The 65,793-nt window shown below is 35.8% G+C and overlaps 10 protein-coding genes and 1 pseudogene across 15 annotated transcripts; 7 read left to right on the top strand and 4 right to left on the bottom strand.

Annotated features, from left to right (window-relative positions):
• The first annotated feature begins 2,526 nt into the window (after positions 1-2,526).
• On the top strand, positions 2,527-4,619 carry LOC118049366 (1-aminocyclopropane-1-carboxylate oxidase homolog 1). 2 transcript variants are annotated; one of them, XM_035059353.2, is made up of 3 exons: positions 2,527-3,373; positions 3,477-3,798; positions 4,231-4,355. In XM_035059353.2, the coding sequence occupies exons 1-3, from the start codon at positions 2,784-2,786 to the stop codon at positions 4,321-4,323; spliced, it is 1,005 nt and encodes a 334-aa protein (XP_034915244.1). In that variant the 5' UTR covers positions 2,527-2,783; the 3' UTR covers positions 4,324-4,355. The 2 variants fall into 2 exon arrangements, with proteins under 2 accessions (XP_034915244.1, XP_034915243.1); XM_035059352.2 differs by having other exon boundaries at positions 2,537-3,373; positions 4,214-4,619.
• A 3,543-nt stretch (positions 4,620-8,162) lies between these two features.
• On the bottom strand, positions 8,163-14,713 carry LOC118049192 (transcription factor bHLH155). The gene is made up of 11 exons (XM_035059123.2): positions 13,516-14,713; positions 13,156-13,326; positions 12,821-12,905; positions 12,646-12,687; positions 12,139-12,198; positions 11,163-11,282; positions 9,775-10,836; positions 9,561-9,662; positions 9,021-9,152; positions 8,728-8,853; positions 8,163-8,556 (listed from the first exon to the last, which is right to left on the bottom strand). The coding sequence occupies exons 1-11, from the start codon at positions 13,608-13,610 to the stop codon at positions 8,476-8,478; spliced, it is 2,076 nt and encodes a 691-aa protein (XP_034915014.1). The 5' UTR covers positions 13,611-14,713; the 3' UTR covers positions 8,163-8,475.
• A 9,732-nt stretch (positions 14,714-24,445) lies between these two features.
• LOC118049375 (WAT1-related protein At1g44800) lies at positions 24,446-26,519 on the top strand. Its single transcript, XM_035059366.2, has 7 exons — positions 24,446-24,672; positions 24,814-24,876; positions 24,972-25,088; positions 25,164-25,392; positions 25,582-25,740; positions 25,818-25,969; positions 26,078-26,519. Exons 1-7 carry the CDS (start codon positions 24,461-24,463, stop codon positions 26,256-26,258), a joined length of 1,113 nt encoding a protein of 370 aa, XP_034915257.1. The 5' UTR covers positions 24,446-24,460; the 3' UTR covers positions 26,259-26,519.
• Positions 26,520-26,897: 378 nt separating this feature from the next.
• Positions 26,898-30,556, bottom strand: LOC118049374 (CDT1-like protein a, chloroplastic). Of its 2 annotated transcripts, XM_035059364.2 has the most exons (7): positions 30,078-30,555; positions 29,871-29,990; positions 29,551-29,788; positions 28,344-28,967; positions 27,448-27,649; positions 27,272-27,362; positions 26,898-27,101 (listed from the first exon to the last, which is right to left on the bottom strand). In XM_035059364.2, the coding sequence occupies exons 1-7, from the start codon at positions 30,443-30,445 to the stop codon at positions 27,044-27,046; spliced, it is 1,701 nt and encodes a 566-aa protein (XP_034915255.1). In that variant the 5' UTR covers positions 30,446-30,555; the 3' UTR covers positions 26,898-27,043. The 2 variants fall into 2 exon arrangements, with proteins under 2 accessions (XP_034915255.1, XP_034915256.1); XM_035059365.2 differs by lacking the exons at positions 26,898-27,101; positions 27,272-27,362; positions 27,448-27,649 and adding an exon at positions 27,668-27,832 and having other exon boundaries at positions 30,078-30,556.
• Positions 30,557-33,926: 3,370 nt separating this feature from the next.
• On the top strand, positions 33,927-40,991 carry LOC118049434 (autophagy-related protein 9). Of its 4 annotated transcripts, XM_073407349.1 has the most exons (12): positions 33,927-34,470; positions 34,787-34,858; positions 35,647-36,292; positions 36,420-36,740; positions 36,820-37,042; positions 37,653-37,832; positions 37,943-38,149; positions 39,036-39,113; positions 39,207-39,277; positions 39,405-39,515; positions 39,803-40,407; positions 40,441-40,991. In XM_073407349.1, exons 3-12 carry the CDS (start codon positions 35,718-35,720, stop codon positions 40,719-40,721), a joined length of 2,652 nt encoding a protein of 883 aa, XP_073263450.1. In that variant the 5' UTR covers positions 33,927-34,470; positions 34,787-34,858; positions 35,647-35,717; the 3' UTR covers positions 40,722-40,991. The 4 variants fall into 4 exon arrangements, with proteins under 4 accessions (XP_073263450.1, XP_034915327.1, XP_034915328.1 ...); XM_035059436.2 differs by having other exon boundaries at positions 39,803-40,991; XM_035059437.2 differs by lacking the exon at positions 34,787-34,858 and having other exon boundaries at positions 39,803-40,991.
• A 146-nt stretch (positions 40,992-41,137) lies between these two features.
• Positions 41,138-44,535, top strand: LOC118049436 (protein KINESIN LIGHT CHAIN-RELATED 1-like; annotated as a pseudogene).
• A 991-nt stretch (positions 44,536-45,526) lies between these two features.
• On the bottom strand, positions 45,527-47,720 carry LOC118049437 (RING-H2 finger protein ATL16). Its single transcript, XM_035059439.2, has one exon. It carries the CDS (start codon positions 47,228-47,230, stop codon positions 46,196-46,198), a length of 1,035 nt encoding a protein of 344 aa, XP_034915330.1. The 5' UTR covers positions 47,231-47,720; the 3' UTR covers positions 45,527-46,195.
• Positions 47,721-51,484: 3,764 nt separating this feature from the next.
• LOC118049371 (protein DMR6-LIKE OXYGENASE 1) lies at positions 51,485-53,469 on the top strand. Its single transcript, XM_035059362.2, has 4 exons — positions 51,485-51,992; positions 52,095-52,348; positions 52,480-52,798; positions 52,893-53,469. Exons 1-4 carry the CDS (start codon positions 51,789-51,791, stop codon positions 53,139-53,141), a joined length of 1,026 nt encoding a protein of 341 aa, XP_034915253.1. The 5' UTR covers positions 51,485-51,788; the 3' UTR covers positions 53,142-53,469.
• Positions 53,470-54,785: 1,316 nt separating this feature from the next.
• On the top strand, positions 54,786-55,529 carry LOC118049261 (2'-deoxymugineic-acid 2'-dioxygenase). Its single transcript, XM_035059210.2, has 2 exons — positions 54,786-55,082; positions 55,177-55,529. The coding sequence occupies exons 1-2, from the start codon at positions 54,795-54,797 to the stop codon at positions 55,423-55,425; spliced, it is 537 nt and encodes a 178-aa protein (XP_034915101.1). The 5' UTR covers positions 54,786-54,794; the 3' UTR covers positions 55,426-55,529.
• A 3,119-nt stretch (positions 55,530-58,648) lies between these two features.
• Positions 58,649-59,490, top strand: LOC118049417 (ethylene-responsive transcription factor ERF098-like). The gene has a single exon (XM_035059415.2). It carries the CDS (start codon positions 58,887-58,889, stop codon positions 59,340-59,342), a length of 456 nt encoding a protein of 151 aa, XP_034915306.1. The 5' UTR covers positions 58,649-58,886; the 3' UTR covers positions 59,343-59,490.
• A 2,341-nt stretch (positions 59,491-61,831) lies between these two features.
• LOC118049416 (ethylene-responsive transcription factor ERF098) lies at positions 61,832-62,771 on the bottom strand. Its single transcript, XM_035059414.2, has one exon. It carries the CDS (start codon positions 62,543-62,545, stop codon positions 62,117-62,119), a length of 429 nt encoding a protein of 142 aa, XP_034915305.1. The 5' UTR covers positions 62,546-62,771; the 3' UTR covers positions 61,832-62,116.
• Between the last annotated feature and the right edge of the window lie 3,022 nt (positions 62,772-65,793).

Raw genomic sequence — 65,793 nt, 5'->3', positions numbered from 1 at the left:
TAGATTAAAAAAAAACATAAAAATAAATGGATGAAATGTTTCCTGGACTCGGTATAATTTGATTTGGACGGTGGATGATGGGTTCTTGAAGATAGGGATGGTAAGTCAATGGCTAAGATGGGTTGGTGACATGATAATTACCAAAAAAATCATCAGATCTAGAAAATAAGGTTCTTGTGGTTAACTGATGAATAAAAAGTTCTTGGTGGGGGTATATTGTTACATAGACGGAGCGAGCGACGTTGGGACGTTGGGGATGGAGACTTAAAGCTACCTTCATTTTTTATTTTTTCTAAAATAACTTATCTTAGAAAATTAATGGTTTTTTTATATAAAAATCGTTTTCTAAAATAACTTATTTTAGATAAAATAATAAATGAAGGTAGCTTTAAGTCTCCATCCCCTATATATATATATATTCACACACACATACACTGCATACAAAATCTTTAAATTTGATTCCAAATGTTTTCTACGTTTCTGGATTGCATCCTTCTGTCATTTTCTTAAATAGTTTATTATGAAGAAAAGGTTGATGAATATTAATTTAAAATAACATCAATTTGGAAAAAAAGGAAGTTGATGAACATTAAATTATTATTATTATCATGGCAATTAATTTATTGTAATGGTGGATCATATTCTAATAAAACACAATATGAAATTATTTTTAATTGCGATTGTTACAGTTCCTGGAAGTCTACACCCAACTTTATATGTTACCACACCAATTTTTTTATCCCCATAAATTTTGGTCGGTTGAATGGGAATTCTTTTGGCCACTCGATGATTCCTTACGCTGTCTAGAAAAATAAAATAAAATAAAATAAAAATGATTCCTTGTATATTACACAACTAGCAGATTATTTATTTACGCATTGCATCGAATTATCAATATTGTCAACTCTTCCATTCTTAATGTGAGCAAAATGATCCTTAATTAGATCCCAACTCTCCATACGTCCTCTCACACTGAAACCTATTCCATGATCCTTGCTAAGATTCTATTATATTTTATGAAAAAGGCTTGATTTTCGATTGAAAGAAAGAACGAAAAGACGGAGGACTAAGCATCTCCATGATTTTTTTGCTGATCTAGAGGAAAGAATCATGTACGTTCTCCTATTATATTTGAATTTACATGGTTAAATGAGACTCAATGTATGACTTATATTTTTTCATAACATATTTAAAAATCTTAATTCTTCGATATCAACTTGGAAGATTATATATGGAATGTATAGTTTGCTATCTAAACTCAAAAATGTAATTTTCCCACATAAGTTTCTAAAAAAACCCTATTTAATTTCCAGTTAGGGACGGAGCCAGGAGAAAACTAGCTGGGGACGGGTCCTTGCAAAAAGAAAAAAAATTCCAGCTCCTCATGAACAATTTAAAATATTAGGGTAATTAAAAACTAGTATAATATATAGTATGCTTGGGTGAGAGGTGTGGTGATTTTTTTTCAATGAAAAATATGTATTTTTTTTTATTATTAACATGAATGTCTGGACCAGCTTGCGCGCACCTCGACCAATCCCACGAGCTCTGGAGTTAACAACCATATAAGCCTCAGATAATCATCATATTAGCAACCACAGGGCTTGAACTTGAGACCACAAGAAAAGCAAACCTTTTAGTTTCAAAATTCTTATCATTAAGACCACATACTAAATGATTAAAAACATGTATTTTTTGTTTTTAAAAGATGTGGTATGCGCTTTAAAAAAGTTGTATTAAAAAAAAAAAAAAAAACCACGACACCTCCCACTCGAACACACAAAACACTAAAAAAGATTTCTAACTTGCCCCACTAAAAAAAATCAGGGCTCCGCCTCAATGTTCAACCAAGAAAAAAAAAAAAAAACCTTTTGAAATTTCATATTTAAAAAAATAGATGAGGATACTAAACACACATCAACATCCAAAATCAAGCACAAAATCTGTTTTGGATCTAAAATTAATACCAGGGGTATAGAAATATGTGGTAGATTTCGTGTATCAAACTCCACCGTGCATAAAGTCTTCCCCGTAATTATGCAGTATCTTTCCCTGCTCTGTCTTGTTCAAATTGAGGAGGCACAGGCCATCAGGGCCACCACCCTCCGAGCGTAAACAGAGGGTTTTATTTGTTTGTTCTGCACATGGGTTCATTAAATGCCAGCAAAATTGGCCAGGCCAGCCCAGTCCGAGCCAAGTTTTGGAAACTTGGTGATGCTTAAGCTGTGGGCAATCCATCGTTTACGTCTCAAGTTTTTTTCTAAAATAATTTCAAAGATGTATAAGCGAATTGACCACCCAAGTTAGGAAGAATAGATTACTAAAATCTAATCTATGAATTGTTTCAATCATGATAGATATGATAGGGGCAGGGCAGTGAATATACATATAAAAGACGTTTTATGTAGACGTCAAACAGTTGGAGGAAAGAAATCAAGGACATCGATCTCTATCGATGATGCATTTTACATGTGCTGTAATTAACCTCTCAAGATTTTATTGAAGGGTCAACAAAGTGGGCAGCCTAGGCTAGCTATACGTAGTATCTTAGCCTCTTGTCCTGTTAGAGTTCCATGTGCAATTTGGAACCCAAGGGCATCCAGTACTCTTGTTGTTACTCCATTTTCTTTCCTTAAAATATATACGAGAATGAGAATTCTTTTCTTTATTCTTGAATAGGTTCTCGGTCCTGATTGTGCTCTTTTTTATTGAAACCAACTTACATCCTCCTCGATCTATCTCGGCTCTCTCACTAATATTCATAACCCTATATTGTTTCAGGCATGGAAGTTGTTAAGAATAAGAAGATCTTATGCTTAACAGAAGTCATGCCTCCCAATGCTGTGAGTTCATGTCTTGGAGATGGGTCGTCCAGCTATGATAAAGCTAAGGAAGTGGGGGCATTCAATGAAACGAAAGCCGGTGTTAAGGGACTAGTTGACTCTGGTGTGACCAAGATCCCCAGGTTTTTTGTCCACCCACCGGAGAACGTGCAAAACCCGTCATCCGAGACGAGCAGTGATATCGGCCTTCGGATTCCTGTGGTAGACTTTGAAGGGTTCGGAGGTTGTCGACGACAGGAGGTTGTCGACGAGGCTCGGAAAGCATTAGAAACATGGGGGTTTTTTCAAATGGTTAACCATGGAATTCCAGTTGGTGTCTTGGATGAGATGTTAGCCGGTGTGAAACGATTCCACGAGCAACCACAGGATAAGAAGATGGGGTTTTACACGCATGACTATAGGAAGCCAGTAAGGTTCTTCTCCAATGGAGACCTCCTTGTGAATAGAGGGCCAGCTTGCTGGAGAGACACGGTAGCATTTGATTTCAAAGATAGTAAACTGGATCCTGAACTGTTTCCTGAAATAGTCAGGTAACCTGTGTAGATCTGCTATATAATCAGCTATAAAAACCGCGTATCTATGAACTATATTCCTCACTAGCTTTTTGTTGGATTGATTTAAATTGTCCTGCAGAAATGAAGTGCGTAATTACATCACACAGATGATCAAAATGAAGAAGACAATATGTGAGCTTATATCGGAGGCACTTGGACTCCATAGTGACTACCTTTCCAGCATAGAATGCATGGAAACAGAGATTTTGTTGGGCCACTATTACCCGACCTGTCCTGAACCAGACTTGACGGTGGGCGCAACCATGCATACTGACCCATGTTTTCTGACTCTACTCCTACAAGACAACATGGGTGGTCTCCAAGTTCGCAATCAAAATCAATGGGTAGATGTCCCCACTCTGCAAGGAGCTCTTGTAGTTAACTTGGGGGACTTCATGCAGGTAACATTTTATTTTTCTTACCTGATTTCGTTTTCATTTTCATCCAAGTCGGTCGGTAAACGAGAGGCAACCCAGCCCCCACCAGCTGGAATGAGAACCAGGAAACCAGCAGTATAAATTTAATAAAGATCCACTTGCACCTCTTCCATATTTAGCGAAGCACTTCCCTAGCTAGCTCAACACTTGACAAGTCCACTTGCACTTGATTATTAATCAATCAATCAATAATCATATAACTCGAGGAACCATTTTAAACACCTCAGAATATCATATGATATGATATGATCCACGTTTCAAAAATCAATCATCAGAACTTTATTAATTTGTGGCTCAACAGTACTCAAAGCTGATAGAAGATAAACCATTTTGTTGCACATACGATTATGACTTCAGAGTTGTTTCTTCCATTTTGTAGCTGATCACCAATGACAGGTTCAAAAGTGTGGAGCACAGAGTTCTTGTTGGACAAGTTGGATCCCGGACATCAGTTGCATGTCTTTTCTATCCAGGCACTGCAAATTATAATTCGAAACCATACGGGGCAATCAAGGAGCTTCTATCAGACAACAACCCACCAAGATATAGGGAAACTAATATGGCTGAATATATGGCTTACGTAAGGTCCAGGGCTTTAGATTGCAGCTCAAATCTTTCTCATTTTGAACTGGCATGAGACCCCCCATCTCCATGCTCGGTACTGCAAATTCTCAACTTCTATCCACTGCAGTGACTGGTTGAGAATTTGATGCATCTTGTCTGTAGTGAACATATCATCCCTTTCTTTGAAGCTATAGTATCATCCTTATCATGTGTTTCTTCAATGCATAGCTTCTTATACTCTTTAGTGAGTTTGTGTTATGGGAAAGCGTATATTAAAGTAAATTTTCAATTGCTTCAAGGACCTTTAATAAAAGCTTTCATAATCCCACAAGAAGTCTTGCCGATCAAAGATTGGAATCAAAGAACAAGACAAAATCTCATAAAATGATTCCAACAACATCACTAAATAATTTCCATCTGTAATTGTTTGCCTCGTAAAGAAGGTTTACAGCTCTTTAAAAAGTCTTAGACTGGCCTTAGAAAGGAAAGAAAAATCTAATTCTAAACATACCTGAGAAATAATATAAAATTCAAAATTAAGCTAAAAATCTGAAATTAAATAGAAAAATAATAAAACTAAATAAAATGAAATTTTCTAGATCTAATTTGAAGGTTGGTATGACTCGATAGGTTGATTATTTTATAAAAATTATTATAAGATTCTCTTGATGAAATTTGAGCATAATCTAATTATTAAATCAAAAGTTATCACCATTTTCTTTAAGCTAGTCATAACAAGAATTTTTTTGGGCTTTAATTGTCATGACTTGAATTTTAATATTCATAATCAGCAACGCAGGAGCAGTGTCGTAAGGACACCGCACTCATGCTAAGCCTTAAAACATACATATCATAAAACAAATATATAAAGAGTTTACATAGAATTGTGTAATCTTTCAAATATTCCTCAAAACTAATAAAAACAATTCATAATTCAAAATACTTATTACATTAAATAAAATCCAATATTTGAAATGAAAATATAAACTTGAATCAAAACAACATAATAGTAAAATGTCTAAAACATCGAATCACAAAGAATAAGAGAAGGTTCGTGGAAGCAAGCAAGGCATACCAATAAATAAAGTAGCAGGAATTCTCAATCAAAGGTCAACCTGCTAACAAAAGTTAAGAACCTAAAATAATATTAAAATGAAGAGGTGAGTTCAACCAACTCAGTGAGGGAATAATATTTAATATATATCTTAGATATTAATAATTTACAAGTCATACATATCTCGATATAAATATACATACTAAGCATATTAACATAAGATAGTGAAATATATATTAGAGGTTAGAAGATACTCGAATGTTACCAGATATGACACCCAAAGGTGACCACTGCGAGAGGATTAGTTGCCATTGGTCGGTGCCTCTTTCACCAACTAATTAAGTATACAGATATGATGTGTACAAATACTAACTATTTTCTGTTAGTAAGAGTTTCATACAAGCATACTGATATCTAAACATAACAGATACTCACATGAATATTAAAGAAAATAAATATCATATCGAATATAATTGATTCAACAAAATATGAGTGCAAAATTAAAAATGAATGAGTACTCAGAAAATAACAGAACACACACACACACATGTATTTATATTAAAATATATTAAAGATTATCTCACTCACCTGAAAAACAAGAGCAAAAAACAAACGGATTCATAATCAGAGACTACTAAAGATTGTTAGGAGGAACGTCAACAGAACCTATAATGCATACGAAAAACACTAAAAATCGACTCAAAGAAAAATAACATAAAAGATTACAACTCTAAGATTAAAGACCAAAATATAATTATAAAATCGAGCTGATTCACCTTATTGATCTCGAATATAAACCAAATTGATCAAACCTAAAATACTCGATTAAACCTTATTATTGATTCAACCGGTAGACTAAAATGACCAATTGATCGACCGCCGCCACAAGCCAACTAGTTGGTCAATTTGGATTAATCGGTTGACTAGCAGCATCAAACCAACTAGTTGGCTGGTTAATTGAGATTTCTAGAATCCCGATATGCCAGCCTTCAAATCTACATATCCCATAATTAAACAATTTGTTATTTAAAAACTCATAATTTCAAATTTAAGCTAACTAGCACACTAATACTTAAATAAAATCCCTTAAATCATTTAATTACCAAATTGATATTTATATAAAAACCCTGAACATTTCTTCAATCATTCCATAATCAATTATCAAATCCCTAATAAAGGAAACAGCAGAAAAGACAGTCACAATACTTGCTTGCTTCTTTAACCCTTCTTAAAACTCAAAAGCTGGAGTTTAGATAGAGCTAAATCTTTGGTATAATTGAAAGAAAAGTTACTCTAAGGGAGGGAGAAGAGAAGAAGGGAAAACCAAATTCCGGCAAAAATCCTCTATAAATACACATGTTAGATTATGTTATTGGGTTTGGGCTAGACTTGAGTTCGAGTTTGATGGGCCAAAACAATTCATATGTCTACATCGAGAAATCTCAAAATCCTCTGATCGTAAAACATTCCCTTCTGTTTAGCGTTTCCCCCAACCAACAGCACTACAGCAGAGCCCTGATAGCTGAAATATCCTGTCGAGGACGACACGATGTGCTTAGTCTGGCTAGACGGCTCCGGTAATCTCAGCTATCAATAGAGACAGCACTGGTTTTCACTTGTAAAGTCAATGCCACTGCCTCTAAGCAGGCTGCTCCTTTTCTCTTATTATTTATTCAACTGTAAGCCTAAAAGCCTGTATGTTGTTATGGGCAACTGCGATAACGAACAGAACCTAAGTACCTTCAATATTGAGTCCCAGGTAAGCTATCCACGCCTTAAACACACGTAAGCTACTGGTAAATTCAAGAGAAAATTGTTTCTTACAACCCCTTCCCAGATTAGAGTCCGAGATGATAATTGTTGACCTGTCCAGCAATCTTGCAATATTTCCAGCTTTGATCCTTCTTGCTTCAGTATCTAACGACTCCCTTCAAGAACAACATGCTGGTCGTAGAGCATCAGATTATTAGAAGCTGACGGCCAGCAGAGGCCTTTAAAAATGGGTTTGAGGTGTCAATATTTTAATCAGCACCAGTGTTGTCCCTCTCATTTACTTCAAAGCCTGCTGGCAAAATAAGTTTTAAGTTTGTAATTTACCTAGCAATATTGAGTTATAAAGTTGGGATTAATGTATATAAAATTACCTTCAGACCCAAGACAGCCTATCAAAAGTGGCAATTCTCGTAAAGCACTTCTGATGTATTTAATTTTGTTTTGCAGAGAGGCAGTTAGTTTGCATGTCAAACACAGTCCATTGCTTATTGATTTTTAGCCCACTTGTTCAAAAGGGAGGTGCACATTGTACAGGTTTTATGAGTTTTTTTAAAAAAAAAAAAAAAAATTACACAGTAAGAAAAAATAACACAATTCTAAATTTATTTAGAAAAATAGTAAAGTTGTTGGCAGTTACTATTTTAAAAGCTATTTTAGATTTTGACTATAAAAAATAAATCTACGAGTAAAACTGGTTATATATATGATAGTAATGTTTTATATTCGGAAGAGCTGCTCCAGAGTATTATGTGCCTAGGGCAAATACAATCACCATAGCATTTTTAACATCATTTTGCTCGTCTTTTTTCTTCTTCTTTTAATGTTTCCCACTCCTTGTAACATCTCTTTTTGTGGAAATACAAGAGCTTGAGTCAATTGATCAAATGCTCTGAAGATCTTCGACAAATGAGACGGCTGTAACGAGGAAAGAAAGGGAAACCAAACAATGCCAATAGCTCGCTATATTATTACACGAAGGAATTTGCAAACAAATGATAGGTCTGTCTGGCTTGGAAATAAGAAATCAATCCACAAATTCTCAGCCGAGAAAATAGAAGCCTCTTCCAGAAATATTAGCTTCTTTTTCCTCCTCCCCACTTTAGATTTTTTGAAAGTGGGGATACTAACAGGAATTGAAACACACAATAAAAAAATAATGGTCAATCAAAGATCAAAGATCACAAATCACTCACTATTTTACACAGGAACAGTATGACAAGCAGCAAGAGTTGACCAGCCTTTCTTCTTGGTTAGTTTGTAGTCTTGGGCTGCAATATTTGCACGAGTGACCATAAGATATCCATTCTATGCATACTTCTGTTGTTCTGCCCCTGAATAATTCAAAATGCAAAACTGATTAAAGAAGTTAAAAAAACAAAACACTGCAGTTTGCTGGATAGAGAAGGCCGTGGATCTATTGAACCCATTGATTTGTAATTCGGAAATACTCTTAAGGAAATCATTGAGACTTGCTCCTATTGTAACAGATAATTCAGACATACCTCTACCACGAAACATATCCATGTCTTCTCACCATGCACTTCTGTGATTCCTTTCAATATTGTCAGGCCTAAACTTCTGATAGCTTCTGCTATCTCAAGAAAATCATTGCACTCCTCGCATAACATCTGCATAGATCAAAAGGATACTTTTGCGTATTGAGAAGAAACAAAAGCAATGAAAAATAAGTGGCTGCAAACCTAAGACAAAGGGATGCGATGATTTTCTGATTTTATGTTTCTAAAGAAACAACAACAGACCGATCTCATAATTTACAGATCCAACATATATTTACCTCTACAAGCATCTGTCCGTTTTTGTTTAGATTTTCTACTATTATTGATGAGACCTTTAGATGGCCGCCCACCTCCACTGCCCAGCTTGAACCCTGTTCATATTTGGAGGCATCTGTTCCTTTCTGATGCATCTGTAATTCAGCCATTCATATACGTGTAAGCAGCAGAAAAATAATATAACAGAATATAATGATATGCTCTCCCGATGAAATTGTACAGTTCAAGTCAATTTCAGTTCAAGTTGCTGCTTATTAAACATCAAGATGATAAAATCATCTGGCAACAAAAGATTGCAAACTGAAGCATGTCAGTCAATGTTGAGCAATAATGATACAATCAACTAATAGATAGATAACAGAAATTAAAAATTTGCATATATTGGTGTGAATTTCTTACAGAGAACAAACTCCAGAAATCACTACCAATAACATGGAGGATTGAGAATTTAAAATTTCCATGAGTAAACATATGAAGGAGGTTGCCCCGGCCACGGAGCACATACAGAAACAGGGCCCTTGCAGGGAACATGTCTGACCTACCTTCGGTTCAGCACATTTATTGAGCTTGTCAGCATGATTTGTAATGCTTTCTAGAAAGAGCATATGCTTGATTGTGCGCTCCAGCAATGAATCTATACTGCACTGCAATTTATAAAAAAAAAAACCTTCAGAACATATCATACAAAAGATTTCCCTGACTAGGAAATGTGACTGGTAAACAGTCAAAAAATCAGCTCAACCATGGAACAGTTACCTTCGATCCACTGGGGACAAGCTCTCTCAGCTCCTTGATGCGATCTTGGATCAGTTGCCTGTCCCTTGGCCGAGGCCTGAATTTTTCACCAGGTTTAGCCCTTTTTTTGCTGTTCTTAGTTGGTTCTGCATACTTATCCAACTGCTCAGTACAGATGCTTGTACAAGTTGACAAAAACCCTTTAGAAGACATTCCACCAAACACTTCTGTTGAGTTAGAGAAATTCTGTGCATCCTCTTCAACAACAGAGGACGGGTTAATTGAATAGCCTGCTGAATTGAAGATATGCTTAGTCTGGATAGAAGGCTCTGGCATTTTCTCAACCGTTAATAGAGACTGCACTGACTTACAACTTGACTTCTCACTTTTAACATCACTGCCACTATGGCAAGCATTGCCTACTACTGCTTCTAAGAGGTTCTCTGTGCCAAAGTCAAATGTCATCTGGCTGCTACTCATCCCCTCTGGCATCTCAAAACCATTTACAGCTTCACTCTTTCCTGCTTGATAATCAAAGGGCATACATCTGTTGATGAAAGATGGTCCTAGAGCTTCAAGCAACTCACAACCAGCAGAGAACTTAAAAAAAGTGTCTGATGCATTGAAATGAGTTGATTCTGCTTGATGGTCCAGCTTCTTCTCCAAATCCTTTTTGAATGTTATGTTTGAAGATTCAGGTGCATCCAACACCAATTTTGGGTAGAGATTGGTGCCATCAGACTTTTCTCCTTCACAGATGGTAGTGTCAAAGAGGTCTGCAGGGATGCCTGAAAGGTCAGCTCCAAGCTTGTCATTTGGAAGTATAAGATCAGATGGATTAACTTTGTCCTTCATAAAACCATTTGAATGCATAGTCACATTGTGTTCTGATCTCCGGCCCGGATCTTTCCAGGCATTGGTCTCCCCTCCGTACATCTGATCACTAATTATATTCATCCCTAGTTGACTCTGGTGATCCAAATAGGAGGCATTTGATCTCAGATGAAGTAATTGGATGCTTTCATCATTTGTTGGTGTCAATATTTCAAGCACTTGATTATTTCTCAATCCAGCTGCTGTTTTCTGATGAATATCAGGAAGGAAAGAAATGTAAGAAGAACTACAACTATGGTTTTGTCAATATGAGAATAAAGGCAACAAATCATTTGGTTCTTCCTTCGCATCTTCACATATGATTGCATAAACCATCAGGAAAACCTTTGAACCTAAATAGGTAGATCTGGCTGAGAAAGGAAGCATTTTAGTATTACCAAAACCTCTAACATCTCAACCTGTTGAGACAATAATTCTTTATAGATGTGAGCATGCATGCACTTATCCACATGCATGTCTGCACACGCACACGCACATGCACATGCACATGCACATAGAGAGAGGGAGAGAGTTACCGGACATAATGCATTCTTCATACTATGTTGTAATGGACCACTAACATGCCTGACTGAGGAATCTTGAAGGGTGAAAAAGACATCTTTGATACGTGTCACCAAATTAACATCCTCAATAACCTGCTCAACCCAAATGTGAATATAAAAGAAAAATTAAATGGCAATGACAAGTATATGACCAACCTTATAAATTCAGAGCAGAATTTAACACTTTAGCCGGCATTTGACCCACCTTACACCAACCATGTGATGATTAAAATTACTTAAACAACTCAAAAATAGTGAGATATTCTCTTCAGATAAAGTGGAAATGTAACACATCTCAAGTCCAAAATCAATTAAGAGTGCAAGCTAGCAATTTTGGAGGAAGAGCTTATGATGTTACAAACGGTAACAGAGCCAGCAACACTTGACTAACTAGCCTTTCTGGTGAGCAGCCTCAAGTCTTAGGGGAGTGTTAAACTGGGATGCAAGCAGCTCTGGCTCATGGGTGCATTAATTTTTGGGGGGTGTATGTGTTCTCCCTTGCAAGAAAGCAAGGTTTAAAACTTAAAGCCAGTCATGCTCCAAATCAAATATCAGGGGCATGCGAGAGAGGCCGGGTACAAAAACCAAATTTGATGATCTCAATAGCAACTCCAGCTACAACTTTGACAAATATTAGCTGGTCATTCTAGGGATTCAAGACATAACGAGACCCTCCATTGATTCTTTTTCAACTTGAGAAAACCTTAAACAGAAATTGAATGCCACCACTTAGTCTCTGCATACCAATAACATATTCCAGCCTACGACTCTGATTGTGACTGCCTAAAACAGCCTAGTAAGTGTCTAAAAGAGAGGATCTCAATGAAAGCAGAAATGCATTGTATATTTCAATGAATATCGTAGAAAACACTGCAACATCAATTTGGTTCAAGTAATCAATAAACATGCATGTAAATGACAGTGATTAATTAGTCAGAAATTTTCTTACTTTATTCGAAGAGCCAAGCTGTACAACTCCATATGGCACGACAGCAACAACAACAATGGTCTGCAGAGAAAAACAAAAACTATTTCATCAATGTAACAGCTTATTTTAGTTGGTAGAAAGAAAGGATATCAAAACATAAAGCACCAAGCAAACACTGAAAACCCAAATAATTTTTGTTTCGGCCCTTATGGGACAAGAAAAGCATGCATTAGATTGGATATCAGAAAATCTTAAAAGAAGTTATGAGTTGTGTCCCACTTGTATCAATCTCAACACACAGAAACAGACAACCATTGACTCATGAGTGAACAGGGAAAAACAAGCATTGGAATATATATCATTCACACAAAAAGTGAAATTAGTTTTAGTGGTTGTTTTGTTTTCAAGTCAACATGGAAACATTAAATGCAGCAATGAATTCATTCAGTCTCATCCTATGTCATTGTGACCATGACCAATGACAATATCACTGATCTACAGAGAAAACAAAAAATAAAGCAGGCATACCTTGATCCCAGCAGAAAACTGACTTTGCCAGCCATCGGAGAACTGAAAACCTCACAGTGAAAGAGAAAACCTCACAGTGAACATACATTGTTCATATTTTCCAACGAAAAAGTATAATTCTATAATTGCATTTCAAGGATGTAATTCTACAATTGCATTTCAAGGATATCCTTACCTCATGTGATGAGAAGGAACTTGCAGCATATTTATCAGCAAAGATCCACTGATGCTTTCCACTGACTGCCACCTGCCCAACTATCCTGTAAAACCAAGCATGAATCCAACTCAAACATGCTGATAAGCACAGGGATCTTTCAAAAGTGACAATCCAAAAAAATCTTAAATTAAATTCTGCTTTTTAATTGGATACTTGCAGGGGGGGGGGGCTAAGAAAGAAAAGCATGAAGAATTCAAACGAGGAGGAAATGATGTGAAGCATGCTCAAATAAAACACTTTCCTAACGCTATTGACAATTTAAGGAGCAAAATCCATCAGTGAATAACTCATACCCTTCCCCTAGAGAGTATACATGATACGACATCTTTGCCACAGCCAATCCAAGCGGGTCACGAGTATAATGCCCACCATGCAATTTTTCTTGTGTCTGACTGAAGCATTTGCTCTCAAAGGCATCATGTTGCTCACAATTTTCATAGTAGCCATCTTCCCAAGTTAGCACCCTATTAAATATTTAAAACAAAAAACAAGAATAAATTTGAAGTAACAATATATATCCTCGAACTCATAACCAACCATACCCAAAAGTTAAACATAACTAAATTATAAACTTAAACTAACTTCATATAATCAGAATTGCTACAAGTAACTAAAGATGAAACAATATTGAAGTAAAATCTGAAGTAACTTACATGCGAGCACGATGTTTAAGCTTCCAGAAAACAGCATAGTTCCAGTCAGTATTGAAGCAGAGGCTCCTCAAAGTATTATGCAAGTCAGCACCCATCCCAGTCCTTCCCCTTCCCCTCTCAAAATTCCTAAGTCAAAAGGCTCCTCAGTGCAAATTCCACTACCAAGAACCCAACTTTGTCAGTGAAACAAAAACCCCGCCCTCAAAACAAAAACCCTACTTTCGTCTAAGCTAGCTTCCTCTATAAGATCCTCTTCCTGCCTGTTTTCTCCTTAACCCAGCTCTTGCTTTTATCGGTGGTCCTACAGTAGCCAAAAGCAGGCGATCTCTACCCATTCCCTCACTCATACACCACCCTCTTTTCACTCACCAACACCTAATTTAACAGCAAAAAATAAAACCTAAAAAACTCACAAATTCAAACAACCAAACTTTCAAGATAAAAAAAAAAGATTTCAAAAGAGCAACATTCACTGTATTTAGCCATGAATCTTAGTAAAATTGAATTCAATCTCTCTCAAAAATCAAGCCTGATGAAGATGTGAACTTTGCAATACAGGTCTAGCTAATATCGGACGACATGGATCACACTCAAATAATGACCGTGATTTTGAAAAATCATACAATTAATCAGAAGATTATCTTGCAAATTTCACACAGAAGTTGATTCCAATAAATCCTTAACTGAAGAGAAAAGAAACAGGGAAATCAAGGGTTTGCTCTGGATTATTGAGAAAGGAGTAAAGTTGGAGTCTTTTTGGCTAAGAGAAGTGAGGGTTGAAGTCAAGAAAATCCATGCTTTTTCATTGCAAAGATATAAAGAGTGAAAAGAAGCTTTTTTTCTCCTTACCCCCTTCCTTTACTAAATCACTGTTTCCTACTCAACAAATTCTAGAGAGATAAAGTAGAGAGAGGGCTTCAAATCCAATGGCTTTTAATTCCGAGTCTCTTTTTTGGAGTTCAAGACTATTTTATAATATATAAATATAATAAAGCAAGTAACAGCAGCCGCTATTTGGCGCACTCTGTTCACTTTAGCTTTTCTGACATGAAAACGAAGGCAAAAACGGTGAGGTACGGGTGTCGTTTCAAACCTTGGCGCTATGCGTGAGTGCGTCATCTCTTAGCCTGCGCATCATGGCGCGCACTTTAAACCTCTCTCTTTCTCCCTCCATTTTCTTCACACAGTTGGGGGGGACTAGGGTTTTTGAGGGATATTATTTATGGATGGATGGATGATAAAAGGAGGGAGAAAATGAGAGAGTGTAATGTGTTATGAGTGCACTTTCTAGGTAGTGTTATGTTATGGCCAACAAAATGATGCCCAAGTGAAGAAAATGCTTCTTGTCTTTCTACTACAATCTCTTTTTTGTGAAGAGGGGTCTTGTCTTTCTTTCCTTCCCCTACATTTCTCAATGAACCTTTTTTAAACCCAATGAACTTACCCATGGGGATTTACCCTTTTCAACCACCATTTTATTGCTACAAAAGTTATCACACCCAAACCACCCTCCTTCCATTGCAAATTATCCCCATTCATGTTCTTTTATACAATTCATGTTTTCAAAAAATCAGAAGCAGCATCTTTTTTCATGAAGGTTTCATATTTGCGGTCAAAATAATATTTATCAAAATTCTTAGTGATTTTAGATCATTTTGATATATATATCACTGCAACCCTATTAGTGCTCATTGAGAGGTGTTATTTTCTTTTTTATTTCACTGCAACCCTATTAGTGCTCATTGAGAGGTGTTATTTTCTTTTTTATTTCACTGCAACCCTATTAGTGCTCATTGAGTGGCATTTGAGAGTGATGATTGAAGTGGCATATGGGAATTTTGTCTAGACGTCTCCATTTTGATTTTAATTATGCATTATGATCTCATGACACATTTATGAAGTAACGTTTCCTGCACCATACCAGCTCGACATCATTGTCCAAATCGCATTATTTTGTGTTCTAACAGTGGGATCTACGAGTGATTATTACGGCCATTGATTTCTAATCATTCTCTTCTATTTATTTCTTTTTTCACGTCCCTGTAGTTATGAGGGATTGGGGCTGGGGGCCATACATTTGTTGATCACAAAGGAAAACTATACAAAAACCAATAAAAAAGAGAAGAAAAAATGAAGAAATCATCTCATGATCAATACTCCAAAACAACCTCCTTCCGTTGTTTTTTGCTTTGATCTTTAAAGATTCAATTTGTCGGGAGTAAATGAAGAGTGTTCGCCCTCGCTCACTAGCAAGTTTTATAGGCATAATCATTTTTTTACTCGATGGTGTATCTCTCATCTTTTGTGGTTAGTTGTCACTAGTTATACTTTATTTCCTCCCTATTATCAAAGCTACACTTATAATTGAAGTGATGGACATGGAGAGATTTTGAAATATTTCTTGAGTAATTATTAATATTTACTCCACAAGAAAAATAAACAAGAGAATTAGAGAGAAACAGGATATATAAGAATTAAAAAAATATTTTCGAACCTAGATAAAAATATTGCATTACTTTTAATGGCTCGAATATAATTGATTTTTTCATTCATTGTCTATCTTTCTCTTAAAAGAAAGTTCATGGCTATTTAACATTCTTTTTGGAAATATAATTACAATTAGTTTTAAAAATATTTTTTATTAGAAATATATTAAAATTATTTTTTTATTTTTTAAAATTATTTTTTATATTAGTATATCAAAATAATTTTAAAAACACCAAAAATATATTAATTTAAAATTAAAAAAAATTAATATATTTTTTAAAACACAAAAATAAACATAACATAAAAAAGATCTTATACATTCAAATTTGAATTTGCAAAAACTATACCATCGCAGATTGGCTTTAGAAAAACCCTACTGCATGGATCGAATTCGTATCTTGTTTGACTAATTTCTTGAATTCATTTTTGGATGGAATAGATTAAAGATTTGGATTCTTCATTTTATTTCTTGAACATTAATAGTAATAATAATAATGTTCAGTGAACAACTTGGTTCAAGATTCCATTCCATCGAAGAAGACTCCCTCTTCTTCACTTGTCTCTTCCCTGAGTTTTTCTACCTGGTTCAAAACTTCAACTTACTGGATCATGATATATCAGTAATTTTAAAAAGATATTAGATTTACAAACAACTAACTTCTAAAATTCTGCATGAACAAAGCTGATGTCATTTTCCATGTATATAGAATAGTAAGAGAAATGAGTAGAATCATCATAAATACCAAAAAAGAATGATTTGTGTCCCTAGCTATTTCAATAAATTATTCGATTTCATGTCGAGTAAATCCCATTGTATGGTCTTTAAAGTAAATTTTATAATATATGGTTAATTAATATATATTATATTTTTGCATCATTTAAAATTTAAAACCGCGGCTTGAAAAGCTAGCTACCAAAGTGTAAAAACCACACATAATGAAGCCAAGTAATTGATGAAGAAAAGCAATGGTGTTACCAGATTTTTTTGCATTTGAACTTGAAGGTCACCTTTTATCTCTCCCATCACCTCATACTTTTCTTTTCTTTACACTCTTTTGGATGAAGATTGGGAACCAAATCATCCCGAGTAGATTCTGTAGCTTAGCTTTTCACTAACATGTAATCCAGGAGGATCGATGGCTTGTTAGTCTCCACACTCATGAGCAGTGGGTTGATGATATCTCTTTCTCACTGTGCATCCCTCAGTCAATATAGATGGGCGTGAAAATGGAAGTCCCATTTTCAAGTACATTCTCCCTACATACAGTGCATGTGTGACGCTCGTGGCCACTACCTGAATAAACTATGCACACCCTTGTTAGGAAATAAGATTTGTAAAGAAGAAAAGCTGCTAACTTTCACCAGTAGTCAACTTGGCCTCGACTATGGTGATTCTATATTTTGCCACCCCTTCTTCTTTAACCCCAGCTCACTAATGACCTAATGGTGGCCCCTGAAAATCGAATGAAGGGAATCTAATGATCATTGGCATGAAAAGGAATTCTAGCTAGGAAAGCATCCTCAATCGTGCAAGGTATTGTTGTTGATGTCGTATTTTACTTCAAAATATATTTATTTTTGACATGGAGGTATCAAAATAATATGCCCCTTAAACAACCATTGTCTTTGTCTTCCATGACTATAAAACACATGCAGTTTCATGGTTAGTCTGATTGAATTGAGTTTCTCAAGCAAATGCAAAGGATTAAAGAAGGATGAATTAAAATGCAAACGATTTCTCGGCCGAAACTAGAATATTTCTATCTCTGGATTTGTTCAGGCCATAATCGCACATTGATCGGTGCATAATTAACACTCATTTTAATGGCTCTAATATGCGGTAAAATGCCATTAACTTCTTTTATATATATATATATATATATGAAGTACAGAAAGAAAACCAAAGGTACAAGCCAAAAGTTAAGTAGCATGTCGTTAGCTTTTGTTTCATGCGATCATTGTAATTAGTTAATGGGTTAGTACCAGTCCAAGCCCTTGTGGGTTCCTGTCATTAAAAAGGTTAATCTTTGAGTGAAGGTTAAGATCATGAAATCAATGCAATGCTAATTAAGTTATTGACCGAATCAGCATGTGATCTCGAGTGATGGAGTTGTCAAGGAAAAAAGTCAAAAGTTAGGAGTTGCTTCGAGGAACAAGTCTGCGTGATACAAGTGCTCTCCACCCACCAAGGAAATAAGGAACATGACAGAATGTTTTGTAGCCTCAAAGTAGGAATCTGGTGAGATTAGCTGCTTGATCCAATCTGGACACTTGGAAGATAAGGTGGGCTTAGTGGTCTTAGTCATTAAAATAGACTACATAAAGTTGGCTAGTAGCTAGCCACTATGATCCAGCAAGTTTCACTCTTGTTTATTCTATCTTCTTGGCCCTTTTCCTACAAAAAAGAAGCATGTCCATGGTATTTGTAGGAAAATACTATCATCGAACAATGTCTAGTCGAAGACTTAAGTGCCTTCCACTTCCAACATCATTTTTGGAGCATATAGTACATTAGTACTCACCAAGTATAGAAAAAATAATGTCATCGATTTTACTTTCCCCCGTATATGTCAGATCAAAACATGTGCGCTTGTGTAAGGAGATAGCTTGTCAAGCTGAAGAACATTCCAGGTTCTAACATTTGGCCAATATCAAGGGAGGTCATATGATTTTTTTTTTTTTAGTATAGTGTGATGGATATTATTTTTTAAAGTATTTTTTTTTTTGGAAATATATTAAAATAATATATTTTTATTTTAAAAAATTTATTTTTAACATTAGCATATTAAAACAATAAAAAAAACACAAGAAAAAATTATTTTAAAACTAAACAAATCAAAATATTTCAAAAATATAATTAAATCACAATATCAAACAATGTTATAGTTTGAATTCTATTGATTCTTTCTTTTAATGAAAAAGATAGGTCATTTTTCACTTAAAGGTTCTGAATCCTTCTTTTTTTTTTATGTGTGAATTTGAATGATATAATTTTTATTTCTACTTTAACAATAAAAAAAAATGCATTAGGAAGAATCTCTCCTTGGAGCAAAATGGTCGAGAGGATCACATCACTATGGTTAGGTAACCCCAAGGTCAAACTTCGATCTGGGCAAATTAATGCATTTAAGCCCTTTGCAACCTGTTGTTTCTAGTAAAAAAAAAATCATGTAATTCCTTTTTTTATATATGAATTAGACAAATACGTACAAATTAACAAGACAATTCATGTAAGCAAAAGGAAGTTCATTAAATTTCATCCAATTGATAAACATCATTGTCATTCAATTTTGAAAGTGAAAGTATAGCAAGAGCAACAGGAGTCTTGCAATTTAAGCTTATATTGCTTCAGAAAGTTGGGATCAACCTGTCCAGGTGAATTATTCAGAAAGATGGATTTTATAACGCTCAGTTGTTATTCCATTGATGATCTCAGAGATATATGTGTCACTAAAATCTTTGAATATGAAGCTTTTATAGAGTGGAGGATGGCACTTGTCAACCAGAGCTTTTGCGGGTTCGATACGGCTATCAGAAGAAGGAAAGATGCAGGTGCCAACCGTTGTTCGTGCAACCTTTGAATTCGTGACCACCCCATGATCGACACTCTTCAGCTTCCCATTACTTATAACCTGCATACAAAACGGAAAATTCTTGAATTTGGATTTGAATTAAGGGTTCGTGTACAAATCAATTAATTTGTAAACGGATTAGTGATACATGGTGTTTTTGGCTGGATACCACATACTTATCTGATGGAAGCTAAAAGCAATAAGCTTTGGCAAAGAGCAGAAATGGGGATGTACTTACCTGAAACACATAGCCAATGGGGATGACAAATGCAGTAGGAAGAGGATCAACAGCAAGCCATTTTCGGTCCTCGAGGACTTGAAGCCGTGGCACTTCTCCAGCTTGGAGCAAAATGGTAAAGAGGTTAACATCACTATGTTTAGGCAATCCCAAGGTTAAACTCGGATCTGAGGATGGTGGATAGTGATTAATGCTCATCAATTGGACTTGGCTTAGGCCATTCCCATTAAAATATCCACTTTCAAGTCTTAACCCTTCGCAGATTAGATCCAATAGCAACAAGCTCAGTTTCCTAACCTCGACCGAATACTTCCCAGCCACTTCTCTGCGTGATTGGGGGGTCAAAAAGATGAAAGAGGAGGATGATTTGAAAGACAATTGCAATCGTCTTAAACTCTTGCTTACAACGAAGGCCTAGGAAGAACAGAATTATATGTTTTCCGGTATTGAGAAGGTTTTTCAGCCCAACACTGAAAGTGTTCCTCAAGATGATGGCATTGGTGTCGCTAGTTGTCTCTCCAGTAGTGTATCTTTTCCTGAAAATAGTCGATGCTTGTGGATAGTCTGCAACTTTGTTTCGGGTCATTAGAGCAGAACCTTTCTTTTTCGTTGGCAGGCAGTTGAAAGAACTCATTCACCACCTCTGAGAAATCATGCATTATCTTCTCCGAGATCCCGTGATTAATCAATCGTATTTTCATTCTTTTAGTTCGAAAGTATATCATTTGTCAGAAAAACTATATGTACTAATAGGATTTTCTGTTTTATCATGGACTCAAATTAAGAAACTGTTCTTGTAATCTTGGTGCATGTAAAGTTCTAAACATGTAATTCAGGTGAAGCAAAGAGAAAAGGAAAGGAGGAAAGATCAAAACCTGAAAGAATCCATGTTCTTGACTAGCCTTCACGATTTGATGAATGACTTTAACTCGATCACAATTAGAGATAAGATCTCCTCCAAGATCGATTAACGGGATGGTGTCATATCGAGGAACCACACCGGTGCCTGGTATGATTCCGGTGGCAAAATCTTAGACTCGGGAACAGATTTAATGCCGTCTCACCAACCTGAAATGAGCTTCTCCATTACCTAAAACTAGTCCAGCCTGATGAAATAGGAAGGTCAAAAAAACAAAATGCAAACCTCAAAGCCAACCACTTCCTAAACAAAACGTAATCAGCTGTTGACAATTATTGCTGTACTGATCTCCAGTCGGTGCTACTCTATATATATAATATACATACAATTTGATGCCACATAGGCTTACGGCATTAGGATCTTAAACTGTAATGCACAGAAAACCATCCAATCGAACATACATTATAGGCACAACTAATGTCCTGTGAAGAGGCTACTAATCTTGGCATGTATTTAGGATTCCCCATTAAAGTTTGTCCAAATCTTCTAGTATTAAGCACAACATAAATAACAATGCCAAATGCATTAATCAAGATTAGTGGGTACATTGAGATTTAAAGAAGCATTTGAAAACACGGGTTAGATAAAAATTTGAAATATTTTTTTATATTTTTAAATTGTTTTGATATACTAATATTAAAAATAATTTATTTTTTTAAAAAATATCTCATAAGCTAACCTGCATTGAAATATTCATTCAATGAGAAATTATTAGGGTCAAATTATAGGCTGCTGAATATTTAAATTTTGAGCCTATCTCAACAGTACTGTTCACATAGTGGCTAATAGTGTTTGTACATTAATTTGTTCTGTAATTCTCGGCCAAGTCGCTTTCAAGAGTTAAGTTTAGGATTGGAAAGATAAGAACAGTCATGGAACATCTTCCGACTTGTGATTTACTGCCTGGTAATGCAAAATTGCAGCAAAGCTGTCATTTTTGCAAACCTATATGCATTTTTGTTAAACCCTTACGTTTATTTTTAAGCTAAAAGACAACGGGAATATAGCAGAGCAGAACCTGACTAACTCAGTAGGCCATAAATAGCCGGATGAGATCCTCTCTTTGTTCACGACGGTATTATCTATGAGCTTATAACTATCATACATAGCTTGATTAGCTGTGGAAAGGCTGGCATGGAGGATACCTTGTCGTAGTTTTAATTACTTGTACTTTGGGCATCACATTGCTTTGTGCATGGCCTACGAGTTTCCTCTTTCAATTACCATTCATTTGCCACCATTCAGTAGCATGGTGTCTTTCCCCCTTGTCTCCATTATTTCTAGACTTGAAAAGAAATTTGCAGGTGTATAATCTGATGCGAGATGTGGAGAATGTTAGCCATGAGTGAATTGTTAAGACTTAGGGAGAAAAATCTAAAATAATTTACAAACATATGAGAGAATTAAGTTGGATTTTTGTATTTTGATGAGAAGTTCTTAGTTTGCTTACGAGCGAGCTAGCAAAACCCTTTGGCTGTCACTGAGCAAAATATATTGCTTTACCACATTTCACATGGCATCCACAACATGAACTACAAAGCAAGATATGAATTTAGTATTGACGCAAACATTGTGAAACAAGAAGTCGTCCATACAGATTTCAACACCAGAAGAGAAGAGGCTAAAAGCTTCCAGTTGAGTGTATCTGAAATTTTGTAACTGTTCTTGAGATGTGCCCCCGTCTTTCATCACTAACTGACTGGACCAATTATCTCTGTACCTTTAAGACTGAATCTTCCTCTATAATGAAATGATCAGCATGTTGTTTACCATCATGCAGTCACTGCCAGCATCACAAATCATAAGATTAACTTAACACCAACCTTGAGGCCATCTATTTTTAGGATCCCATCTAGGAAACCATCTCTTTCTCTTTGAATTTGAACCCAAGGTAATAATATTCTCCTCCTCAGGAAACAAAAACTTCAACAGAATTCCCTTATGTCTGCGACTTGGTGTTCGGGGGACTTCATACTTAGGAGTGTAAGTCTGAGGCAAGTAGTTGAAGTCGTCATTAGCCGGAAAGATCTCGTCACGAGTGCGAATGCTGTTGATCCTTAAGTACTTTTGCTCAAGTGACTCCTTCGGTATGTTCCTTGCTAACAAAGGAGAAGCACCACCCCAGTTAATGGAACCCAAAGAAGGGTGTTGAGGTGTTCTAAAGTTTAATGCTTCTCTCTGCCTCATCCCTGCTCTCACTAATCTCACTTTTACTATCCGTCTGCTCTTTGCAGTGGTATCTTTGGTATCTGGTTCTTGTAGATTTATAGGGGAGAAAATCTCCGAGCATTAATTGGATTCTTCCTTGAAGTTGTAAAGCCTCATTGTAATACTAATTTTAAGCAATTAACAGGTGAGAGTGATAGGTGGGTAGCATTGTAAGGATGTCCATATCACCCTTGTACTAACACACCGGCTCGCCAAATGAATCGCGCCCTAGACAGCCTTTTATTTTTTACTACAAGCACTCATCTCCTGCAATCTGATACAATTGAGTACACATTTCAGCACAAAAGGGCTATAACTAATTATTACCATTGTCTATTAGCCATACTCCTTCACGCTAAGAGTTAAAAGGAAGAAGGGCGGGGATGGTAACTTAGGTCTTTAGTAGGCCAGAGAGAAGTTGACAAAATGAAGGAGGCGACTGCTACAAGAAGTTGTCGATGCAAACATATTCAGACCATTTTCAATTGACAAAAGATGTTCATAGGCCAACAAAATTAAATCAGAAAAGCTAATTTTAGACTCCTAGTTGTCGGCTCTTCTTTAAAGCTAACTTGAGACTCCTAGTTGTCGGCTCTTCTTTAAAGCTAACTTGAGACTCCTAGTTGTTTGCTCTTCTTTATTCTATGATATGTTGGTATCTGTTTACTTGACAGGCCATTTCTATTATTTTTCTGATAGTGTTTCAAGAGCAAAGCAAATTGACCGCAGCTATACACATACCAGGACTTGGATTTCAAGCATGGATTTAGTTTTAATCCCACAAGAAAAACAAAATGATACCATGCATTTATCAAGCCTTTTCTCTAACAAGCCTTCATTACAGCAAGGAAAGTTCAGAAGAACTAATCAAAAAGTAAATATCCAAAAAACAAGAAATAAAGGAATATTTGGAGGTGTCTCTACTTGCTGATATGTGCTAAACATACCTCCAACTTGCTGATATGCTATACGAGTTTACTTCAGGCTCAAGCATATTCTATGTCTATCTCAAAAGTGCAAAGCACATCTTTAATTAGATTGTTACCTTTCAAGAGCATCCACGTGTGTCTTATGAAAAAAATTAGGAATTGAATGCACGTTAGCTTAATCTGTTCAATTCTGAGCTTAGAATCTGATCTAAAAAGATTAATTCGAACTATTCTGAAAGTAACCAAAGATAGCTGGCTCTGGTACATAGGAGGTTCATGTTTGTCCACATCAGAAATGAGAAGCTGCTTTCATTAAGCACATGTAGCTTCCGACTTAGAAATTTCAGGAGCACCCACTTGTTATTGCTGTAACGAGCACCTGTAGAGTAATTAATTCGTGTCTAAAACGCAGAACAAGGATATTATCTTATTTTTTCAATCCCACTTCATAGTTGTCAGTTTTCAGAGTTGGAATTTCATAAAGTAAATAATTCTTAAAAAATGTGCAAGCAAAAGCGGTATTATTCCATTCACAGACACGAGTATAGATGCATTTTGTGCTTCAAATACAAACGAGGAAACAAGGCAAAATATGTGGTTCTATACTCGAGCTATGGCAATTTTATATGCTTACTCGAGATTTATCCCACATCTTCTCATGATTTTGGTCCAAATTGGCTATTCGTTTCTCTACTTTCTTGCAGAAGCTGCCTTCAGTCATGGGATGAGCCCTCATGTCTTTGTTACTTATCGATATATTGTAGGCGGCTTGGTGATGTTTCCGCTTGCATATTTTCTTGAGAGGTAAATTATACACATGTAAACATTCACCAAAAAAATGTATTGCAAAGCTATTAGCTATACAGTGGATACCAACTGATTTATTGTATGAAATTATGCTACCAAACGCATTTTGCCTGATATTATTTTCTTTTTTGCTTGCAGAAAAGTGAGGCCAAAGCTAACACTTGTGTTGTTTCTGGAGATATTTGTGCTTTCTCTTCTAGGGTGTGTAGGACAATCCTTGTGCTTCAACATAGAGTAAAAAAAATTGTTTTCTGAGAATAGAAAACTCACTAGTTTTCTCTTTTGATGAAAGCCAGGGCCAGCTTAACTGTTAACATTTACTTTGCAAGCTTGAGATACACTTCTCCTACCTTCATTACATCAATGACCAATACCGTTCCCTCCATGACTTTCATAATTGCAATTATGCTCAGGTGGGACTTCACCTGAAGAACAGAAATCTTCTTTGTTTTAATTTTGAGACTAAAGACTGCATCTATTTCATGTAGGTTGGAGATTGTCAATTTAAGGAACCCTCGTGGAATAGCTAAAATTGTCGGAACCTTATTATCACTGGCTGGGGTCTTGACCATCACTTTATACAAAGGACCTGAGGTGCAAAGCTTGCAGAGTGCTCCAATCCATATCAAAAGTAATGCTTCTCAACAGAACTGGGTGAAGGGGACTATTCTGCTCGTTGTGAGTTGCATAACATGGTCTCTCTGGTTCATCATGCAGGTATAGAATTCCCCAACCTGATATTTCCTTTGGACTTACCTTTTAACATGAGGTTGATTCTCTACGCTAAAGTATCTTTGCCTTCAGAGATGCTAGAATCTATCAATGCATGTGCATGTAAATGGATGCAGAATTTTCACCTGCTTTATAGGTTTTCTTTAATGCGATCAGAGATTGTGTACCTTGTAGGCATACACGTTGAAAAGGTATCCTGCACAATTATCACTGTCTGCATTGATAAACGGCTTCGCGGCAGCACAATCAGCTGTCTTCACTGTGTTCATGCAACATAAACCAGCAGCATGGTCCATCGGATCCAGCATCGTATTCTGGTCCATTATATATGCTGTAAGTACATCCATGAACAGCACCACAGAAAATTAAACTGGTTTGTCAGAAATCATATTATCGATAATCAATTGCAGGGAGTCATTAGTTGTGGCTTGACAGTCTCCATTCAACTATGGTGCACAGAACAAAAAGGGCCAGTCTTTGTGACCATGTTTAGTCCCCTTGCAACTGTAATGGTCGCCATCCTGGCTTACTTTCTTTTCGGTGAAGAGTTGCACGCTGGCAGGTAAAATGAAATTTCATTTCGCAGTTATTAGTCAGTAATATAACCGAAAAAAGAACAACAAAAGGCAAGGGGTGGATGTTGTTCCTAATCTATCTTTGACTTAATCAGCATATTGGGAGGAGCTGTTGTTATTATCGGACTTTACATGCTGCTGTGGGGAAAAGAAAGGGATGGAGATCGAAACAAGTCCCAAAAACAATCTCTTTCCACTAATGATGAGGACAAGGTAAGCCACGTAGCAGTGGAAAGTTCAGCAGGAAGAGACAATGAAACAGGACTTGAGAAATAAATCAAGAAGTGGGACCGGCATTTCTCAGATCATGATATAGGAAATGAATGGTATAGCAACCAAATCAAAGCTCATATATTAAGCGCTTGTGAAGAATTAGTTTCGTATTGCTTTTGTAAAGGAAGCAAGGGGGCAAAAAATAAGTTAAGGAGTCTTACCCTGCTTTTAACTTTATGGAGCGAGCATAATAAACGTTTGGTTAAACTAGAAACTGTTTTGACCTAATTTTCTCCATATATGGACTCACCACCTGTTATTACAGTCTGGATTCTGAAGCAATTTTAACATGCATACTATCCTGAACATACAGGTTATTCATTGTAATCATTTTCTGCAGCAATTAGCTAACAAGTTTTTCAATATTTCCAAGTGAGCTTTGATATCCCCAAACAGCTAGAAAAGCAAATCCTTGGTAGATGCCAAATTCTCCATCTGTTCTTAATCGGTTAGCTTCTGCAGTTCCTTACTGCAATGGAGTTCTACAATTGTCACTGAAGTCGTCTCCGTAGTACTTTGTTAAATAGATGAACTGCAAAGGGTGTATTACACTTGCAGCTAGTAGAGAGAACATTGCAGTTGCAAAAAAAGGGGCTTTTCATTATCTTGCTATTTGGTCAGGAAATTAATCATTCACGGACATCTAAAATACCTACACTTCTTTACAAAAATTGGCTAGCGTATCATAAATTAAGACATCCAGGAATAGCCAACAAAGGAGGTAGAATTTACACAGCGCACTCGATAAGTTCCCAACTATAATTTCAAAAGAATTAGCATTCTCTTTCTCAGTTGGCTTCTTCAAGTTGTGCACGTACTGTTTCTGGACTATACGGTTTGTTGATGCTGCAACATAAGATTAGATTGCGACATTAGCAGCTTGAAAAGCTTCAGTTTTAACAATGTTTTATCATGCTCGTTTTCTTTAAAAACCAAAAATTGAATTTCAATGTAATTTCAACTGCCATTGGAAATTTCTCAAAACAGAGAAAGCATAAGCTGTTCATGAGGCTTACCGAAAGAGCAAGTCCCCACTAGATGCCAACTTCTCAGAAATCCATTCAGGAACGAGTTCAAGCAACAAGTTTAGCTGCTCTTCAACTTCTCCTGCAAACAAAAGTCAGAATGATTTAGCTTAACATAGAGTTCTGAAATATATGTTATTGTTTTTGACAGGAAACCACTTGCTTACTTCTGTCAGCAATATCAGAGTGGCTTGCAATTATCTTGTGTATAAGCTCTTCTTTTGTGAGAACTGATTGTTTTATTGACTGAAACAAGAAATGAATCTTGTTGAAGAGCTTAGGAAGACAGGCAATCATTTGTCTCCGCCTCTTTGCTTGTGAGATTGCAGGATCTCGCTCTTCTTTAGCCTTCCGCTCTTTCTCTCGTATCTGCAGAAGGAAAAATGATTACAAACCAATCACAGCATTATATATCTCAATTGAAACACAGATCTCCTATCATGGCTTTGTTTTTGGATAAATGAAGTTACTGTTTGTTAGTTGTTATGCTACCTGCCTGTTTTATTTTGTTCCAACATATTGTATGCATCTATTCTCCCAGTATTGGATTTCCTGGTCATATGGATAGTACAATTAGATGCCAAAAAGGTCATTATAGAACTGAGCTGACAATGGCATGACAAAAGCAAAAAATTACCAAGACTAAGCCACCTGATGTGACATCTTCAGCCGCCCTTTGTGTTAAGATAACATGATGATTGAAAGGGGACAATTTTTAATACATCATATTTTGTCTGATGAAGTTTTCCATGTTCAATTTTTGAAGCTTGAGAAATCTTATAAAAGCATATTGCTCATGCAAGACACTACTATGTTGTGACAGGTGTATGCCACCCTGGTGGTGCAAGAGGTGATAAAATGCCACATAAATAAGCATAAGATTTTATAAATGAATTGAAAGCACAAGTATTGAGTCCAAGAAAACAGAAACAGAAGAGATCAATTTGAATAGCAGAACTAATTTATACAATCAATCAAAGAAAACAGTTAAGATGCATCAATGACTTGTAACATTCACAGACCAACAAAAGTAAAAGCAATTGAGAATTAAGGATGAGCCTACCGATTGCAGAAGACTCCCAGGAAGAATTTTCAAGATATTATCATCATCTGATACATCCTCTTTTTGTTCATCTTTAGCATGCTTCACCGGAGTTTCAAATATCAGTGACCTGCTGGGTGGACGCCTGACAAGCTTGTCTGGTGAGCTGAAAGAATCATCATCACATGAGCTCATACATCTTTTATGTGGATGCAAAGCAGGTGTGGTAGATATCAATGTAGCTGGAGTTGAAGCAAGTTTTGCAGGAGTTGACTGGACACTGGCCATCTTTATGGGAGAATCATCTACTTCATTCATGGAATCTTTCTCTTTGCTTGGAGTTGCAGATGAAAAATTTTGGTCACAGGTTGGTTTCAAAGACACTTTGGCTGGGGATAGAGCAGAACAACTAATTTCCTCATTTAAGGAGATTTTGTTGGGGCATGGCTCGAAAGCTGAGGAAACTGTTTTTTGGAGGGCGTTTTCTGCTTCAACTTCTGTACCTTTCTGGGAGAAGCGCCTCTGGAAACTTTGGGGTAAAAGAGATGCCACTATCGGTTGCTCTTCTTCAACTGCTGTGGTTTCCTTCAGCAATGACAGGCGATTGAAAGGCTCCGGGAGCATTTCCTCTGGAATGTCATCACCCTGAAGCCATTGCAACGCATTATTAACACATTTAGACCTTGTTTGGAAATGCGGTTGAAAGCAAGTTTCCTAAAAATTTGAGTTTTTTTTTCTTGTAATTTTTTTTTGTTTTTTTATCATTTTGATATGCTGATTTTCACAATAATTTTTAAAAAAATTATTTTGATACATTTTCAGAAGAAAAGCAATTTAAAAGGTAACCACTACCACACTCCCAAACACCCTTTAAGAAGAATTTAGAAACAGAAGCACATTGAATCAAATAAGTGTTTTGTAAAGAAGCAAAAAAGTAAACTACAAATTCATTTTCATCAAACTCAAAGCAACTCTCAGCTAGTGTCAAATAATAAAGGTTATCACTAAAATTCTAATCTGTGGTTTCCTTAGTACATTTAATCACACTATATTGTAATGGTTGAGCATATAGGAATAACAGAACCTAATCAAATGCCGCTTCCCAAACTGCAAAATCATACTTTATAACAACATAAACATAAATACATTAATCTTAAATGCAAACTAATGTATACATAATTGATAGCATGCATTTTGAGCACTAACAACATAAACAGAAACACAGTACCTGAGGATGGTCTCTGTAAAAATCTGCAAGCCTCGAGCGAAAAACCTTGCGTAAAAATATGTTCTTACTTTCAGATTTCAACTTTCCATCATCAAATTCAATTGCATCAGCATTGACAATAACATGAAGTTCCGGCTTCATACAACTGGTTTGCTCGTTAAACCGAAGCACCCGCTTTATCTCAATTGCCTCCGGCATAATATATTTCAATTGAGCCAAATGCTTATGCGTAAACCTCCTACAAAAACACAACTAAAATTAAAACAATATAATTTTAAAATCAGATGAAAAATTCAAAACAGTACAATGATCAGCAGTACCTGTCAGTTAAAGACTCGATTTTGGGAGAAATATTAGAGAAAGTAGACATTGTGCCCTTCATGCGCAGCAACCGGATCGAGCTATCCAAGTTATCAAAAAACTCACCCAGCATTTGATACCTTTTCAAAATCAAGACATATAAATTAGCATAAATCACTGAGATTTTGTAAAAGAAATTCATAAAAAAATTGACCCCGGGTACTTACTTATCGGGGATTTTAGTGAGCCCATTCCGAGTCTGATTCTTCCTGGGCTTGTGTAGTTTGCTGCTGCTGCTGCTGCTGGTCGTGGTGGTGGAATCTTCAGGCCAAGACGCGATCTGTCTTCGGGCGGACTTGGTTTGGTTGGTTCCAAGGTCTTGAGAGGCGATCTGACGGACTTCTTTTAGGGAGAGAGCGACGCGGCGGCTGCGCAGGCGGGGAGGGAGTTGGGATGGCTGAGTTGGGGTTTGAGTGGCGATGGTTGGGTTTGAAGAAGGTTTAGATTTTGGGGTTGCAGCAGTTGATTCAGAATCTGGTTTGGGTCTTTTGGATTTCGAAGAAGGGATTGGAGAGTGTAGGGAGGAGGAGTTCATTGCTTATGTGCTTCTTCTTGTTGATTTTGAGATCAAAAGGAGATTTGCTGGTTTGGAAGAGGCGGAGGAGGGCTGGTTCTTGGTAATTAGGGGTTTTTTTGGCGGGAGTTGCTGAGGTGGAGCTTTGCCACGTCATATTCGCGCCAAGCTGGTCCGTTGCCTCCCGCGATTTTTCTTTCTTGTCTAGCTACATGCCGTTTGGTGTGGTAGTGGGAACGACGAGTCCCTTGGACTGGGGACGGTGAAAGACGAAAAGGCACCCTTCATTAGGACAGTCATCATCAAACATGTAAGTTACACGTGTAATCTTGCTCTCTCCTTCGATTGGCACGATGGATCAACGTTGTCGAGGGTCCAGTCCTCTCGCCGTCTTGCATTGTATCGTGCTGTCTCCCTAATCTAGCTATTTAATGAGTGGTCAATTTAAAAAAAAAAATTGAATATATGAAATATTTTGATATGTTTTTTTATATAAAAAAATTAAAATAAAAATTAAAAAACTTATTCTTATATCTAATTAAATAAATTAATAACCATCTATATAGATAAAAATTAATTATCAATAACTAAAAGATTAACTAAAAAAATTAAGAAGTTAACATAGATGGATATATTTGATCTCACTAGAACATTTACATGTTTATGTAAATTGAGTTTATTATTAAAAACAATAAGAGATCATAGAAACAGAAACATATATGAAATTCAGTGAATAAAATAAAAGGAAAAAAAATATTATACAAGGTTAGGCATAATATAAAAATTATTTTTAAATAACTATTTTTTTACGAAATAAATATTATCTATATAAAATAAAACAAAAATTATTCAAAAAAAAATACAAAAAAAAATATTTTAAAAAAAATATATTAAAAAAAAAACCTGCAAAACTCGTGGTTTAAGTCATGAGATCATGGATAAGTTTATAGAAAATAAATTAAAGATAACTGCAAAACTAATTTTTTCTTAAAAAATAATATGGAATGATAAAATCATAAAATAAAACGAGGAAATAAAGGATCCCTAACTGTATTAAACTCTTAATACTCATGACCCGTGTTATTAGATCGGAAGCATGAAAAAAAAAAAACCATAAATCTTGATCAAGAATAAATAAAAGGCCAAAAGATGAAACTAGAAAAAAAATTATACAAAATATAATTAAAAGAATGAATGTGAAAAATCAAAATAAAAGAAAATTAATGGGTATGAAAAAATTAAATTTGATGGTCAGGTTTAAAAAAAAAACATCAATAAAAGAAAAAAAAAAAAAATAATGACTAAGTTGAAAAAAAATAAAACATCAGAACCTTTGTTTGGATGATGAAATTAAAGACCAATTAAACTTGGAATATATGATAAATTGTAATTTAATAACTAAATTGAAAACATAAAACACTTTTCAAGTATGGCTAGTGATTAAAATAAGTAATAAAAAACATAATGACTGAAATTGAAAAATAAAAGAAAAAAAAACAAACGTGCACTTTCTTTGGCCGAGGGAGAAAAAAAGAAGGAAAAAAAAAATGATCGTCGGTGACAAATTGCCAATCACTCACGATTACATGTTGCATAATGAGAAAGAGAACACGATGGTGCTTTCAAGGACATAACTAAAGGCCAAGTTTGACCACATGGTGACGATGCACACGCCGCCCAAAAGATGCAGATGTCATTCATGCACTGGCACAAACTAAGTGTATATCAACAACTTTTTAAAATTAAAAATTCAACATAAAAATACTAAAACACCTTTTATAACCCTGAAAATTATAAATAAACCTGTGTGAGATGACAAAAAAAATACCCTTTGTTCGCAACTCTTTTTTCTCAAAACCTTTGGAGCAAAAAAAAGTACTTTTGTTGTTTTTATGTATGTGAGAAGATGAAAAAAACCTTGGTCAACATCTTTTAAATTTGTTGATTTTAGGGTTACAGCTATAATTTTACCATGTAAAAAATTAAAAATATATTCAAATATTCCCAAATATTTTTTCAATAACCAATGAGTAATTGGAAATGATAAAATTATCCTGCAACCAAGACCACAATTTTTTTCACTCCAGGGTAATTAGTATCTTTACTGTAGCAATCCAGGGTAAATTATGTGCAATGCTAGGTGAAAAACTCACACATTATATATTTTGTTCAATATTTTTCTAGATTTTTTTCACTTTTTTTTTTATAATGATCCTTTACTTTTAATTTTATTTTCTTACCACTTAATTATTCTCTCTCCTAGCATAATAGAAAAAATATTTTTTTATAAAGTAAATCACACCTAGTTATATTAATCTTCATATTTATATAACATCCGGATAAATATTCATATTTATATATATATTTTTTTCACAAGATAGAGATATATCTAGAGCCGACTTATGCTAGGTGTCACTTGAGTAGTGTCCTAAGATCTTCACTTAAGAAAAAACTCTAATAATAAATATGTTATATTTATCAAACATGCTTTGTAGAATGAAAAATATCTTCATTCTAAAGTATGAATAAAGATTGTTAAAGGTCCCACTTATCGGTCATACATGAAAAATAATAAAAAAAACCAGAGTAATTATGAAATAATTACCTAAAAAACATATCAATTATTTTTTAGTTATTTTTAATAATTTTAATATATTAATGCAAAAAATATAAATATAAATGTAAAAAATATTTTTTAAAATACACTACAATACAATACCAAACAAATAAATAAACAATGGGATTAACACGTCTGTTATAATTATTATTGTTAACGTATTGAATTCAAACTTTGAATGCGTGACTTCCCTGAACATCTTGCGAAGTGGTAAACGTGCCGGCATCCGGTGATGCCAAATTCTTAGCATATCGATTTGAAAATTATTTTTACTAGAAAAAATAAAAATATTATTTTTATGACGTGTGCTTTTAAATAAAAAGTTAATGGGTTTACAATGCTATAACTTTCTAATCTCATTTACAATGCTATCGCTTTTTTTAATGCAATAGAATTCAGTTTTAAATTATTGATACGAGGATTAAATAAATATGTTTCCCTTCCTATTTTTTTAAACCTAACAGACAACATAGAGTTAAATTTATTTTGTTTTTATTTTAAAAAACATTATCACCCGGTTTCAATTTTAAATATAGAAATTTGCAATTCAAAACCTCTTGGAGTTTGAGTTTTAAATTGAATAAAAAAATATATTTTCTTTATAAAAATCAGATAATTCAATTAAAATTCCAGTGATTTTGATTTGATTGTTACAAGATTAGTTGTGATGTGTGGTTTGGACGCGACATGAACAGACATATTCGGGTTAAAATTATTGCGTTGACCTAATTACCCCTATAAATCAACCTAATAACTCAACACCCACGTTTCTTTTCGGAGTCGGTTCTTGTCTTCTTGAGCCGACAAGTATGGTTCTCAAATATCCCTTAAATATTTTATTTTTTATAAAGATCATCTCTGCGGTGCCTAAAATATCCCTAGTCCACAAGTAAAGGGGAAGTGCTGGTTGTTGCTGCCTTGGAAACCCCTCGTCCCCTCCAACCTCTTCAGTTCAACTCACGAAGGAGGTTTTTTTTTATCTTGACTGTGACTGCTTCCTTTAACAACAGGCAAAGAAAGAGAGAGAAGAAGCCCAAAAAGCTTCTTAAATTCTCCTCCTCCTCCTTCTTCTCCTTCTCCTTCTTAGCAACAATAATAATAATTTAAATCAGAAGAAAACAAAACCCCAATTGAATTCCCCCAAGAAAGAAGAGAAGAGGAAAAAAAATCCCTCTTTCCTCCACGCAACCCAAACAAAACCCCCTCCCAAGCTACCTCTCTTTCTGCCGTTTCTTTCTTCTCCGAAGTCTTCTCTTCTTGGCAAAACAAAATATTTCATTGCCCTCAATTTCTCCAACGATAATCCCAGCCCGCTACTTGTTTCTGATCTCAGTGCAGTTTCTTTTAGTCGGCGCCACTGAATCCTCACTCTTTTTTCTTGATTTTTTCTTCCCTTCGGTTATATCGTTATTCTTTTCCGGGTTTCCAGGTAATTTCGTATCTTGTCGTATCTCTGATTACTTATTTTCTTACTTTTACGTGATGATAACATAGCACAACATGATTTCTTTTCTTTTTATTGATTTGAATGCTTTGTTTAATTTGTTAATCAATATGGGCAATTGGGATTAAGCTGTCCAAATTTAGCAAACTATGTTTTGGACTCAATATAATGATTATATGATCGAATAAAGCTTGCCCACCTCCCTTTTCAGTGAATTAACCAATTAATTTTGATTTTTCCTTTCTGGGTTTTGCTCTCTGTGGTGTTTTCAGTTTAAAAGTTCGTGACTTGTTGTTTACAGATTAAATCGGAGGCTCCGTCAAAACCCAACTCATAGCCTTGACTGTTTCATTGTTTGGCTTGATTTCAAGTGGCAAGTGATTCACTATTCTTACTCTCTTGCAAATATTTGATCTTAGATTAAGTTATAATTAATTTATTAAAGGGAGCAGCAGGGATAGCAAGAATAGCGCGCTTGAATTTAAGTAGTTGTAAAAGCAAAACAATGTCTGTACAGAGAGAGATCATACAGGGAGTAGCAAAGTTCTTGTTTATATTGCGGGATTGGGTAAAAATTGATTGCATTTTAGGACTTTGGTAGATGAACAGGCAGATATTTGATCACAATGTTAAGAATTACATCTGGTTCTATTATTTTTAAAATTTTCTTTTACCCACTAATTAAAAGTGTTTGTTTCAGTGGTTCTTAATAGATTTAGGATACTCAAAATGTAAGAGTACCTCCAGAATGATGCTATAATTTGATTATGTTTTGACACATTCTTTGTTGTGTTCATCTTCATACCGATTAATATGGAGCACTGGTAATATTGGTGGTTAACAAGTCTGAAAATTTCTTCCATCACCCCCTTTCCTTCCTGAAGATTTTATTTTCATTTTCTGAGTGGCATGTGATGAATGAGAAGTGGAAGATAATGTGGTTCTGTAAATGCTGTAGAAGTGGTATGTGATGAATGAGAAGTGGAAGATACTGTGGTTCTGTAAATGCTGTAGAAGTGGCATAGTTTGTCATGTAACTTCTTTAGTTTCTCAATTTTTGAATGTTAGCTGATTATTGTGGAAACAGGGGATTTTGCAAGCTAAACATAGTTTGCTATAGAAGGCATGACTAGTCTGATCCTTTTTATTTTTATTTTTCAGAGCTTTGCCTTAACCTTTTATGTGGTTTGGGGAATGGACTGGATCCTTTTGCCAATAGTAAGTGTTTGTGAATGATGTTCAGTGGGCAAAAGTTTAATGCTCTGAGCATATTCAAGTGGAAATGGCGTGGTGAATCATCTTTGACAACTAGCTTGCTTGATGATGTTCCACCAGAGATTGAATTATCAGATTATAGAAGGGTACCAAGTCCTGGTAGTGAGAGCCCTTCTGGGCTCCTTAATGGCGAGAGCTTGAATGTGGAACCAATTGCTGATTTGGACCTTTTCTTTGAAAGACTCTACAATTACTATTGTGAGAAAGGGCTTTGGTGTATTATTATAAAGTGGATAGTTGAGCTTTTTAGCCTGGGTTTCACCATTGGTTTCTCGGGATTTTTCTTATTATATGTTGATTGGAATGGTCTTCGAAATGCTAAGTGTGGGATGGATGCTGTAGAATCTGGAATCAAGCCCTGTGATCTTGCTAAAGAAGCTCTCCATCCTCACCCAGTAACCCCTCTAACGCTTTCAAAAGCTATCATTGTTGGTTATTTGGGGTTATTTTCTATATGTTGGATCTTCTGTTTCTTAAGGTTTTTTGCTCAATTGAAGGACATTCTTGGTATCCGGCACTTCTATTATAACAGGTGTGGCTGATCTTATCTGTATAAAATTTTGTCGGTGGCATTGCTTTTACTTCAGTACAAAGGTTTTCTTGTTTTTCAATTTTTTTTAGTATTTCAATAAGAGCAAAAGATGTTATCTTTTTTGCAGTCTCCATGTCACAGACAATGAAATTCAAACCATGCCATGGGCTACAGTTCTTGAAAAGGTTGTTGAGTTGCAACACTCACAACAACTGTGTGTGGTTAAGGACCTTACTGCTCATGACGTGGTGATGCGATTGATGCGGAAGGAGAACTACTTGATTGGAATGCTCAACAAAGGAGTGCTTGCTTTTCCAATCTCCTCATGGATTCCAGGTGCTGGCCCAACTGTCAGGAATGGTTCAAATGGAATGCAGCATCGCCTAATACTGACAAAACCCCTCGAGTGGACATTAAATTGGTGCATATTACAGAGCATGTTTGATCGGTATGTTTAATTTCACACTATTACCTGTTTGAATGCTGATTATATTGCATTTTCTCATTAGAATGTACTTTTTCTGCAGAAACTTTTGTGTTAGGAGGGACTTCATTTATAATCCTAATGCATTAAAGAAAAGGCTTATGGTAGTTGGTCTTGCAATGGTTGTCCTTTCACCATTTCTTGTTATATTCATGCTGGTGTATCTCTTCCTAAGGCATGCTGAACAATTTTATAATCATCCAAGCACAGCATCATCTCGAAGATGGTCAAATTTGTCAAGGTGGACTTTTAGAGAATTCAATGAGGTACAAACTCACCATCTCTCTCCCTCACATTAAGTTCAAGCAAAACTTTTCATAGTTGATATGCCTGCGTTTGAAATGTTGGCAAGGATATCTGTTTGAGTACAATGTTTGAATGTGTTTTAGTAAGAAAGTTTGAATGTGTTCTTGTAATTTTTAATGCTTGCCTCTTATCATTGTAATAAACTAGAAAAGCCTCTTGATATGTTGAACTTATTTTGGTGGTTTTTTAATATTGCTTATAGTCCTAAGAAGATGTGTTTTTCTGACAACCCTTTTTCCCATGTGTATGAAATAGAACTTGATTTATTTGATGGGATTTTAATGAACAGAAGCAAGATATTGTTGGGTGTTGTTAATTATTGTACGGATGAGGGCTATGCCTGTCTAAATTAATGTGTTTTTGGCATGTTAGATTGAGCGATTTGCTTCAGCACAAGAAATTGTTCTATATGCCATTTTCTCTTGTAAGATGAGAGTTCGTTTCCTTACTGTAGCTTTATTTCAATAAAAGAATGAGGGTACTAATAATTTTTTATATTATTTCTCACACATAGATCTGCCTCCTTGAACTCATCTTCTATAACTAAGATGGTGTATGTTTATGCTGCAGGTCGACCATTTGTTCAAGCATCGGATCAATAGCAGTGTGATGCATGCTTCAGAATATCTAAAGCAATTCCCCTCACCTATTATTTCAATCATCGCAAAATTCATCTCTTTTGTCTCTGGAGGCTTTGCTGCTATCCTGATCATCATTGCATTTCTGGAGGAATCTTTGCTAGAGGGCCATGTAATATACTCTCACTAATACTTAAAAAGATATTAGATAATACAAAACTGGCAGTGATAATGGATGATAATATGTATTTTTCATAATATTGAATTTTAATTATAATGCAGATATTTGGGCGCAACTTGTTTTGGTATGCTGCTGTTTTTGGAACTATAACAGCTATCAGCCGGGCTGCTGTTACAGATGAGCTCCTGGTCCTTGATCAAGAAGGGGCTATGTCTATGGTTGTCCAACACACACACTACATGCCAAAAAAATGGCGAGGCAAAGAAAATACTGAGAGGGTCCGCATGGAGTTTGAAACCTTATTTCAGGTAATGCAGATGAAGTTCATGCATTTGTATGAAAGAGTGTTGACCAAATATACTTATACCACCCTTGATCGCTTATACCACCACTGATAAACACCTGAATAAGTGATATTCATTGGGCCAAGAGCACCCCCTCGAGTAAAAGCTTCCATGGCCGGTTGACCAAAATGAGGATCCCAAATTGCATGAGCAATAGGTCTTTGCAAAGGGTCCTGCACCCATGTTTCAAAATTTCCTTGCCAAGCTACATGAAACAGATTTCTAGAAGTCCATAAAAAAATTATTGTTAATTGCCTGAAATGAGAAGCAAAATATTCTGATAAAGACGTTCCTCTATAATATCATCATGACTCTCGAAGCCATGTGTGGAGCAATACCAAACCAAATACAACGAGTAGTGGGATCTTGAGCTAAGCCTCAGAAATCTTAATGCCATAATGCCTTTCAAATCCTCCTTGCCATTATCTTACTGCAATAATTTTTGCTAAGAAGAAAGCCCATGTTGTGGCAATTCCACCTAGAAGGTAATGAGTTACTCCTACAACATGACCTTGTATAATGCTCAAGGCTCTAGGCTGAGTAGCAAGAGCAATTTTTAATTTATTATGAGCCCAAACGATTGAGTCAATAAGTTCTTGCTAATAACCACGACCGCTGAATAGAAACATTAAACTAAAAGCCCATACAAAGTGAGTGTCTAGGAAAAAAAGGCCATATGCAGATAATGAAGAACCATAAGACTGAATTACCTGGGATGCCTGTGCTCATAAGAAATAGCAGAGCCATCCATTAATAGTAATAGAACTCTGCGCAAAATTTCCTCCCGTGATATGAGTTACCACCCCTTTGTCACTTATTTTAACTGTTCTATGTGTTTTTTGTGATGCAGTATACTGGAATGATGTTACTTGAGGAGATGGCATCAATTTTCCTCACTCCATTCCTGCTTTTGTTTGTTGTCCCAAAGGTATCCATTTCATCTCTCAATAGACTCTGTATCTGGTTATTTTTATGACATATATTGGCTAATTTCGAGGTGGTGTGCTGTGATTTTTTGCAGCATGTGGATGACATCTTACAGTTCATTGCTGATTTCACAGTGGATGTTGAAGGTGTTGGCCATGTTTGCAGGTGTGCATTTGTTCTTATGTTTGAAAATTCCGAGTTTATGTTGAGCAATTTGACACCAAACCATTTATTAGCTTTGTTTCTTTGCATTGAAATCATTCAAATCTTGACTTCTAATGATCTTTCACAGTTTTAGTACTTTCAATTTTCAAAAGCATGGAAATAGCAATTATGGCTCTCCCTATAACACGCTTCGTTCCCAGAGAAGTTGCCAGGGGAAGATGGAGAAATCGTTTTTGAGGTATTATTGTAGAATTGTACTTGTAGATTCTTTCCATTTCAATTTAAGCTTTTGAAGCCTTGTGTTACTGTCCTTGTGCTTGCTTTACAAGCACAAAGAAGTCTTCTATACGTTCCTTAAGGAGAACAAGTCATTTTGGACATATAAATACTTGTTTTGTATGCTTGCCACTGTTATGTTCTATCTTGGAAAATGAAATAAACCATTGCAAGGTGCCTGCTCGTAATTTCGTTTTGTTTTAATTGTTCCCTTCAGTTGCTTCTCATCTTGCATCGTCTATTTTGCAGTTTTCAAAGTAGCTATCCTTCATGGGAACCCAACATTCACGGAAAGCAGTTCCTGTTAAATCTTAGAACTTTTAGGGATCAAAAGTTGCAAGGACAGGGAGTTAGACATGTGTACTCTCCTCGTAGAATGTGGCGAGGGAGCCCCAGTTATAGAGGCCCCGGTGATAGAAATATCCCTTTTTCAAGGGAAATGCCATTTAATACTCCCGGCTTTCAGCTGGGTTCTTTGTGGCTACTTGATATAGATCAGAGGAATCACCCATATCTTCTTGATTGTTATTATACTTCTCGACCTCATACTTCCACGGACAATACAAGAGATGCCACAGCAGTCCCGTTTGAAGCAGCTGAGCAACAACATTCAAGAGATTATTGGATGCCATCCAACTTGACACAAAATGAAGCACGACATGATGAAGATTTATGGGGTCACAATTACCAGGAACGATCAGTCTCTCATTTGGGGGCTTCTACGTCTGCCCCATTCTTCCAGGAAAGTGTGCTTCAACATCATGACTCCAGCAACCTTGCACATCCTACTAGGAGCCATTGGTGGGCTAGAAGTGGCCCGCGTGATGCACAGCCCCAAGCAAGTTTCCTCGAGCCTCCTGGTTTCCACCAAGCAAGTTTCCTCGAGCCTCCTGGTTTCCTCGAGCCTCCTGGTTTCCACCAAGCAAGTTTCCTTGAGCCTCCTGATTTCAACCGCTATGCTTCAGAAAATTTTCATGATAATTTCTCAGAAAGAAGCTTGGAGGAGCAAGAACAACACTTGGATTGGAGAAACTCTAACGGATTGTCCCGGACTACTTATTTGGATGATGACATTGACGCAGGAAGGAGTGTGAGTCTTCATTTTGACGACATTTATAGCAGACCGCCTGAAACACCCCCTGCATTTCGAGATCCCCCAACCTTTTGACATTCAATTACCTCTCCATTTGTTTGAGAGGTTCTTGTTTTTAGATTTGTGGAATGCATATGGGTTTCCGAAGATGGACTGTGATTTCTTTTCTGTGTAAAAAGGAAACTATGTATTCTTTGTTGTATATAAGATTCAGTACGAGGTTAGATTCTCAAGGAGACCCCATCCCATTTTAGAAGGTAGCAGGCTCCAAAGTCACTGCAGCCCTTATGGAACTGTAAAAACATTTCCCATCTATTGATCTATTTCAAATCCTATTCTAATCAACTAGTTCATTTGATCATTTGCTTGCCGTTGATTGAGTGAATTTTGTTCTCGAGTTGTCCCAGGTAGTCTGGTCTTAACTGTACTTCAAAATTGAAAGATTTTAGCCGAAAGGGAAGTTTACTCAACTCAACCCAACAGGGTCCGTCCAAAGATTGTTTTTTCTTTTCCCTAATGAAAATAGAACCTCCTCAGACATTGACGAGTTTATGAATTCTGTGGAGACTATTCGATTCAACTCAGCGAAACCACAGCGTTTTTAATCAATAGCTCCTTTCTACCCCTTTTTTTAAGGCATGAACTATTGTCAACAGGTAAGACTCGGGAAACCAGAAATCTCCTTACGGTTTTGGGTTTTGCAAGGGTTTAAGCAATTCAACAGACTAGACCAAAACCAAAAAGGAGCAGACTTTAACAGAAATCCCACCATGAAAAGAGCTTTGATCTCACTTCTATCTCATTTTACTCGCCAAAAAACCAAAACAGTAATCCCTCTTCTGTCCAGAAACTACACATCATCTGACCGCACAGATACACCTTCCTCCGCCTCCTAACTTCATTCAGCTACCCATGATCTCAAAATCCTGCACCAAAACCAATGGCCTTATAGTCAAGCCCCACCAATTCCAAGCAAACCCATCTCGAAACATTGACACCCTTGTTGGAACACCTCAAATTCCTCTAGGAGGAAAGATCTCAACTTGAAGAGGCTTTTGAGTCTTTAGTGACAATTGAGGACATGCTCAAAGCTTTTGAAAACATGGAGGCTTGTTTTGATGAGAGAGAACTTGGTTTGGCTTTACTGAAAGTTGGACTTTAACTTGACCAACAAGGCGAGAACCCTGAAAAGGCTTTATCTTTTGCTACAGAGCTTTGAAAGTTCTCGATAGTGGCGATGATAAGATAAGCTTAATTTTCTTGTTGCTATGACTTTACAATTAGTGGGTTCTGTTATTTGTAGTTTAAAAAGGTTTAATGATAGTTTAGGGTGTTGTTTCAATAGAGCTAATATGATGCTGGGGAGGCTAGAGGAGGAGGGGAATGTTAATGTTGAGGATATTAGGCCGGTGTTGCACACTGTGCTGCTTGAGTTAGCTAATGTGAAGACTGCGATGGGGAGGAGAGAGGAGGCTATATATAATTTTAAGAAGTGTTTAGAGATGAAGGAAATGCTATGGAGAAAGGAAGAAAAGAATTGGGTGTGGATATGGGGAACTGGCGGCGGCTTATGTTGCAGTTCTGAATTTCAAGGAGGCATTGCCGTTTGGTTTGAAGGTGTTGGAGATACATAAGAGTGGACTTGGGAAAAATTCCGAGGAGTTTGCACATGATAGGAAGCTTCTTGGGGTCATCTATAGTGGGTTGGAGGAACATGTCAAGGCATTGGGGAGCAGAATGCACTGTCACGGAAGGTTTTGATGAATTGGGGTCTTAGTTCTGAATTGCTTAATGGAGAGATTGATGCTGCTAATATGGGGATTGAATTGGGCAAGTATGACGAGTTTATTAATACTTTGAAGGGTGTTGTCCAGCAGACAGAGAAAGATAGCTGGACTCAAGCATTAGTGTTTATCTCTATGGCAAAGGCACCGTGTAATCTAGAGAAGTTTGCAGATGCGAAGAGGTGTCTGGAGATTGCTTGTGGAATTCTTGACAAGAAAGAAACGGCTTCTGCAGCTGAAGTCGCTGGGGCATACTCAGAGATAGCGATGCAATATGAGACTAGGGACAGGTTTGAAACGGCAATTTCATTGCTAAAGAGAACCCTGTCTATGCTCGAGAAGCTCCTACAAGAACAGCACGCAGAAGAAAATTCTTCTGCTATAATCGGGTGGTTACTTTTGTTGACATGTAAGGTGACTTAGGCTATTCCTCTCTTGGAGAGTGCTACTGAAATTTTGAAAGAAAGCTTTGATCCCAAACATTTTGGAATTGGATATTTCTAGAACAATTTGGGGGCTGGATATTTGGAATTGGATAAACCGCAGTGAGCTGCACAGATTTTTGCAGTTGCTATCATACAGATTCAATTGACGCATGTCCGAATCTCTCAAAAGCATTTGGTGCCAGGGGAATGTAAGGACATATCCTCAGTTCCTGGTTCGTGGTTTCTGGTTTTATTTCAGGCACATGGCTATTGATTCATTAAGCAATCATTATTTGCTATTCCAAATCTGTTATGCTGATTAAAATGAGTGCTTTGATATTGCTGTCTTCCTCTTCATTTTATCAAGGGAAAATCATATATGTCAGGTCGAGCAGGTGAATATGCAAGAATGCAGGCACAAACTCAATATTTCTTCTTCATCTGGACCTTTGGCTCTCGGCCTCACGCTTGGTACCTTAAAGGGTTTTAACAAGCCAAATTAGAACATATTCTTAACTCAACTTTTACATAAGCGAGCAAATAAATAACTCTTTTAATTTATAAGTAGATCAAAAAAGGCTTTAGCATCATGTGTCATGTTTGAATATCTTCATGCCATTTGTGGGTTAGGCTAGTACAATTTTACTTTTCTTTTTTATAAATGCTCTGGAACAGTAGTTTGTGTTGTTGCTTATCATGGTAATTGATAAGAACATTCCCTTAGTTCCTGGTTCGTGGTTTCTGGTTTTATTGCAGGCGCATTGCTTTGATTCATTAAAAAAATCATTATTGTGTTGCTGTTCCAAATCTGTTATTCTGATTAAAATGAGTACTTTGATGCTGTCTTCCTCTTCATGAAGCCTTTATCAATGGAAAATCATGTAAGTTGGGTCGAGCATGTGAATATGCATGGATGCATGCACTTACTCAATATTTCTTCATCATCTGGACCTTTGGCTCTCCACCTCTGGCACTTCTCAAAGGGCTTCAATAAGCCAAATTATAACATACTTCATTAACTCAACCTTTACATGAGCGAGCAAATAAATTATTTTTTATATATAGATAGATAAAAAAAGATATTTTAGCATCATGTTTGGATATCGTCATGCCATTTGAAGGCAAGGTTTATAGTGCTATAATTTTACTTTTTTATGAAGGCTCTGGAACAGTGGATTGTGTTGCTGCTTATCACGGTAATTGAAGTTAATAATTCTGGTGCTATTAAGCATGCCTTGTCTATATGCCCACATTCATTCATCAAGGCAGCAAGCAAATGACATGGAATTTGGTGTCTAGGTTGTTTGGTTTTATGTTGCGATCTCAAATTAGAATTTTGTAGTTTCTAAAAAATCTTTCTTGGATTTTGCAGCTATACCCTTGCCATTTAATTCCAGCGGCGAGCAATAGATGCCTGGGAAAGTCATGGACCAAGGCAACATGAGCTCACGACCAATAGATGCCTCACAGTAGCCCCTCTGGAAGAAACTTACAGCTTGACATTCCTCTCAACCAGTATCGAACAAGCATGATGTAGTCTGATAAACATCCAGCCCTGAGTTACATTTCTTTGTTTGGTTAGCTTCTCTCTTTCTATAAGGGTGTTTTTTTTTTTTCCCACTTAGCTTTTCTCTGTAAGTAGATATGGTAATTTATTGCTATCTGTGGTGCCTTTTCTTTTCATATGTACTTATAGAGTTTAAGTTCTTTAAGCAACTCAAACACAGTTTCGATGTGAAAATTGGTTTTGGGGATGTGTGCTTTTTCTTTGATTGTGTTTGCCTGATAAAGACTGAAATTAGTGTATTTTGTGTCTTTTAACTGCTAAATTTTCTTTTCAAAGGAACTTGTACATTCATCTTAATCTGTATTCTGACTTTAGAGTTGTCTGTGAATAAATCCATGTTCATGGAAAACTTGATAAATAAGGCTCAATAATGCTTTCCATGTAATGTCACCATTCTTCTCAACTTTTACTTCACATAATATGATTATATTACACGTGCTTCTAAACATTCAGTTTTGGTGACTTGGAAATTCAACCTGTTTCTTCGTAATCAACAGGACCCTAAAAACCATTTTGAGGATGAGAAACTATAACTGCAGACTCGTCATAGGTGTCCCACTGGAGTTTCATCTGGCTATGATTCACTGAATTTGTGATATTGTTTTGTTATAGTGTCTGCGCTACATTGTTATGTTTATGTAGCTTTGCTGAGGCAGGAACACATGGAATGATGCTTGCAAGGCAGGGTTTGCAATTGAGACTGAGGGCATTATGTTTAGCTACGACAGGGTAAAATTTCCTCTTAGTATGTGATATTTTGCTTACTTCTTTGTTTTTCTTTCATCTATCCTTTTCATATTTTTTTTTGTGGGTGGTGAGGGGGTTAAAGATGAGGCCCGATGAACCTTGAGCTGCACAGGTGGGGGTAGCCTTACATCACTCCTAAATTTCATCCATCCTCCCAGGATTTAAACATCATACTTTCAAGTGGAAATCCCAAATTTAACCGTTAGACCATGCCTAGGACTCACATTGGCATTGTTTCTAAATATGTAGTTTGCACTCATGTAAGTTAACATGAGTTAGCTGTTAGTCTCTCTTCTGAATTTTTGTAAATAAAAAACAGGAGAAATTATTCAGATCTTTCAAAATATGTATTTGCTGCAAATTAATTGTTCCCTTACAAATAATAAAAAATACTGAGATTTTTACTTCAACTGATATCTGGGATGCTCTTAGTGAAACTCTCCAGCTGCTTTTTGGCATCTGGAAACAGATGGCAGACCTTCACTCAAATCCGTATCTTAAAACCATAATGGAACTTGGGCAGAATAATCTCTTCTGCGCATTACCAACACCAGTATAATTACTACAAGACAAAAGAGGTTGGTGATCATTCACAGAGGAGGTCCCTTTTGCGGTTTTCACTCATAGTTGCTCATTATTCCGGTCCCCTTGCCATGACTTACATAATAGCTTCCCCCTTCCAATCGGCCCCCTCCCCCGGTGTTTGTCTCACCCAGTCTCTCTGGATAAAGAGGTGTTAAAACAATCATTTCTATTCATAAAGAAAAAAGGAACTCAAAACAGAAAAAAAGAGGAGTCCACCCTAAGTGGTTTAAGCAATGATTCTCATAAGCATGCTTGCATCTCAGTAGGAGTCCGTGTATACCGTTCATTCTATGCATGATATCAATCCGAAGCCACCATAGATTTTTATCTGTTCCTCATTTGTAACTATTCAATCATATGAAAAACACCAGCAAACCCTTCGAAAAAAATGAAATATCAAACAGGACATGAAGACAAGATTTCAGACTAAATCTTCTTGCATTATATCTCAAATTCAACCGGACGTACTGCTTTTCTGGATCCTCGGACATGAACAAATGGAAAAACTGACCTAAGTACTCTGTTACTACTTTCCTCGGTATTGCTAATTTCCCTATGATGGATATTTTGATGAATGATTGCTTGAACACTTGAGTAAAGCTGTCGATCCACTGCAGAATCCAGTGAGAAAGATCTCCTCAACGGTTGGATGGAAAACTGATCATCTTTCCCCCTTACATCAATGCATTCATCACCCATAATTGAGATATGGTGTTGCTTCCTTGTTTTCAACTTTCCAAGCTTCTGCTCTATCTTCATTGGCGATCGACTTCTGAGTCTCATCTGAACTTCTCTTGAGGTGTTTCTTTCATGTTGCCTAGGAGGTAACAAACCTCCATCATCTTCTCCACCCAATTCGATCACCACATAATCTTCATCACTTCCCATAAGACTATCGGTGTATGGCTGCGAGCCTTGAGGTGATGAGCTAGGAGCAATGATGCGGTCAACTGGATATTTAGTACCAGAGCCTGAAATGCTTGTTCTGCAAAGTGGGCAATTAGCATTGCTTTGAAACCATATGTCAATGCAATCCAAGTGAAATGCATGGCTACAGTTTGGAAGAACTCTAAGCATGTCTTGTTCTTGGAACTCATTCAAACAGACCACACAGCCACAGCTGCTCCTCTCCCGACCTTCTTCTCTCCTGTACTGAAATGTTGGTATCTCGCGAATTACTGACTCGTCCAGCCCACGATTCCACATGGTTGGAGAGAGGGCTATAAACGAATCTTCGTTACGTCTAGCTCTCCAAACAGTGAACCACCTTATAAGATTAAATTGGTTCCAGTTGGAGCAACATTTGTTCACAAAGACGTAGTAACCTACTAGCAAGAAAGCTGTGCCCATGATGCTCAACACAGCAATAGCTAATAGAGGGAAAGCATGGTCTGAAGTAGGGGAAGGTTGTTGATAGATAAGATTCTGCTGGTTTCTGAAGGCATGAATGTAGTATTGTCTATGTACTGGTGCCATAGGTAAATGGGTTTCAATTCAAAGTCTTGGATTCTACAAGTAGAGAGACAAAAGGGGAGGTTGACTGATGGGTTTAGCTTCTTCCATAAAAAAGAATTTCTTCAATCAGAATAAAGAGAAAATAGAGGAGAGAGATGGGAGAAGCTTAATGGAAAACACTCCTACACAAGGGTTAAAACGTGCGCCACAGATTCACCAGGTAAACCACAATGATATCTCATTGAATGAAGAGGATAGACTTGAGATGAACACAAGCATGTCCATGTTTAAAGTTAAGAGAGAGTGGCGAAGCTGCCATCATACTTCCCACTAGCAGTTTATATTAAAGAAATGAATTTGGACCCAACATGCTGTATACTTGCTTCATGATATTGGACCCCTGCTGTTTTATTTCTCATTTTCTTGGGAAACAGCATTTCTTTTGTTCCCTTTTCCTCAACTTTCTAAAGTTTTAGGGCATACCTTAACAGCAAAGCAAGACTTTTTTTTTTTTTTTTTGCGAAAAACCATAGTTTATAGATATGTCTTTTGCTCCCCTTTTCACTCGGTAAAAGGCCTACAAAATCTTCAAGATAAAGGAGTTGGAGCATAGAATTTCTAAATCAAAATTCCCAAATTTGAACATCTGGGCTATTCTTTTAGATCAGTCATGTGGTATGCAATAGGCAATGACGGCGGGCATAGCGTGCAGACATCACTAGTAACATAGTCGCAGAGTTAAGGAGCATTCGCTGAGCTTCAGTTTGGCTCGGGACTTGAGTTGTCGTAATAGGATCCTTGAATCGTGATTTAAAACCATGCTAATAATGCCTCCTCCTCTGCTATCTGTTAGGATACAGAGAAATGAACAATTAAAATGAGCTTTATTGTTACCTTGAATTATACCTCTTGCATAGTTGTTGACTCGGCTTCGGACCGGGTGAATTTGTACCTTTTTAATTCGATTTAAACATGAACAAAATCGATTTCTGAATTGTGAAATTCCCGCTGTACCCCCAACTGGCCAGTTCTAATTTATTATCTTTGATATTTTGATTGTCAATTGTCAACAAATTGGCCAAAAGAAGAAAAGAAAAAAAGGATTGAACATGGCTTTGCCTATTTCCAGATTTCAGGACAAGTTTCTTTTGTTCCCTGCCCAGCAGCTAGGTCAGGCCCATTTCTATCTTCATCTCTTCTTTTGATGGGCCGTGTCCATGGTCACTGGGCTTGGCCCAGCTCACGATTATCGTTTAATACATCAACTGATCAACACCACTGGAACGGAACAGAATTTTGCTAATTAATGGAGCAAACTAATGTGCAAGTTTTGGCCGCACCTCTGTTGAATTTTAACTCAATATTTAAAAGTAATCCTTGAGGTTTATTGCTGGTTAAACTCTAGTACCTTCAAATCTATCCAAATTAGTGCTATCCAAGTTATTAACTTCTTGGCACCTCTTTAATCTCTTAAACCTGTGATTTCAGGGCAAATATCACGGTTTTAAAACCCTAACAATCATATTAAGATATAGTTTTTTAAAAAATATTTTTTATTTAAAAATTTATAAAAATAATATATATTTTTAATTTTTAAAATTATTATATCAAAACGATTTGAAATTATTAAAAAAAAATAATTTGAAGTAAAAAGAAAATATAAAAAAATTTAATTTTTTTTAAAAATACTTTTCAAATATAAAAAAAAAACCCGTTCTAAATATTTTATTATTATTAACTTTGTTATGGTTATTATTATTACTAGAAATCTTCGATGAACTTCGAGCACAATGAAACACTCATCCTCCCCATTACAGAGAAAATAAAATTAATTATATTTTAAACTCTTCAAGATTTTAAAAATAGCTATTGAATATATAATCGACTAATCGTTACACTAAATTATATATTTACGTAACCGTCACCGATCTTTGAAGAAAAGAACAAAAAAAAAAAAAGTGCTGCGAGCCATCAGTTTGAAGAAAAATCAACGGTAAGCCAACATAGCCAATAGAAACCTAACACGTCAGAACGAATTTAGTATCCCGTCCAAGAAAATCACACACAAACACTCCACGATAAAATTAACTGACAAAACCTCAAAAAATAAAAATAAAAATAAAAATAAAAAAGCAGCTACAAAAGATTATATAAAAAAAACGATTCAATAATAAGAGGGAAAGAAAGGACCGCAAGATTAGAATTCGAGACCCGAGAAAAATAAAAGGAGAGTGAGTGAGTGTGTGGCTGTGCCAGTCCCTCTGTTCAGAAAAAAGCTCCTCCGGGCTCCGCCCCAGGTCCTGGTGGCTAACTTCACAACTGCCGTCGTGTCACTCCTCCAAGTATATAAAAGAAAATAAAGACAGCTTTTGCTCTATCCAAGACATTGGCAGACTTATACTTAATTTTATTAATTAAAATGAGATAAGTAAAATTCTAATTTATAACTATTTGACATAAAATCTCTATACTATAATAAAGAATCCATGACAGAGTGCTCAAACGAATCCATGAACAAAGTTTGCTGACCAGTCTGCAACAAAACCCGTCTCACAGTAGACATGATGGAGCATCAGAAAACCACTCTCCAATAACCCGAAGAACAGAACAGCTGTAAGAAGCTTGATGGTTCGTGTCCGAAATCGAGTCAAGTACAAACTGAAAGCAATTCAGTTTTACCAGCGAGGCCGGCAAGCATCTCCACCATCTTTCAAGCCTATCTGAGACAAGGGAAAAAAGGATGTGGCAGTAAAAGACAAATACTGAACTCGAGTTCGTACTGGCATTAGAAAAAGACAAACAATAGGTTACATGTTCAGGTGAGTTTAGCCGGAAGACAAACAATATCGATCTTTCATGGACGAGTGAGGGTTCAGTAATATCAGGCGCCATGATCGAGGGTTTGATTATATTTCTTCCATGCCAACTAGGGTTTCGTAATTGATTCCACGCACTCCACTCCAATTTGACTAGTACTCCTGAAGCAAGTTACATGTTCTTATTAAATGTCTCATTACTGAAATTATTCAGTAAATTAAGTTGTTATTTTTAGAAAAATAGATATTTTTCTACTCTTTACCATGATTTTTTTCTAGTTTTTTTTCATAGTTTATTATATATAAAAAAACATTTTGACAAGTGAAAACATTTATGATGTTTTTGTTCCTTTAAAGATTTTAAAATATAATAAATTTCTTTATCATTTCTTTATTTTTGCTATCACTATCATAAAAATAACTATTATTAACATCACGAGTCCAGGGACCTAGAAATTTGATTCTTTTATAATTTTAGTTTCAAATCTTATGGATTGCTAATATAATGATTATTAGAGCTTTATATGATCATAAATTTTAGAACCCATGAGATTAATCGAGATATAAATAAACTAGTCCGGATATCCACATTAATAATAATAATAATAAAAACATCACTGGTCCCAGCAAAACATCTTTTGTTAATAGTTTTTCTAATCGATTCTCCTAATTAAGATTTTTAGAAAAAGTTTTCCGTGTTCCTTTTTAGTATAGTTTATTACACAGTTGCTCTTGTTCTTGACAATGCTATAGATATAACACTTCGGTTGTGTTTTCCACTTTTCAGAAAAAAAGATTGTGGGAAATAGAAAACTAAGAACAATACTTTTATTAATTATTGAGAATAAAAATTGTTTTTTAATATTGTTGAGAATGTGTGTTTCTAACTCTTCATTTCTTTAGAAAATTGAAAAATACCAAATCAGTTGTTTTTAAAATTCTCCATTATATTGTTTGCTTCATATCTTATGATCATTCCTTCCAATATTTTCCAGTAAAATTTTTTATATAAAAAACTATATGCGAGAAAAAACAATGACACTGTAATTCACCTAAAAAATTTAATAATCAATAAATAATAGGATTTTAAAATGTTATATCCTAGTTAAAACTAAGAGCTATAGTATATAAATCTTCAAGAATTAATAATTTTTTCTTCATAAACAGGCTATACTCAAGCTGATTTTCTCTCTCTGGAATTCTCTTTTGTTTTTGCTGCTGCCGACACTAGAGAGAGTCAGCCCTCTTATAGCTGAAAAAACTCTTTTGTTTCCCTGACAAGTGGTGTGGTGGTCCCGTTCACATGGATCCGGGACCCCCAACAAGAGTCAACTGGCAGCCCTTTCTTCTTCTACAAGCCATTTTTGTCATCAATTATTGCAATGACGCAAACGCCAATTATATATATATACAGCTTTGAAAAGGAATATATAAACATATAATGAAGGTTATTGGGAATATGAAACCAAACTAACACACAGCATTCTAAATTTCCAAGATATCATTAAAAACACACACATTTTGGAATTTTTGTTTGACCTATCATGACTAGCCTGTTCCTGGACCGAGACAGAATCCTTGGTGACATTCCGGTTGTTTTTCTTCAAGTATCTTGCAAGGTTCCTACCAGAAGTCCATTTCATACTACATTCAAGCTCTATTCACCTAGCTAGCCATTTTACAAGTCACATTTGCTTCGGGGGTTTGAAATCTAATACAACAAATAGTTTTGTCTTAGAGCAGGAGTTTTCACATTCTGAGTTATGGAGATCCTCGTCTCAAGCCGCAGTAACCTTCAATCCTTGTCTGAGAAGTATATTTTCCCAGAAGAAACCCGACCAGGGAAGGTAGCTATTGCCTTATGCGAGTCCATTCCAGTAATAGATCTCGGTGATATAGCAGGTCATAACCGAGCCAATATTGCTCAGGAAATTTTGAAGGCAAGCCAGGAGTTCGGTTTTTTCCAGGTCAGCAATTTATGAAGTAATAATCCTATTCAATTTTATCATAGCTTTAAGACGTTAATCAAGCCATGAACAAATGAATATAATATTCTCACTGTAAAACAGGTGATTAACCATGGAGTTTCTAAGGCATTGATGAACGATACAATGAGTGTCTTCAAGGAAGTCTTTGAGATGCCTGCAGAGGATCTGGCAGGCATCTACTCTGAAGACCCTGATAGAAGCTGCAGACTTTTCACAAGCAGTAACTCTTATGCAAATGAAGATGTTCACAACTGGCGTGACTTTTTGAGACACCCTTGCCATCCTGATCTAGATGCATGCATTCAACAATGGCCGGAGAAGCCAACCAGATATCGGTAAAACGTTATGCCCGCTGACTGCTATGTTGTATCACCTGTCAAATTTCTGTCTTCCTAAAACAATTAATGGAGCAGACATAAGTTTAAGTTTAACCTTTCCTAATGCTTATGTCCCCATAATTTCACAGACAGGTTGTTGGGAATTACTCGACTGAAGTGATGAAATTAGCCTCAGGGATATTGGAGCTGATCAGTGAAGGTTTAGGATTAGAGTCTGGGTATTTTGGAGGTGAACTAAGTGAAAATGCATTTTTGTCGGTCAATCGTTACCCTCCATGCCCAGATCCAAGCTTAACCCTGGGATTGCCGAAACATTGTGATCCTAATCTCATAACCATTTTACTCCAAGGTGACGTGTGTGGGCTTCAAGTCTTCAAGGATGGTGAATGGATTGGTGTTGGGCCTGTTCCCCATGCACTTGTGATTAACATTGGGTACCAGCTACAGGTATACTTCTTATATCCTTGCCATCGCTACTGTAAAGTTCTTGAGATGTCTGGGTATAATTAAGCTGAAGAATGCTGGTTAACTCCTGTCATAGATTATCAGTAACAACAAGCTGAAAGGTGCCGAACATCGAGCAGTGACAAATTCGAAGGATGCTAGGACAAGTGCTGCCTTCTTTGTCAGTCCTCGCGGCGACAGCATTGTCGAACCTGCCAGGGAACTTATTAAAGAGGACAATCGCCCACTCTATAGAGCCTTTGAGTTCAGAGAGTTTTTTTCCAACTACATGAATGAGAAAGGCAACGTTGAAGTTGTATTGGAGCCTTTCAAGTTGCAAGCATAACCTGTGATTGATGCAACAAGGCAATCGTACAGATTGGTATGTCAAATACTGTGAATCTCACTAAACCAATCTCAAGTTTGTATCATGGCAAATGGATCATAGTATATGAAGTCTGTGTGTCTAAAAGTTTTGAGAAAGCAGCATGCGGTAATTTCCTGTATGAGATGGGTTGACCTGTGATTCAACATCTGAAACAATGTTAAGCTAAGGTTTAATATTTTTGGGTTTGGATTTAGTTTTATTGAGTTTAATGTTTGATTTTGATATCATAATGTGATTTAAAATTTTGATAAACATTCATCCAGGATTGATCCGGATTTTTTGAATAAAAGAGGGAAGCTATAATTTATCTTCTTCTTATCAAAACATTTTTTTCAATAACATATGAATTATTTAGGTCAAAAGATTTTGATTTCACAGAGCAGGGGGGTGCGCACTGCTTCATATCCCCGGAGCATTTAAAAATGTACTCGTTCCGGGACCTTGTCTATCAGCTAGGTGTGGCCCATTGCTATCTTTACCACTTCTTTTTATGGGCCCAGTTCGCGTTTATTGTTTAATACATCAACACCGCCGGAACAGAAGAAAAATTTGCTAATTAGTTCAACAAAATAATTTGTAAGTTCTGCCAGCAATTAAAAGCAGTCCTTGAGGTTTATGGCAGGTAAAACTTTAGTCCCTTCATAGATACACTACACTATTTTTCTCACTTGATAATATTAAGTATAAATCTAAAAGGTGTGGGTTTTTCATGTGTATATATGCATTGTTCATCATCGATCTCACATATTATTGTAGATGTACCATGCAATTTTATTTTAATTTTTTAATTTGCTTCTCAAATTTTTTTTTGCGATTTAGTCCTAATTAAAGACTAATTGATGATTTCTTACGAAATGATGGGATATATATATATATATATATATTGGTCCTCAAACTTCAAAAATAAAACAAATTATACAATTTAGGTTCCTCAATATTTTTCAAATTTAATTTTATTACAAAAGTTTAATTTTGTTATTTTTTAGTTCCTGGTTGAGAGAGGAGAGAGAGGTCGTTGAATTCTAGCATTAGAGAGAGAAACATGTCATTGACATTGATTTAAGTCACCAAAATGAATGATGTTTATATCAAATGGTTTCATTTGATGTAAGAAATTTATGTTAGGTGTTTTTTACCTTTAAAGTTCGTTGAAAAACATATTCAAGCTTAAGTTTAAGTTTAAGTTTAATGATGTCAAACTTCTGTCTTCCTAAAACAATTAATGGAGCAGACATAAGTTTAAGTTTAACCTTTCCTAATGTTTATGTCTCCATAATTTCACAGACAAGTTGTTGGGAATTACGCTGTTAAAGAATAATATAAATCATATCATGGGAGCTCACCTAACATCTTAAGCTATTGGGTTGAGATGTTTCTTTGACATGGTATCAAAGCCTTGATGACCAAGTGGTCACGAGTTCGAATCTCACCATCCTCATTTATTTGATAAAAATTAAGTACAAGGTAATGTCGATCTTTGCAAGTTTCAAGCCCAAAGGGCTTTCACTTGAGGGGGTGTGTGTTAGAGAATAATATAAATCATATCCTGGGACCTCACCTAACAGCTTAAGCTATTGGATTGATGGTTCTTTGACATACGCGACTGAAGTGATGAAATTAACCTCAGGGATATTGGAGCTGATCAGTGAAGGTTTAGGATTAGAGTCTGGGTATTTTGGAGGTAAACTAAGTGAAACCTCGTTGTTGTCGGTCAATCGTTACCCTCCATGCCCAGATCCAAGCTTAACCCTGGGATTGCCGAAACATTGTGATCCTAATCTCATAACCATTTTACTCCAAGGTGATGTGTGTGGGCTTCAAGTCTTCAAGGATGGCGAATGGATTGGTGTTGGGCCTGTTCCCAATGCATTTGTGATTAACATTGGGTACCAGTTACAGGTATACTTCTTATATCCTTGTCATCGCTACTGTAAAGTTCTTGAAATGTTTGGGTATAATTAAGCTGAAGAATGCTGGTTAATTCCTGTCATAGATTATCAGTAACAACAAGCTAAAAGGTGCCGAACATCGAGCAGTGACAAATTCGAAGGATGCTAGGACAAGTGCTGCCTTCTTTGTCAGTCCTCGTGGTGACAGCATTATCGAACCTGCCAGAGAACTTATTAAAGCGGACAATCGCCAACTATATAGAGCCTTTGAGTTCAGAGAGTTTGTTTCCAACCTCAGGAATGGGAAAGGCAAAAGTGAAGGTGCACTGGAGCCTTTTAAGTTGCAAGCATAACCTGTGATTGATGCAACAAGGCAATCGTACAGATTGGTATGTCAAATACTGTGAATCTCAATAAACCAATTCAAGTTTGTATCATGTCAAATGTATCATATTATATGAAGTCTGTGTGTGATAAAGTAGAATACGATAATTTCCAATATGAAATGAGTTGAACTGTGATTCAACATTTGAAATAATGATAAGCTACTGTCTGATATCTTAGGGTTTGAATTTAGTTCTATTGGGTTTGGTGTTTGATTTTGATATCATAACGTGATTTAGAATTTTAATAAACATTCATCCAGGATTGATCCGGATTTTTTATGCTGCGAGACCAATAAAACAGGGAAGCTCTAATTTATCTTCTTATCAAAACACAATTTTCCAATAACATATGAACTTCACATCCCCGGAGCATTTAAAAATTGGATTTAAAAATTATATATTAAGGATTAATTTGCAAGTTTTTTAGACCATTACTGGTTTAGATATTTTTTAAAACCATCATTAAAGTTGATGGGTTATTTTGAACTTCGAGCTGAACCTACTTATATTTTTTTAGTTATTTTCATTGATTGACCGGAAATTTATGTATTTAGAGTCCGATTCTAGCTAGTTTTTTTTAAAACATAAATAAATGTTAAAATAGTTAAATTTAAGTAACATGACAGTCAATTCTAAGATTTTTTAAAAAAATTTATGTTCAAAACAATATTATTTTTTTAAAAAACTATTAAGCCAACACACGAGACTTGAACCATGCCCGAGAACTATGATTTAAACACACCTACAGCTGGGCTTTTTTGGTCAAATAATGTGTGGGCTTGACCGAATCGGTACGTCTCAGATATATGAATCTGGGGAGGGTTATAATGGCCGATCTGGTGATGTCGTATTTAGGACAACAAAACTGAGCGAATGCCAATTTTTACAAGAAAATCCAACTTTTCGGTGATACTTCGATCCTTCCTCTTGGAGCTTTCTCGGTGGCCCGTTATGTGAGATTATAGCACTGAAGCTCCACCGTATTAGTCTTATTAAGCCTATCACCGCCACCCCTCCATGCAAGACAAAAGAGCTTTGATGGTGGTTTTATTAAAAGCAGAACCAGTGACATCTTGTCCGGACCACCAATCCACCGTTAATTAATATGTTCCACAGAGAAATGATACTTAAATATTATCAGAACACTGGATTGGCTGCAACTTGATCATTAAACTACATTTAAACCTTAATTAATTAGTTAATTAAACATAAAGACACCGTCCCATCTAATTTATTTAGCCACTCTAACTTGCAGGTGGCAACAACTGTTACAGTTACTGTACACCATTGAATTTCAGATAAAGTCCAACAAATTTGATAGGTATATAAAATTCATGAAATTCCTCTCTCCTCATAGCCCCTGTTCAGATTGCCAGCCTAGATAGACTACCATCGCCCCCATGATTAAAATATCCTATTTTTCTTATCATTTCTATATTATTTATTACTATCATCACGGGCTAGCAATAGCACAATTTTTTAATTAGCTCATTTTTTTTAAAAAATTATTTTCTTTTGCTTTCAAGTTAATATTAAGGTTTTTTTTTTAGTTACCATCTTTTTTTTTATTGTTATAATAGCACAATTTGATAAAAATCACAGAAATTATAATTTTTTTTAAAGGAAATTGTTGAGAAATATAATATTTTAAATAAATAGTTAAAATAAATTGACATAAATTTCGAAGAGAAGAGGAAAAATAAAAAGAGAAAGAATGAACAAGAACCGTCACTTTTGAACAATGTATGTAGTCTCTCTGGTTATTATTTCATAATTTTTTTTTTAATGTTGTTGGATTTATTTTATTGTGATTTTTCTAAAAATACTTGATGTATTATCATCCAAACTTTATTATGCATTTAATATCTTGTTATTTTCTTTTCTTTAGCTAGAGATTTATACCATACTATTTTAACAATTTGTTTTAAAATACCGCACTTTCCAATTACAACTTCTTAAAAAATTACAGTTTCACCTTAGACTTTTATTAAACTGTACTTTTAAAAAAATAAAAATTGATGAGTGATAGTTTGTCAAAAAAAAAAGAGTTTCGAAATTCTATAAAAAGGAAGAACACCCAACCTCTTGTGTCATAGTAATAAACAAGATGGATGAGTGCCCGTACGCTTTCAGAGAGCTTTTGATGCAAGAATTGTTAACGTCAACGATGTTAAATCACATGTCATCCTCGGTTGGATTCTCATCAAGGCGGTTAAAACTTGAAACAATGCTCAATTTCTTTTTAATGGTGCTGCAGATCTCGGAATGAACGAGTCGAGTGCTTCCGCCATCCATGTGACAAATTAAATCCAATAATTCATCAGTAATCTCCATGTTGACAAGCAAATCAAGTAGTCCTTATCCGTAGAAAGTGCTAAATCCTCATTTTAACTCATTCGGAACTAAATGGTGGCTTTGGGACATGCATCCAGGCACCACCACCATCAAAACACAATAAAAAAACGTGCGAGCTAGCTAGAAGAATGCAGGAGCAAAGAAGTATCTCTAGTTAATTGATTTCATGGATCATGGTTGCTGTCTTGTGACCAAAGGAATTGATCGATGCGTCACTATGATGCCCAAATCAATGTGCAATCAGACTCCAAATGACCTCATGATCGACTCATAGAGATGACGCCATAGTGTTAAGCTAAGCCATCTCATGTCATCTCTGAAATCGCATCCTCACACGTCCATTTTAAATAATTCTCCCTTCTTTAAATCCCGAATCTAGTCCATGCCATGGGGATCTTATTTTATGCAATTCCAGCCCCATGAAGGAAGCTTAAGCTAGCACCCTCCTCGCCAATTTACAACATAAGCATGACGAGTCCGGCAAACGCAATCACATATGACCTCACTGCAATTAACTTTCCTGGTTTAAATTGTAGCCCAATGAGAAATAAGTCAAATTGAACTCCTTTTACTTTATTTTATAGAATTATTGCTTTTTCTGTACCTGAAATGCTCAGAAAGCAGAATCTGTTTTATGCTTTCTTATTCTATTCTCACCGATTTAGACAATTGATTAAGAAGCATTGATAAATTAGCTCTCGGAAAAGGGTAAAAACACCTGAATAAGCTGAGAGACCAATGGATTGAACAAAATCTACTTGACTTGACCGGCAAACCTCATTTATAAATAGGAGATCTTGACACATAGATATGTCAAGAGTGGAAGAAAGAGGAGGGGCCCTCTCCTCTCATCAGCTCAAGCCATCATCAGCTTCATCACCCATATACGTTTCACTGACAAAATCTATCTCCATCATAGGCATCTTTAGCAGTTGAATAAGTTTACATCTATGGCTTATTATTAATAATCCCATTATTAATTTGTTCTGGTAAAGCGCATTTTCCACGCCATATAAATGCTAGTAGTTGAAGCCAATTAGCACTTGCAAATTCACTCAACTATCTAGACAACGATGGACCATCCTGATATAGGACAGGTCATCCAGAAAGGAGAAGAAATTAGATACAGAGGCGTTAGGAGGCGGCCGTGGGGGAAATTTGCAGCGGAGATACGTGACTCGACAAGGCATGGAGCAAGGTTATGGCTAGGGACTTTCAACACAGCAGAAGAGGCTGCAAGGGCTTATGATGAAGCTGCATATTCAATGAGGGGTCCTTTAGCAATCCTTAACTTCCCTGGTGAATATCCTAAAACTAAGGTTGATTCTTATATAACTTCATCTTCCATTTCGTCATCGCCATTGTCATCATCGTCAACATCATCTGCTTCATCTTCCACAATGTCACAGAACGCAGAAAGAAGTGGGATTGGACGAGGAAAAGAAGTCTTTGAGATTGAGTACTTGGATGATAAGTTATTGGAGGATCTTCTTGATTTCGAGGAAGAAAATAGTAAGAAATCAGAGTGAATCTTGTTTTCGAATCACAAATGAATATTCAGTAAGAAATTAAGAAGCTTTTATTTTGTGCCCCCCGACCAGACAAAAATTGGCCGCTCCTGTGTAATTTCAGTATCTATTACAAGTAAGATTAATAATTAGAATATGGTAATTCCAATTCCTCCTTTTCTTTTCTCTCTTTGGCAAACATCAAATGCATCCTCAATGTGTCGGGGAGCATCGGTTTTACTCCTAAGCTATTTTTTATATCAATTCCATCCTTAAACTATATAGATTTCAAACAGATGAAATGCTTTAAAAACGGATTAAGAAGTCTTAAGAGTTCGATGGTAAAATTGATATTAAAGATTGTTTGGGGTCTAAGAAGAACAGAACTAGCAAAATCTCTTGGCACCACTGATGGAGGGCCAGCTACCCAAATTAACGGTGTGCGTTGAAGGTGCCGTTTGGAAGTCTAAGAAAGCTCGTAGCTACCTAAAATAATGCTGATGGAATATGCCACCATCGTCACCAAGCTCTCTCATCACTAGCTAGCAGGAGGCTACGATTATAAAATAGAAAACGTGGTCCTCTCTAGCCATCAATGTGTCAAAGCCTAATAAAGCTTGACATTACACGATTTTTAAAAAAATAATAAAAAAATTCACGAGGTCAGGACCAGACCCAAACGATATCATGATCATTTAAATCATTGTTTTAGCCGTGAGATTTCTTAATTGATAAATTACATAAAGTTAGAACTAACCGTTATACTGGCGTTGTCACACTACGTTAACAGCTATGCTCTTCCATGGATAAGTCAGGGTGAGGTATTTTTACTCCCAAAGATACGAGTAAAAAGAGTTAACCTAGCTAGTTATTAAAGGATGCTCCAAATACCCATGGAACTTTGTTTTAAAGATCATGGCACACCAAGAACAGGCTAAATCCATCATCAACCGTGAAAAAGCCCAGTAAATTCATTGAAGTTTTTCTCATCAAACTATATCCCTTTGTACACCCATTTATGAAACAAAAACAAAAACAAAATCAAATTACTTAAGTATCCATCTGAAACCAACAGTCAGCCAAAAACTCACAAGTGCATGTTCTTATTAGAAGCCTGAGACACTACAAACCAAAAAAAGCTTCAGAATTGGTTACTGTGAAGTTACATAAGCAATAGAAGATGAAAACATATTGTAATTAAGAGGTACCCATAAGAAAATCATAACACAAGCATTGGACTATGATGGAAAAATGTAAGCGTAAGCAACATGACCTCACCATGAAGCATAAGCATCTAGCCTCCCCTTTGATGTGGTTTTTGCACATGCGTGGTCCTGTCGTTTAAAGAACCGAGTCCACCTTCAACCTTGTCGCCAAACGTAATCGCAGGACGTCATTACCAGCAGCAGCAGCAGCAACAAAGCTAATCTTCAGTTTCAAATTAGATCATCCTTTTGCGTCATTCGATGATCATAGCGATTTAGGATTCTTTTTAAACGCTGACAATTTTAATTTAGGGTACGTACTCTAATAAAGTAATGTGACCAAAACCCTAAAGAGAAACACTTTGGTTTGAAGGGTGGGACTAAAACCCTGTTATTCATAGCTCAAATCTCTCATCACATGTCAATTAAACACCTTAGAATTTCGAGTTGAGAGGGTCTTTTTTTAAAAAAAAAAAAAAATTATCTTGATAGGATTTTTCAAAAAAACATAAAGAATAAGTGTAAAACAAAATTATAGGATAGTTTGAGTAATTTTTCATTTTTTATATATAAAAATAATCTCATAAAGACTAGATGATATGATTTCTTTTTTATAAGTTCCGTTGTTTTTAATTTGTTGGTTGGTGTAGTGGTGATGTTAAAATTGATTGTGGTTGATTTTTACTTGATTTATTGTGGGTAAAATTTAAAAATTAATTTTAGTTGGCAAGAATGGTTTTTGGAATAAAAACCACTAGATTTGTGATAGACCATGATTCACTAGCAAGAAAAGGATGGAGAGCTTTAGTTATTAATTAATAGATACAAAACTACGTGTACGAATAAGTTATTTTTCATACTAGAAGGACCAATCAATTCATTTTAATAAATTATAAGGACCAATTTATATTGAACTCTAAAAGAGTAAAGTAAAGTAGCTAATCATAAATAAGTCCTTGTAGTTTGTTCCAACTAATTAAGTTAGTATATGAAGTATAAAAAAATAATTAAATAATCTCTTGACCAAAATTGATCACCCTTGCTTTAATTAGTAGTTCTTTTGTTCTAAAAATACAAAAACATATATGAAGTATGTGTGGAGAGATAGCTAATGAAGTATAAAAAAATAATTAAAAAGATTAATTTACATACTAGAGATAGCTAATTAAGAAGATAGAAACCTCAAGGATGCTGATTCAATCAAAACCTCGAAGTAAAATTAAGTATACTGAAATAATAAAGTTAAGAAGTTTAATTCGTGACCAATTAATACTTTGATAAAAAAAAAAAAAAAAAGTTGAGAAAACTGCTTAATACAGTGGCCCATCCACATGTAATTCATCATATTAAATCAAACTAGCATTTCTTCGATCAAATAAAAAAAGAAAGAAAGGAAAGAAGTTGGTAATTAAACAATGTTCTCCTTTAATTTCCTCATTTCAATACTTTCCTTTTGTTCTTCTTCCGGGCTGTAATATTATTAAACAGACAAATAAATAATGGGAATTTGGTTATTTCCATTTTGGATTCACACAAATGGACAAAATTAAAGAGTTGCATTGAAATTTTACGTATTCATCATCAATGGGTCTAAAGCTGCCTTCTGTGATCATGTGTTTCCAGCAGCTCCTCCAACAATTTGTTATCCAAATACTCAAACTCTATAACTTCTTGTCCATTAGTCGAGGAAACTTCATTGCCATAACTCAAAGGATTCTCGGTGGAGAATGAAGATGAAGAAGCAAATGACATGGCAGAGTTTGGTTCCTGATGTTGGTATTCGTTCGGAAAGTTGAGGATGGCTAAATGACCCCGGATGGCAAAGGCAGCTCGGTCATAGGCCCGGGCCGCCTCCTCTGCTGTGTCAAATGTCCCAAGCCAACGACGTGCTCCATTCCTTGCCGGATCACGTATCTCAGCCGCAAACTTACCCCATGGTCGCCGGCGAATTCCCCTATACGCATTCTCTCTTCTTTTCTCTTGCTTCTCCGTGTTCTTCTCCCCTTGGGATGTTTCCATTTTGTGTTTGAAGTGAAAAGGAGCCCGATTATAAACTGTAAACGCCTAGTTTGAGTTCAAACTTGGTGGCTATATATGCATTCACGTTTATTCTTTTATATATATTACATGTCTTGAATTCGATGGCCGAGGAGGCTCTTTTTTGACGGTTGTAATTCGTACTTTCCAGGAAAGTTCCTAGCGAGCCTCTGCAGATGTTAGAAGTAGATTTGGCCTTGTCCTTTAATGGGTCTCTAAATTGCTTTTCGACCTCTAGCTACCCCATTTTATTAGCCTTTCATCTCTTATGTTCAATGGACTTGGGCAAAACAAAATCGAATTAGATTCATAATGGTGGATTCCAAGTGTTCCTGTGGTTGAAAAGGTAGTTGCTGTTTTTTATTCAACCCACTCAGCCTGCGTTGATCATGATCAGCACTTACATGCACACACAGCCTCTATAACGAGAAGTGTTTTGCTAGTGTTCTTAGTTGGGGAAATCAGTACAGAAAACTGTCCAATCCCCCCACGATCTTCTTGGCTTCGTGTTGAACTTTACTTGTCCATCCCAGTGTGATATACTGTGATGACTTATTTAGTGTGTGTTTAGCGTTAGTTTTTGCTGATGTAGTTTGAAAAAATAGATCTAATAAAAGATATAAATTATAATCTTTTCATAACTAAAATTAAAAGAGGAAGTTTTTAGTCAAATTCATGAAGAACCCTAATAAATATTGATTAACAAAATATTTTTAAAAATTATAATTAAAACAAAACACAATTTTAATGGCATTTCAGCACACCATCAAATAAATTTTTAGACGGTCCATGATATTTGTTTGTTAAAATAAGATTTTACTTTTTGAAGTCTAAATTCAAGTGGTCTTTTTGATAGAATAAACAATTTTACTAAGCATAAAACAACATGGAGAAATTCACTAGCCACGTAGATTATGACTCGTGTTTGAAAATAGATAAACAATGGTGATAATGGCATTTGAGGTCATTGCTGTTGTGGAAGGAGGCTGAGAGGAAGATGGGAGGATTTCAAAATAAGCCCAAGAATTTTGATGGATTCAACGGATGGGACCAAGCCACGTGGATCAACTTTGAGGATGTTTCTAGATTATTCCATTTTGGTCCTGGATAGAATGGCAGAGGTATTGCATGGATATTGACTGGGCTTGACTTCCCTTTGTGGGCTTAGTTTAGGCTTTATTCCCTTTTTGTCTCCGGGCCCGAGTTCTTTTTGTAACTAGGCCCGATACTGCAATACCAATTATATGGGTTTAGGCCTTCTAAATGAGATGGCTATGGTGCCGCAGTCTAGCACCACTAATCTCAGCCTTTTCTCACCTTTTCGCTTGTATTTTCCTAAAACAATGTGTTTTGCTTACCCTAAAAGATTTTCACACTAAGCTCGTCGCAAGTAGTTGGGATATCACAAGCAAACTAAGGTACACAACAAGATTTAAAGAACTCTTTCCCAGCTTTTTATTAACTATAAATAAAGGAATATATACAAATCTATATGTGTCTCTTATGCATAGAACTATCATCAAGCTTGCATGCTACGAAGGCTTTCAAACCTATTTATAGATAATTTTGTGGAAGTTAAATAACAGATCTATAATTCTTATTTTTGTGGACATTTGATCATGTTCTCCAAAAACTTAATGGCCCTAAATAACCCAAATATTGACATGAGAATCAACAATCAACCCAAACTCAAAAGTGTTTTTGGGCTTCTATCTAACATACCATGCAAGGTCTAGGGAAAAACAATGCTTAGGATAAACTCTTTATATAAAAATAACTCATTGACATGAATACTATATTTTCTTGTTGTTGGAAGCGGTTTAAATAATGATTTTTTCTCTTTACCAATTGATTTTTCATCGTTTTATAGGCTTTTAATGATTATTTAGCCTAGTATTTCAACTGAGATTTTTAAAAAATTTGAATCTTTTTTGTTTAACATTATTTTTTTATGTTTTTTTTTATTGTTTTAATGTTCTAATATTAAAAATAATTGTTTTAAAAAAATATATTATTTTAATAAAATCGCTACAAACATCTACTTAGAGACCGTTTGGGAACGCGGTTGAAACCGCGTTCCCTCAAATTTTTAATTTGTTTTTTATTTTTTTGTGAAAATTTATTTTTTTATGTTTTCAAAATGTTTTGACATGCTAATCTCAAAAATAATTTTTAAAAAATAAAATAGTATTATTTTAATATATTTTTAAATAAAAAATACTTTAAACCCAAACCGCTATTATAATCTTAAACATGCATTTAGTCTTCTTATCCTTGTGATTGCAATGTTTGTGGCCAAAAAAAAAAATGCAATGGTATTATTAAAGAAAAAACTGTGATGCAAAGAGATACTCATTTTTTTTATATATATAATTCTTTCAAAATTCAAATGTCAATTCGCATTCCGTATTTGCTGACTCTAAAAGAAAGAGAGATGGAGAGACTAGCCGACAAATTAACTCGATGAACACGATGATGCTTTAAGCAAATAGGAAAGTGGGCCCTCTACTAGACCTTCGAATCGAAGGTCCATTTTGATTTCCTTGACCAGAAACCTCGGACTCTCTGTTTGTAGCAAAAACAATATCTTTATTTTGAGACACTTCCAAGAAAGAGCGGCTTTGCATACCCTACTAACCCTAATATATATCCCAGAATTAAGAATTTAATGCAATTGAACGAAGGTCAGAAGAGGAGAATGGAGAAAGAAAAAGACAGCACAAGATATTTCTCGGCAAGTTCTCAGAATCCCTAATTGGAAACTCCAAAAAGATTCTTTGTTTAATCCTCCTGTTTAATTATTACTAGCTAAGATTGCCTTGGGAGTGTGCATGCACTTAGCCATATCGCAGGAGCTCTTGAAAACAAATGACATACCCAATTAAACCAAGCCTGATTTTGTTGTCCCCACCAAAAAAAAAAGAGGCATAAAGTATGATTCTTTCGAGGTTAAATATGGAGTCAGCTGATAAATTGATAGCTTAAAGAAATATATCTGAACCAAGATTTTCAAAATCATACTCTTCCATGACATTTGACAAAAATAACGTTGCTATATATGGTTCTTAATTCTATTGCCTCATCTTTGTTTTTCCCATCCCTTGAAAAGCACTTTGCTCAAGAACTCTATTTTACAAACAAGCTTTGCGAGCCAAGTCGCAGACAGGTGGTCAATTGATAGATTAATTAATTAATGTCTCAAAAACTGCCAACGTGACTAATGAGTAATG

This window comes from Populus alba, chromosome 2 (genome assembly GCF_005239225.2).
Source record: "Populus alba chromosome 2, ASM523922v2, whole genome shotgun sequence".
In the NCBI taxonomy this organism is placed as follows: domain Eukaryota; kingdom Viridiplantae; phylum Streptophyta; class Magnoliopsida; order Malpighiales; family Salicaceae; genus Populus; species Populus alba.
The sequence above is the reverse complement of the archived record's forward strand: the minus strand, read 5'-3'. Positions and strand labels throughout refer to the sequence as shown.

What these genes read in the sequence shown, in the direction of transcription:
- LOC118049417 (XM_035059415.2), top strand. Translation starts at nt 58,887, where the DNA reads ATGGACCATCCTGATATAGGACAGGTCATCCAGAAAGGAGAAGAAATT.
- LOC118049261 (XM_035059210.2), top strand. Translation starts at nt 54,795, where the DNA reads ATGAAATTAACCTCAGGGATATTGGAGCTGATCAGTGAAGGTTTAGGA. An exon ending in ACATTGGGTACCAGTTACAG is followed by an intron (nt 55,083 to 55,176) that starts GTATACTTCTTA and finishes TTCCTGTCATAG; the next exon opens with ATTATCAGTAACAACAAGCT.
- LOC118049375 (XM_035059366.2), top strand. Translation starts at nt 24,461, where the DNA reads ATGTGGTTCTATACTCGAGCTATGGCAATTTTATATGCTTACTCGAGA. An exon ending in ATAATTGCAATTATGCTCAG is followed by an intron (nt 25,089 to 25,163) that starts GTGGGACTTCAC and finishes TATTTCATGTAG; the next exon opens with GTTGGAGATTGTCAATTTAA. An exon ending in GAAGAGTTGCACGCTGGCAG is followed by an intron (nt 25,970 to 26,077) that starts GTAAAATGAAAT and finishes TGACTTAATCAG; the next exon opens with CATATTGGGAGGAGCTGTTG.
- LOC118049371 (XM_035059362.2), top strand. Translation starts at nt 51,789, where the DNA reads ATGGAGATCCTCGTCTCAAGCCGCAGTAACCTTCAATCCTTGTCTGAG. An exon ending in AGGAGTTCGGTTTTTTCCAG is followed by an intron (nt 51,993 to 52,094) that starts GTCAGCAATTTA and finishes ACTGTAAAACAG; the next exon opens with GTGATTAACCATGGAGTTTC. An exon ending in ACATTGGGTACCAGCTACAG is followed by an intron (nt 52,799 to 52,892) that starts GTATACTTCTTA and finishes CTCCTGTCATAG; the next exon opens with ATTATCAGTAACAACAAGCT.
- LOC118049416 (XM_035059414.2), bottom strand. Translation starts at nt 62,545, where the DNA reads ATGGAAACATCCCAAGGGGAGAAGAACACGGAGAAGCAAGAGAAAAGA.
- LOC118049366 (XM_035059352.2), top strand. Translation starts at nt 2,784, where the DNA reads ATGGAAGTTGTTAAGAATAAGAAGATCTTATGCTTAACAGAAGTCATG. An exon ending in CTGTTTCCTGAAATAGTCAG is followed by an intron (nt 3,374 to 3,476) that starts GTAACCTGTGTA and finishes ATTGTCCTGCAG; the next exon opens with AAATGAAGTGCGTAATTACA. An exon ending in ACTTGGGGGACTTCATGCAG is followed by an intron (nt 3,799 to 4,213) that starts GTAACATTTTAT and finishes TCCATTTTGTAG; the next exon opens with CTGATCACCAATGACAGGTT.
- LOC118049434 (XM_035059437.2), top strand. Translation starts at nt 35,718, where the DNA reads ATGATGTTCAGTGGGCAAAAGTTTAATGCTCTGAGCATATTCAAGTGG. An exon ending in AGTTTGAAACCTTATTTCAG is followed by an intron (nt 38,150 to 39,035) that starts GTAATGCAGATG and finishes TTTGTGATGCAG; the next exon opens with TATACTGGAATGATGTTACT. An exon ending in TTTTGTTTGTTGTCCCAAAG is followed by an intron (nt 39,114 to 39,206) that starts GTATCCATTTCA and finishes GATTTTTTGCAG; the next exon opens with CATGTGGATGACATCTTACA.
- LOC118049374 (XM_035059364.2), bottom strand. Translation starts at nt 30,445, where the DNA reads ATGAACTCCTCCTCCCTACACTCTCCAATCCCTTCTTCGAAATCCAAA. An exon ending in CTCTGATATTGCTGACAGAA is followed by an intron (nt 27,363 to 27,447) that starts GTAAGCAAGTGG and finishes TTTTGTTTGCAG; the next exon opens with GAGAAGTTGAAGAGCAGCTA. An exon ending in AGTGGGGACTTGCTCTTTCG is followed by an intron (nt 27,102 to 27,271) that starts GTAAGCCTCATG and finishes CTTATGTTGCAG; the next exon opens with CATCAACAAACCGTATAGTC.
- LOC118049437 (XM_035059439.2), bottom strand. Translation starts at nt 47,230, where the DNA reads ATGGCACCAGTACATAGACAATACTACATTCATGCCTTCAGAAACCAG.
- LOC118049192 (XM_035059123.2), bottom strand. Translation starts at nt 13,610, where the DNA reads ATGGGTGCTGACTTGCATAATACTTTGAGGAGCCTCTGCTTCAATACT. An exon ending in GTATACTCTCTAGGGGAAGG is followed by an intron (nt 12,906 to 13,155) that starts GTATGAGTTATT and finishes TTGGTTTTACAG; the next exon opens with GATAGTTGGGCAGGTGGCAG. An exon ending in AGCTTGGCTCTTCGAATAAA is followed by an intron (nt 11,283 to 12,138) that starts GTAAGAAAATTT and finishes TGGGTTGAGCAG; the next exon opens with GTTATTGAGGATGTTAATTT.